The 71,693-nt window shown below is 38.8% G+C and overlaps 3 protein-coding genes across 7 annotated transcripts; 2 read left to right on the forward strand and 1 right to left on the reverse strand.

Moving 5' to 3' along the window:
* The first annotated feature begins 3,108 nt into the window (after positions 1–3,108).
* On the forward strand, positions 3,109–25,675 carry LOC103928968. Its single transcript, XM_048581912.1, has 24 exons — positions 3,109–3,248; positions 4,357–4,519; positions 5,465–5,587; positions 5,955–6,201; positions 7,630–8,106; positions 8,182–8,367; positions 8,502–8,798; positions 9,158–9,802; positions 13,100–13,499; positions 13,608–13,726; positions 13,949–14,119; positions 14,795–14,983; positions 15,186–15,746; positions 15,855–15,914; positions 16,013–16,341; positions 16,537–16,969; positions 17,847–18,314; positions 19,794–19,910; positions 20,007–20,128; positions 20,210–20,942; positions 21,875–22,129; positions 23,632–23,814; positions 24,190–24,531; positions 24,774–25,675. Exons 2-24 carry the CDS (start codon positions 4,437–4,439, stop codon positions 25,521–25,523), a joined length of 7,290 nt encoding a protein of 2,429 aa, XP_048437869.1. The 5' UTR covers positions 3,109–3,248; positions 4,357–4,436; the 3' UTR covers positions 25,524–25,675.
* An 8,302-nt stretch (positions 25,676–33,977) lies between these two features.
* Positions 33,978–39,657, forward strand: LOC103928969 (alanine--glyoxylate aminotransferase 2 homolog 1, mitochondrial). Of its 2 annotated transcripts, XM_009338101.3 has the most exons (9): positions 33,980–34,433; positions 34,565–34,795; positions 34,995–35,165; positions 35,848–35,991; positions 36,100–36,279; positions 36,471–36,696; positions 38,124–38,237; positions 38,381–38,467; positions 39,303–39,657. In XM_009338101.3, exons 1-9 carry the CDS (start codon positions 34,164–34,166, stop codon positions 39,344–39,346), a joined length of 1,467 nt encoding a protein of 488 aa, XP_009336376.1. In that variant the 5' UTR covers positions 33,980–34,163; the 3' UTR covers positions 39,347–39,657. The 2 variants fall into 2 exon arrangements, with proteins under 2 accessions (XP_048437870.1, XP_009336376.1); XM_048581913.1 differs by lacking the exons at positions 38,381–38,467; positions 39,303–39,657 and having other exon boundaries at positions 33,978–34,433; positions 36,822–38,185.
* Positions 39,658–40,090: 433 nt separating this feature from the next.
* LOC103928970 (transcription factor TGA4) lies at positions 40,091–44,321 on the reverse strand. 4 transcript variants are annotated; one of them, XM_048581915.1, is made up of 9 exons: positions 44,199–44,321; positions 42,818–42,986; positions 42,645–42,719; positions 42,196–42,255; positions 42,033–42,110; positions 41,870–41,936; positions 41,453–41,724; positions 40,751–40,978; positions 40,091–40,665 (listed from the first exon to the last, which is right to left on the reverse strand). In XM_048581915.1, the coding sequence occupies exons 2-9, from the start codon at positions 42,974–42,976 to the stop codon at positions 40,513–40,515; spliced, it is 1,092 nt and encodes a 363-aa protein (XP_048437872.1). In that variant the 5' UTR covers positions 42,977–42,986; positions 44,199–44,321; the 3' UTR covers positions 40,091–40,512. The 4 variants fall into 4 exon arrangements, with proteins under 4 accessions (XP_048437872.1, XP_009336381.1, XP_009336382.1 ...); XM_009338106.3 differs by lacking the exon at positions 44,199–44,321 and adding an exon at positions 43,787–44,174; XM_009338107.3 differs by lacking the exon at positions 44,199–44,321 and adding an exon at positions 43,787–44,173 and having other exon boundaries at positions 41,870–41,933.
* Between the last annotated feature and the right edge of the window lie 27,372 nt (positions 44,322–71,693).

A 71,693-nucleotide genomic window follows, 5' to 3' on the forward strand; every position in this document is an offset into this window, starting at 1 on the left:
AGTAAAATAGGTGTGTGAATAGAACTATCCTTTAACCACAGCCAATGGCCTTGTGGTAGAGATGCGAACTACATCTCCCAATAAACAAAAAAAATATGGGAGGTCCTAGTTTCGAAGCTCCGAATTAGTGAGTTTGCTTGACTCTTGCCATAGGCATGATGAAATTCTCCATAACCTCTTCGGACAAAAAAAAGTGGATAACCGTGACTTATCATCACTAGTTGTCCCCTTTTCAAATAAAAAAAAAAAAAAAAAAAACTATCCTTTTTATAACGGCGGTTGAGCACAGGAGTAGTGTTTCGATCATAGCCTATGAATTGACAATTATGCCCAGGCTAGCCTGTACTTCTTCGGTTTCTGGGTTGGCTACTCGCCGAAAGCTCCAAAAACCAGAAACTGTCCTCCTCGGTCGGGACTCGGGAATTGAAGATCTCAGCTCTTGGAGAATATTTTCCGGCGTCCTTCCGAAACGATGCCGGCCGGCGATTGAGAAAACCGCTACGCTCCGTTCTGTACAAGTTAGTTTTTCTTTCCTTTTGGTCATCAATACATACATGTTCGATTGAAAATTGATGATCCTGTTCCTGTACCTGTTGCTGCATGCACCAAAACCTAAAAAGGAGAGGAATTTGATGCATACAGGAGTGTGATTTTCTTGTGCTCTGTGTGTGTATGTGTTATACCAAAACATAAACATAAAATTGAACTTCCGATTCTGATTTTGATTTGTCGACTTGAAGGAAGGATCGCAATGGATTTGTCATTGGTTGATAAGGGACCTGCAGCGGCTGCTGTTCTGCAGCTACAGAGATGGGGCCCTTCTCTCGCCCACCTAAACCTTTCCGAATTTCGCCAAGCTTTTATTTCTCCAACGAGACAGCTATTGTTGCTGCTTTCTTACCACTCCGAAGCCTTGTTTATTCCTCTACTTAGCGGTGATTCCTTTTACCTTTACTGTGTTGCTGGTTCCCAGTTCTGTTACCGGGTTTAATTTCTCTTATTGTAATTTACTGCAGGGGACTCTACAACTGGTAGTAGTAATCTGGAGACTGGCTCTGGTTTCTGCTCACAACCATTGACACCCCCTGGCAAGTCAGATTCAATAGGGGATGATTCTGTTCTAGATTTTGATAATGATTTCACTTTTGATAGGGAAATTGCAAGATCCGAAAACTACCCTTTTGTTGGTGATGTTAACTCTTTGGCTTGGGGTATCTGTGAGGATAGTTATGATCAGAACAAGGATGCTTTGTTTAGTGAAATTTTGTTTGTATCTGGCAAGCAAGGTCTGGTGGTACATGCTTTTGTTGAATCCACCCGAAACACTGATGTTGACAGGAATGCACTGCATGGTGAGTATGTCCAGGGGAGGTGGGTGGAATGGGGGCCTTCTGCCTCCTTAGTTGAAAATACGGTGGTGGAGGAAGCTACCAGCTTGAGTGTTAATGCCACTGGAAATATTGATTTAAACAGAGCCAATGGAGACAGTGAAAGTCCCCATAACAAATGTAATGTGCCTGGGAACGATGAGTTGCCAAAAGGCGTTGCTTCTAAGAAATGGTTGCAATCTTTTCTGACAAAAGTTGAAACTGTTGAATACAATGGTAACATATTGACCAAGTTCCCAGAAAAGTCATTGTTTCCTTGCTCTGCGAAAGTCGTTTCATTTGGTTTGTTTAATAGTAATTTACCATTTCTGGACTTCCTTTCTAACAGTGATTCAGTGTCAAATGAGTGCACCCAGGAAACAATTCATAAGTCAGAGAGTGATAACTCTATAAATACACATTTGACTTCATCTGGTCCGCATTTCAAATCTGAAATTTTGTCTAATATTTTTGGTTTTGGAATGAACTGTTTATACAAGTGCTCCAGAGTGTTTTCAAGCAATTCACATTGCTTTATTGGATTTGTTTTCACACAGGTTGATCCTGTAACTTTGAATACTAGTGATGAAAGTGAAATTACTAAGAAAAATAATGTACTTCTGGTTGCTAGATTAGATAGGCGGGGAATTGAGTGTGTTTCCTCAGTGAAGCTTGACGAGTGTCCAATTATTGGCTCAGTGGTACAATGGACAGACTTCCAGTTTTCTGATAGCCTTCTTATTTGTCTAAATGCATCTGGCTTAGTTGTTTTCTATGGAGTAATGTCCGGTGAGTATGTTGCACATTTAGGTATTTCACAGACTTTAGGACTCAACCCTCAGTTGGATTTTCATAAGCAAGGAGCATTGTCTCTAGGTTCTGAGAAGCACAGTACTGAATTTGATGGAGTTGATGACAAAAGAGTTTTGCAACATGGTGATTATTCTGATAGGAGAATGTTTAAAAGGTTGATTGCTGCTTCACATACCTCCCTAATAGCTGTTGTTGATGATTATGGTGTAATATATGTGATTTCAGCTGGTGACTATATACCGGGCATGTATTATGAAGATGAGAAATTACTTCCACATATTCAGCAGCAAAGGCTAGGCATGTTGGGTGGTTGGGAGGTTGGTGGTTGTGATATAGGTCACCAAAGGGTATATTCTAACATATCTGGTTCACAGAATTCTATTGTTCAATCCATGACAAATGACAGATCTTCTTTCCCGGATGATTGTGGAAGTAATGTGCTTAGAAACCAAGAGTTGGACCGTAAGCAAGAAGGGAAGGGATCCAGTTCATTTCTGGGTAGATTTTCTGCTTCAAAATTAACAGATCATAAGCCTTGCTACTCTGAAAATAAGCCACACTTGATGCGCAAGATCTTTCTTCCCCCACATAAGTTTAGGGAATATGATCCTATCTGTTTCTCTCCATTAGGAATTACTCGGCTTGTTAAGAACCGGAATATGATGAACCCGAAGGGTTCTCACATTGTTCATCTCAATCTGCACGCTGAGTTCGTAGTTAGTGATGACAACTTTTTGAATACACGGTGTGAAATGTTTTATCTCCAAGGGAGGGAAGAAGCCTTTATTGGAGAGGCAGTGGGCTGCACTTTCCAGGGATGTTTTTATTTGGTAACAGAAAGTGGTCTTTCAGTAGTGCTTCCTTCTATATCAGTCTCATCAAATTTTCTTCCTCTTGAAGTTATTGGGTGTGGGCAGTTGACCAATTCGGGCACCGGAGATAAAGTTAAAAGCACAAGGGAAATGAAAGAATCTCAACAGCCTTGGTCACCCTGGAATGTTGAAATTTTGGACAGAGTCCATTTGTATGAAAGTGCTGAAGAGGCAGATCGCTTGTGTTTGGAAAACGGTGAGGATTTAGTTCTCTGCATAACTTTTTAGCTTTTCCTTATATAGCATATACCACATATGAATATTTGTAGGAGAAAACCTATCTTTTAACCTCATATCCTTTATGATTTGGTGTCCATACTACTGTGCCGGATTTGCATTCATGTTATACTTATAATTGTTTCATGGTCTGCCGACAAATGGTTAATTGACCACTAATGCATTATATTTTAAATTACCATGCTTCTTCTCTCTATCAAGGTCGAACTTTTCACATATGTAGAGAACGTACTCTCAGTGGTTTGATAACTAAGCACAGAGGGAATAAAGAATTTATCATTTTTTTGGAGGTTAATAAATCAAACAAACAATAATGAACCACAACTCTAGCTTGCTATAACAAGGCTAAGGAAACGAATTAGGACCTGCCTCTTGTTTTTTTCTAGATTAATAATTAAAAATGTAAATTAATTGCTGCATATTAGAAAATAAAAATGTCTCATATTGTGAGGACATTTCTGTATACATGCTACATGTGTGTGACATACATGTATACTAGATGTTAATTCTCCATGGTATGAAAAAAAATTCTCTTTAACCATTTTTTATCATCCTTCTGATATTCCTTCCCTAAAAATAGGTTCGTCTTGAAACTTTCCAATCTTTTGCCTTCCTAGGCCATCTACCAACCTCACACCGCAAGACCATGTATAAATCCTCCACTTTTCCTTTTGTATTATCCCCTCATTTGACCTTTTACATTTATTTATCATCACCGACACAGTACTTAAATCTTCTAGCATTAACAACTAAATCGATCCCTCCTAGAAAGGAAAAGGAGTTGTGCCACAAACTGCAAACGTGAGATATCCACTTCTTCCCTTCCAACTACCAAACCCCATATCAAAATTCAACTCCTTGACCAACCTACTTAATGGAGTGTTTCATGGTGTTAACTTCTTATGTCTTTAATTAGCAGTACATTAGCAGCTATTATAGATGCATTTTAATATGGCGTTGCAAAACCAAGTTGTAACTTGTAAATTTGTAATTATAGAAAGACCAAAATACAAGTAAGGTCACATGACCAACTTTTTTTCTTTTGGTTTCTTATTTGTTTCTTATAGAAATATATCGGATATGGGAAATTTCATAAGAGTTTCTGCATCTCAAGGCATGTTGAAATAAATTCTGAGCAATCAATGCCATGTCAGGATGGAACCTGAAAGTATCTCGGATGCATCGACTTCAGTTGGCATTGGACTACTTGAAATTTGATGAGATAGAACGGTGTGATTCTCTACTTTTAGATTCTGCATTGTTGTTGCTTCCTATGGAAAATGATCTTCTGCATTGGGATTCTTGCTTGTGTATTTTGGATCATGCTATTTGAATATGTTTTTCTGTACATTTCTGCATTACATATGCTGAAGGTAGGGCATTAGAAGGTTCTGAAACAGATAGGTCTTGTAGGATAATATGTAAGAACTTGTTTTCTATTATCACAACTTAGGTAGCCACATGATTTATAAACTGGCAAAACTGCATTCTTTTCAAGGTCATTTATACTTTGTACCCTTGTAGTGTGAGTGAAATTTCACTCTGGTGCCTGATAATTCAATTTGGTATATTTATACCAAGGGATTGCACAATGTAGCAATGTTGATTTCTTAATTTCTACCTCAAGTCAAACAAATTGGTTATAACATGACAACCATTTGAACCAATATATGGTGTAATCAAAGGACTCAAAATTATGTTCTTTGTACAATTTAATACGCAGCAACTTCACAGCTGGTAACAACAAAGGGGATACCAAAAGGGTGGGCAATATCCCCTCTCATGTGTGATTGTGGAGGTGTTGCAGCTGCTGTGTTTGGTGAAACATATTTTTATTCCTTTTTTCACCTTTTAATTGTTTGATGTGGGTGACTTGCCTTTACTAATCTGTTTGACAGAACGTACAAATTAATAGGAGGATTAACATTACTAGGATGTGTAAACTAAGACCCTTTAGAGGGGAAACAGTAAGATTACGCCCCTTTTCACTTGACTTAGCAAAGAAAATTGCATTAACAAGTTCTGGTAATCTCGTAGCTGCCAACTGAACTGATAACCAATCTGCTTCAACAACTCTTTCTCACCATCTGCTTGTTTTTGTGACAAAAATCAAAATGAATGCTTCTCTCATTCCTTTATCATGAATATTTAATCTTTCATTTTGGTGTTGGACAGATCATTAGAAATGCTTGTTGGTGTCAATTTGGCAGAAGAAGGAGTATTAAGGTTAATCTTTGCTGCTGTGTATCTGATGCTTCATAAAGTTGGCAATGATAATGAGGTTTCTGCTGCATCAAGGTAGGTTCAGTTACCATTTTGCATTGGTGGATGTTCTGAGTGATGTTTGTTCCGTTTCTTACTCAAGTAACTAAATGACACATTAGCTGTTCAAATAGACCTTAAGGGTAATGTTTTTGGTAGCGACTAATCTGATTTCCATGTATTTTTTCAATACTGCTAATCAAATTGAAGTGTTATGGACACATGATGTTTTATATCCAAGAATTGTTCATGGTTTTGATTCTTTGTGCACCTTTTGCCTGGCTTGCCTTTTCTTTTTGGTATATGCTATGATTGGAATGACCATACACGTCTCATATATATTTTTACAATGGTCTTTATACTTAAGCTTGTGGAGCTTATTTTGTTCATTCTTGTATTTCAGGCTTCTTGCGTTAGCAACTTGCTTTGCAACCAAAATGATTCGTAAGTATTGGTTGGTTGAACATAAGAAAGATGCATATGAATATGATAGGACCCAGATGCTTTCACTTCTGCCAGTTTTACCAGAAAAGGTACAAGATGAAGTGGAAAATTCAAGAAGACTTCGTGAAATGGCTCAATTTTTGGAGATAATACGAAACCTGCAATCTCGACTTGGTTCAAAATATAAGAGACCGGGCAGAGAATTGGTAAGTCATCTCTTTCCTCTCCAGATTTTTAGTTGGAACCACATTTGTTTTTCAATATATGTAGGCTAATGTTCTTTCCAAATGTTCAGCATGTTATGTTGCCAGTGAGTTCAGGCCAATTTGACCAAATAATAAAAGAAGAAAACTCTAAATTCTGAAGCTACTGATGCCTACAAAGAAGCCCCAAAAATGCACCTTTCCCATAAGCACTACCCTCCTTTTCTTTCCACCAAAAAACTTAACCTTCCCAGGGAGATGGGTATCGCTTGGGTATCCCGAAGAATTGTTAACTTCTTTTCAGTGAGTCCCATTCTCCGTCATGGATGGGGAGGAAAACCCAGGGTTTTGTTCGGCTGTATATTTCGCAGTGTGTTGGGTTTTTTGGATGGAGGGAAATCAAAGGATCTTTGAGGATTATGGTGTAGCATGCGGAGATATGGGATAAAGTTCAGTTTCTATCAGCCCTATGGACCACAGTTTCTAATGAGTTCTCTGGAATATTGCTTTCCTTGGTTTGCTTAGATTGGAAGGCGGCTTGTCGCTACTCTGACTCTGTTTTTGTTTTAGGCTGCTTGTTTTTTCTTCGTTGTTTTTTTTGTTGCTTGTTGTGGTTGCGGTGTTTGGGCTGGTCTGCTGGACCACCCTTTTTGTTTGCCTTTTCTGTCCTTATTAAATTGTCTCTTTATAAAAAATGAATGGACCAATATAACCCTCCTCCAAATGAATGGACCAATATAACCCTCCTAAATTAACTGATCCCACAAGAAAAGCCACCGGACAATGCAACAACAAATAATCCAAGCTTTCTACAGCCTTTCTACACTTAATACGCCTATGGGGAGAAAGAGAAACAAAGGGTTGCCTAAATTGCAACAAAGCACAGGTATTTAACTATCCATGAGACATTATCCAACACACATACCTTTAAAGGAACTTTAACTTTTCAAGTCACAATGAGGGAGCAAAGAGAGAGGCAGGTAATCCATCAGGTGTTTTGATAGAGACTTACATGAAAAAGAAGAGGGGCATAGATCTGGGAGGTCGATATCAGATCTTTTGGTTATCATGGAAAGAGTGGGATAAGAGAGTTTTCATTTTGTGGTGCGGAGCTGGATCGTTTATGAGCTGGGTCCCTTTTGGGCTTCGCTGTGGTCATCTACTGCATCGTAGTTGTGGGAGTTGTCTTTTTTCCTGTTATTCCTTTCAGATTGGAGTGCAGCTGTTCTGTAATTTGTAGGCTTCTCTATGTTCATGTTGTTTTTCATTAGTTTAGGCTGGTACTTGTAGCTGATATTAACTTTGCATTCGAGGTCCACTTTGTTTTACCTTTCTTACGCATAAATGTTTTTTTATCCTTAACCTATTAGGGAAAAAAAAAAAAATCATATTTTCCTTACTGCAATTAATGTAAGTAATATATTATTACAGGTGGACAGTGGGGAAACATCGGCACTACTAGGCAATGGTTTATCACAGGATGAATCTCAGTTGATAGTTGTTTCTGTAGACCCCGTATCTTTGGAGACATCAGAACAACAAGACTTTCCTGTATCTACATCTGCCTTTAACTATTCTGAGAATCTTGCATTGACACCTGTGGATCCTGCAGTGCATTTGGACCCGGAGGATTTGAGTGAAGTATCTCTTGTGCCACGAGGGGGGTTCTTAGAGAAGAAAATTCTTCCCTTGGAAAATCCCAAAGAGATGATAGCACGCTGGAAAATAGATAATTTAGACCTCAAGGCGGTAGTCAATGATGCTTTACTCACTGGTCGTCTCCCCTTAGCAGTTCTTCAACTCCATCTTCATCGTTCAAGAGATTCAGTTCCTGGAAAAGAGCCTCATGATACTTTCACTGAAGTCCGTGATATTGGGAGAGCTATTGCTTATGACCTATTTTTGAAGGTAGCTTATTGATGCTTAGCTATATGAAGATATTGTCTTTTATGTTTCAGCAATAATATACTTGACGACCTGCAGGGTGAATCTGGACTTGCTGTGGCCACATTGCAAAGGCTTGGAGAGGATGTAGAAGCTAGCCTCAAGCAGTTATTATTTGGTACAGTAAGAAGATATTTACGAGTGCAAATCACTGAAGAGATGAATAGATATGGCTACCTGGGCCCATACGAGTGGAAGATATTGGATAGGATATCCCTCATTGAGGTACGTAGACTTGTACTAAATGTCTTTCTTACCTTACGAACATATCTGGTATGATTTCAAGTACCAACCAGATGATTCCCTTTGCAGTTTATAAACTTACCTTATCATTGTTTATTTAAACTTTTGTGGTGTAGAGACTTTACCCTAGCAGTAGTTTCTGGAAAACACTTCACGGACGGCAGAAAGAATTCATTAGAATTCCAGCCTGTTCAAGTTTGCCTAAGAGATATTATTTGCGCCTGTTGCATTCACATGCATTCAACAATTCTACCATTGAGTGCGATGACATTGATGGAGTTGTTTTTGGTTCATGGGCAAATGTCAATGAAAATCCTTCTGTTCGTATGGTTGATGAAGATAGTGCTTGTGCTGGATACTGGGCTTGTGCTGCTGTATGGTTTAGTTTCTATGACCAAAGAACCATTGAACGGGTAAGCCACTCTTCCTATTTCTGTGTCCATATACATATAGTCAGATGTAGGTACTTCAAATTGGTCTTTGTAAAGGTTCTACACGTGCTGAAACTCAAGTGCAATATCCTATCCATCGAATTTGTGGTTGGAATTTAAGCTTCTTAGGAACTTGATGGTTGAAAAAGTTTCCAAATAAGCTTAACTAAATATTACATATGATTTATATAGAATATTAACTATGTCCACTTTAGAAATCCCTGAATCTTTAAGGTCTTTTCTTGCTTTCCTGTGTTTTTCTTGACAATTCTTCTATTTTCCATGATTGGAAAACCCTGATTGATTAAACTTCATAAGCTTATAAATTTATTTTAATACAGATAGTCTTGGATCAGCCATCTTTTATGGGTGTGCATGTATTGTGGGAATCACAGCTTGAGTACCATGTATGCCACAGCGACTGGGAGCAAGTCTCTAGACTCCTGGACCTTATTCCACCACAATTTTTAGCAGTTGGAAGCCTCCAAGTCAGCTTGGATGGGTTACAGCCTGTTTCAAATGTTGGATGCAGTAGGGGATCTGATTATGGTGCTTACCTGTGCTCTATTGAAGAATTGGATGCTGTCTGCATGGATGTTCCAGAAATCAAAGTTTTCAGGTTTTCATGTAATAATATGTCCTCCATATGGTTAAGGATGCTGATGCAAGAGAAACTTGCGAGAAGCTTTATTTTCTTAAAGGAATATTGGGAAGGCACCGCTGATATATTACTTCTGCTTGCCCGTTCTGGCTTCATTACTAGCAAGTATGAAGTGCCTTCCAAGGATGATAAGATTGAGAGTTTATCAGTCCCTCAATTTCCAGATGAACGTGGAAAATTTCATGTCGGGACCTTGCAAGCCTTGCATAAGCTACTCATACATCATTGTGCGCAGTATAACTTGCCATACCTTCTGGACCTTTACCTGGACCAGCATGAATTGTTACAAGATAATAATTCATATGCATCATTACAGGAAGCTGCGGTAAGTTTAAAGATATGCAGTGAGCTTCTCAAAGCTGGTCTACTCTAACTGAATTTCCTTTTATCTACTCTATTGGCTGTTATTTTGTTTATGCTATTACATTGGTTATGTCTACCTCTTACTGCACTTTGTATCACTTTAGGCTATATTTGGGAGAGGGATTTCCAAATCACTAGGGATTGAAGCCAAGTTAGTAAGGAATGGACCACAATATGTTAGATAGAGGAGATTAGAAATGAACTTCATGAGCATTATAAAGACATGTATGAGAGATTATAAATGACTCCTTCCAAGTGGTTATTTGCAAAACCCTCTCACATGCCCTTATAATTTTCTATTGCAGTCTTACATTTTGTTGCCCACGCCTTACTAATTTGGCTTCAATCCCTTGGGACTTTGGAGGTCCCCCACCCCATAGATAACTTAGTGATAAAATGCAATTTGTTTCTTTTTAAAGTACAAATTCGGTCCCTAACATTTACAGTTAGATGCTTAGTGATAAAATGCAATTAACTTTTTTCTATTTATAAATAGAAGGAGTTGTAACCCCATGGTCCCCATTAGAGGAGTAATATGGAGCATCTTAAGAGTTTACTACTATATGATGTGTCTCTAGTATTGTTGACAAGACCTATTCATCAATAAAGCGTAGATTTTAGAAATTATTGCCCCATTATAGCATTAAATACGTAACTAGATGCATTTGCAGCAGTTTGGTTAACGTCTGTATGGAAGCCCAGGACTAAGCTTGCTGGCTGAAGTCCAACAGTGAGGCTTTTTTGGTGGAAAGAGGAATGCCATTGTAAAATGTCAAAAAGTCAATCCAAGAGTATATGTCAAGAGTTATTAGTAGTCAATGTATTTGGTCTAATGAAAACTCAATCTCATTGAAGTTTTCTAAGAGTTTACTACTATAGGATGTGTCTCTAGTATTTTTTGTATTATAAACGAGTCTTTTACCTACTCCTAGGAGTCTTAAGCAGTTCCATTTAAAACCTATGAAGAAAGTAAAATCTGGATTAATGAAACCAACTGTTAACCTATGAAGAAAGTAAATTCTGGATTAATGAAACCAAGTATTTCTGTAAAGGCGTGTGCCCTGATATCTCACTTACTTTAGCGTCTCTTATATTATTCTCTATTGAGCTAATTGCTTTGAAAAAGGAGAGATCTTGCATCAGTTGTCCTACTTTCTTTTCTCTTGTTGTATATGTCAACTGGAAAGTAGCCTTGGGACATTCTAGATGCTTCTGTATCAATTGTCCTACATAACCACCAAACTTTTATAAAAGAGGACATTATTTTCAGATGAGCCGATAACACTAGACATGATTACCCCATTCAATATAGTTCCTTGATACCTTTATTAGTTTTCATAGTCAACCATTAATTGTTTACACAGAGCTAAGTACTTGCACATTACTCCGTATTTAAAGAATTCATTCAGCTCAAGTCATTGAATACATGTGACTTCTAGTTATTTAATGCCTGTAGCTCTTCCTTAGACCATAATAAATCAGCAAATAAAACTAAATAGGCAGTTTTCAAATTCAGTCACCCCTTTATTTTAAAAAAATTTAATTTCTCCAATTTCTAAAGCACAAGGTCCTTAACATCTTTGTGTGTACATTTTAATATGTTGGTACTGATGACTGCATTGCAAATTTCAGTTCAGCAAAGTCAAACAGCCTCACCTCTGTATTAATTGCAATAATTGGTGTAGAAGCTTTCACAACATCCCTTGCTTCAGATCTTTTTTTTGGTAACATATTTTTTATGGGGTAAAGGCCTTGCTTCAGATCTTTAATTACCTTACCTCATGAAATTTTTGACAAGATGTCCTCTGGCCTGTAAGATCTGAATTGCAATGTCTAAAGCTTCTTTGAAGGAAAAAAAACAGCCACTAAAAAACTTCGTCTAAATATAAGACAGCAAGAACAAGACTCTAAGACACTGTGTTCCAATCAGACAGGTAACAGGAAAAGAGTAGCCCTCTAAGACACTGTTTTCCAATCAGACAGGTAACAGGAAAAGAGTAGCCCCACTGAAATACTGAAGCTCACAAGGATTCTCAAATCGGACTCTCCCAAATATTTTACACCTACTCCCCCCTCTCATAACAATTTTTTTTTTTTTTTTTGGTGGGGGGAGGTGGGGTGGGTGAGGGTGCCACATTACAGTTTTGCAAATACTTATTTCTTTAGACTCTTCTGAAGTTCCTCAGGTTCTCTTAGTTCATTCATCCATGATCCACAACAAACAACAAATCTATGCCACTGACACTGGTAAGTAAGATGTGGTGTCAGGTTCCAAACCCTTAAAGCACCTATCTAGAAATCGCTAATGTTTCTTGCCCCCACACTTTATAGGGTTTGGCTGTGAGCCCCAGTTTAATAGATGTGTCAGAAAGCTGACAAGTGAAGTCCTGGGTTATTCAAAAAACTAAAAACATTTTCTGACGTAGGGTGTGGGGGAGCTAATTTATGTTTTACTTTTATAAGGAACAAGGCATTCATTATAAAGTGAAAGAAAGTACGGCAAAGGGAACAGAACAAGGTGTACTGCATATAATCTCAAAATCAAGATTTCTCCTTAAATCTAGATTGTACGGCAAAGGGAACAGAACAAGGTTTACTGCATATACTCTCAAAATCAAGATTTCTCCTTAAATCTAGATTCTCAAGGAGAAACTTAGGAAATTTAAATTATTGGAAAACACCACTAATGTTGATAAAATATGATATCCATTTTTTGATAATCTGCTGACTAATTTTCTCTCTATTCATAAGTAGTTTACTGAAACCCCTCTTAATTCCTCCACAGCATTTGGTTGTTCCAACAAAGCTAATTTGTGGATTCTATAATTTTTATTTTTTAAGGAGTCATATTTGACTGACATCACTTTACAGCTGTGACCACGATTGTTTTATGTCTATTAAACTATTTGGGGTAGTTGTTAAGTACTTCGTAGTTTGGATGAGAAAACGACCCTATTTTCCAATTCATTATGATTTTGGTACACTATTGTGTAATTTTGGAATAAATGTTGCAAAACTTGATATTTTCTATTTTTAAACTCTGCCAATTTTCTTGTTTCATCCATCATTGGGGAGACAGCAGTGTTAGAAGTCACCTAGGCTAATGGAGAGTTGTTTTCCTGCCACTCTTCTAAATTGCTTCATGAGCTCTATTCGATAATATATCATATATGCGGTCCTCTGACTTCCCCCTTACCTTCTTATTATTGTCAAAAACACCATGCATGTCTCATATGTTTTCTGCAATGCATTCATACAGGGAGATTGTGAATGGGCAAGATGGTTGCTCCTCTCTAGGGTAAAGGGGTGTGAGTATGAAGCATCATTTTCTAATGCTCGCGCGATCATGTCACGCAATCTAGTTCCTGGAAGTAACCTAAGCGTTCCAGAGATGGATGAAATAATTCGTACCGTTGATGACATTTCTGAAGGAGGGGCAGAATTGGCAGCTGTGGCAACCTTAATGTATGCTTCTGTCCCAATTCAAAGTTGTCTGAGTAGTGGTAGTGTAACGAGGCATAGCAGTACATCAGCCCAGTGCACACTAGAGAATCTTAGGCCTACTCTTCAGCGTTTCCCTACATTGTGGCAATCATTTGTATCAGCATGTTTTGGGCATGATCCCATTTCCAGTTTTTGGGGGCCTAAGGCAAATAATGGTAAGCTTTAGCTACCCTGTTTTGCAGCAGTAAAGCACTTTTAGTTCTTTGATAATTCGTTTCATTGTTATTTACTATTGACAATTTTGCCCATTCAACTCTTTTCAGATTATATAAATTGGCGCTGCAAAATATTTTTCTCTTCTGGATGTGATACATCACTTCGACAAATGCTGCCATGCTGGTATCCTAAGCCTCTACGGAGACTGATTCAGCTTTATGTGCAGGTCTCTTATTGTTGTTTTTCATGTATCAATGTATTCCTTTCATTATTTATGGGCACGTTTGTGCGCACACACAAATTTCTCTTTACTCTTGATTACTGGTCAACTGTGACTTGAAATGGCATGTTATTTGCTCCATACAGATTCTCCTGTGCTCGTCACTTGTTAGTGGTGTATACTTATTTGGATTTGGTTGTTGTATCATATACTTGCATGATATTGCAGGGTCCTCTTGGATGGCAAACAGTGTCAGGTCTGCCAATAGGAGAGGGTTTGTTACACAGAGATGCAGAGTTTTTCATAAACGCTGATGAGGATACTGAGTTCAGCGCAATCTCCTTGGAAGCTGCCATCCAAAAACACATTCAGGAGGAACTCTATAATTCTGCTCTTGAGGTATCTGTATGCTTTTCTCGTGTTAACAATGATTAATATTACCCATATCAGACTAATTTTAGCTTCCATCATCGAATATTAGCCGTTAAAGATAGTTTTGTTTGACCATGTATTTGCCACAGTGGCTTTGTTGTTGTTGTGATTTGAACTGCAACTTATCTGTCTTCTAGTTACTAATTAGACTTTCTTGCTTGCATATCGTCGTATTTAATCTAGTGAAGTTGGGGGAAATTGGTTTGTTGACTCATTTTTTTTTCCTCAATTTGAATGGTAGATGTATATTTTACTGAGTGGTACTACAAAATATATTTCTTAAAATGGAAGAGCAAAGGGCTGTGATTAATCGTCTTTTTTTATTTTTTATTTTTTTTATGTTCTTTTAGTTTTGCTGAGGAATCGGTTATTCATTCTATTGCTTCGTTTATTCATGTTTGTTTTGGTGGGTATATCTTTTTAAAATAATTTCTTAACTGAATTGTTGCATTACTGTTCTTTCCGAGTTAACACAATTTGTAGGATTTCATTTTGATGATGTTGGTACCATTGTACAACTGCTCAAATATATATTTGTTGAAACGTTAAAAGAAAAAAGAAAAGAAGAAAAACCCTATTTATTGCTTCTCTAGTGCTGTTACAATGTTCTCCCTCTCATCTTAGTAGTTTTATTGACGCCAGGAAAACTCACTTGGCTTGGAGCACCATTTACATCGTGGACGTGCACTAGCAGCTTTTAATCATTTACTTACTGCGAGAATTCAAAAACTAAAGTCAGAAAGGCAAGCGCATGGACAGACAAATGTTCAAGCAGATGTTCAAACACTTCTTGGACCTATAAAAGAAAGTGAAAAGTCTCTTCTTGCATCTGTAAGTTTTAGTTTCTTCTATTCCAGTGTTATACTTTTGGTGAATGATAATTACTGGTATAGAAATATTTAACTTTGTATTATGGATGATTTTCTTCTTGTCTAAATTTATTTATTGCTGAGCCCTCGCTTTCATAAAAAGATTAAAGTCAAACGCTTACTTCGGATCATGCTTTGAAGTTTGTTATTCTGCTCTATTGTAGGTCATGCCATTTGCAATTATGCATTTTGAGGATTCTGTGTTGGTGGCATCATGTGCTCTCCTCCTGGAGCTTTGTGGCTTTTCTGCCAGCATGCTCCGCATAGACATTGCAGCCTTGAGACGGATATCTTCTTTCTACAAATCGAATGAAAATATTGAGAGCTTAAGGCAACTTCCAACCAAGAGTTCTGAATTTCATGCAGTTAGCCATGAAAGTGATATAACAGTATCTATCGCTCGAGCTCTAGCAGATGAATATCTGCACCAGGATATTTCAAGAAATGGTAAGCAAAAGGGTACTCCAAATTTAGCTGCTGGTAAACAATCTTCACGAGCTCTCATGCTTGTTTTACATCACTTGGAAAAAGCTAGCCTTCCTCAAACGGTGGATGTAAAGACATGTGGTTCTTGGCTTTTGAGTGGCAATGGTGATGGAATGGAGTTAAGATCTAAGCAGAAAGCTGCAAGCCATCACTGGAATTTAGTTACAGTTTTTTGTCAGATGCATCACCTTCCCTTGAGTACAAAATACCTTTCTGTATTGGCAAGAGACAACGATTGGGTTTGTACATATTATCATATCATAATTGTCATTAATTACAAAATGAATCTGATTTGTGAATACAAATTTTTTTAAACTTGGATCCCTTCCTCTTTTTGTCTCTTTAAGGTCGGATTTTTGTCGGAAGCTCAGATTGGAGGATATCCTTTTGATACGGTGGTCCAAATGGTATATATTGCTGCTAATTTAAAACGTATTATACAATCTTGATATGAACCAGACATATTTAATGATATTGCACCATTTCTCATTATGTCATTTTTCAGGCATCAAAGGAGTTTAGTGATCCACGTCTCAAAATTCATATTTCAACAGTTTTGAAAGGCATGCAGTTAAGAAGAAAAGCTAGCTCCTCCTCATATTTAGATACTACAGAAAAGAATAGCGAAGTGTCCTTTCCAGAAGAAAACATTTGTGTCCCAGTCGAACTCTTTAGAATATTAGCAGAATGTGAAAGGCAGAAATTTCCTGGAGAGGCCATTTTGTTGAAAGCGAAGGAGTTGTCCTGGTCAATTTTGGCAATGATTGCCTCTTGCTTTTCAGATGTGTCTCCGATATCTTGCCTAACAGTATGGCTGGAAATTACTGCTGCAAGGTTAGTGCTGATATTCATTTACAATTGATGATGCTTCCTGGATTGTGTATTCATTTAAAACTATATCTATATGAATATTTTTATGTTGTGACTCACTGACTCCGCACTTGGTTTAGATATGTTTGTGATATGAATTTCTCAGGTGTCATTACTGATGCATTATTTTGCTTCTGACTGCAACTTTATGCTCCACAGGGAAACTTCTTCTATTAAGGTGAATGATATTGCTTCCAGAATTGCAAGAAATGTTGGAGCAGCCGTAGAAGCTACTAATTCCCTTCCAGCAGGAAGTAAAGGCATGTGTTTTCATTACAATAGGAAAAATTCAAAACGAAGGCGGCTTTTGGAGCCCATCTCAAGAGATCCCTCAGATGCTTCAATTTCTAATATTTCAAATTCTCTTCCGTGTGCAAATATATTTGATTCCCCGGGCCTTATTTCTAAAGGAGAAAGAAAGATAGAACTTGGGGAAAGTATGAATGTTTCCAGTGATTCTGAGGAAGGGCCTGCTTTGCTGTCCAAGATGGTTGCAGTGCTTTGTGAGCAACACTTGTTCCTGCCTTTGTTAAGGGCATTTGAAATGTTCCTTCCGTCATGTTCTCTCTTACCTTTCATACGTGCTCTCCAGGTTTGTAAATAAAATAAAAATCAATAATCCCTTCCATCTGTGATTCTTCATTCGAAGAGGGTTCCTCCTTTCAATAGGCTATTTCAGAGGGATTTTTTTTTCCTGTCCTTTGCTTTAAGGCTATGTTTGAGTGAGGGATTTCCATTTCCCAAGGGATTGAGGTCAATTTAGTGGGAAATTGATTAGAAAATGTTTGTTAGGAGGGATTAGAAATGCCTGATATGAGCATGCGTTTGTATTGCCTGGTTTGCAAATCCCTACTTGGGAGGAGTCATTTACAAATATCTCTCACATGCCCTTGCAATGCTCATGGAGGGCATCTCTAATCCCTCATTATTTTGCTGTCCATTTCTTAATAACTTAGACCTCAATCCCTCTGGATCTGGAAATCCCTCTCCCAAACATAGCCTTAAGGATGTATAGTTGCTGGTACTTGAGACTTTATGTTGTCAGATGCAACGTGCTGCTCCTAGAGCTGCTAGTATGTGTGGACAGTTCATATCTGTCTCCGATGATCAGCAATTGGCATATGATTTGCATTGTTTTTGTTAGAATTTCTTGGTTTATCCCTGGTGAAGTTCGAGCTGTTAAGCTGTGCGCTGACATTGTCATGCTTTACTACTCTTTCTCAGCATGATAGAAATCATGAATGCATACTTGTTCATAGATTAAATAACCATGTGCTATTATCAATATTGAAGGATTTTTATTGTCTTTCTTACTGTCTTTTAGATGGAAGGGACTCGTTCAATATTGTTGAAAGGTCTTCGTTGATTTATAAAGATTTTGACATTGTTCAATTGATATCCTGTTGCTTCTGGAACTGAATAGATGGGTATGACAATGTATAAATTTTTTCTTTTTTCTCCCACCTCAGGCATTTTCACAAATGCGCCTATCTGAAGCCTCAGCACACTTGGGTTCATTTTCTGCCCGAATTAAAGAAGAATCAACACGCCTGCCAGTAAATGTTGGACGAGAAGCACAGATTGGTACATCATGGATCAGCTTCACCTCCATTAAAGCTGCAGATTCAATGCTTTTGACATGTCCATCTCCTTACGAGAAAAGATGTTTACTGCAACTGCTTGCTTCAACTGATTTTGGTGATGGAGGGTCCGCAGCAATATACTACCGACGTCTTTATTGGAAAATTAATTTAGCAGAGCCATTATTACGCAAGGATGACACTTTACATCTTGGGAGCGAGACTTTAGATGATGTTTCCCTTGCAACGGGACTGGAGAATAACAGGCACTGGGAGCAGGCACGGAACTGGGCCAGACAGTTGGAGGCCAGTGGTGCACCTTGGAAATCTGCTGTTCATCGTGTAACTGAAAATCAGGTATTCTTTGAATTTAATTACTAATGACTTTGTGCAATTAGGCACTGCTGTAGAATTTGCAACAACTGTTTTGGACTTTGAGCTGCAGCTAGGCTAGTTGGTTGGTGGCTGGTAAAACTATATTAATTGAGTTGATTTCTGCATTCTTTGATACTTTAAATCAGCCCGGGTAAGGGCCTTTTGTTTTGAAGCATGACAGTTTTGGGTAGAGGCCGGCACAAATCCTGATTGGCCAGTTCTATTTCATAACTTAGACATCAACTACATGGTATTGCAATTGGTGGTGGCAATCTAGTGACATGGCAGAGTAAGCAGCAGTCATTTGTGGCCAGATCTAGTGTGGAAGTAGAATTTAGGGCCTTACAGTGTGTGGACTACTGTGGTTGAAGATCTCGATAAGAAATTTGAAGATTGCTCATAGGGACCCGATCAAGCTATGTTATGACAATTAGGCAGTTATCAGTATTGCTCATAGGGATCCAATGAAGCTATGTTGCGACAATTAGGAAGCTATTGGTATTACTAAATATGTTGAGATTGATAGGCACTTTATTTAGGAGAACTTAACTGAAACTGTGATTATTCTACATTCTTGTATACAAATATCATCTCCCAAGGGTCTGAAAATTTTGAACCTATGTCTCTAGTAAGTTTCTACAGATGCCTGATTGGTGTTAGATATGGTTATATTTCCTGGATATCTGCCGTAATAAACAATTGGATAGTATGGAAATAGGAGAGGATGCACCTTCTAATCTTATTTATACCCGTTTTTAGTTTCCAAAAATTGGATAGTTCCTTGACAATATTGCACATTGCAACCCATCTACTGAGAACCATGACTATTTTTGAGAAAAATAAAAAGGTTTAAAAGAGCATATGGAGATACCTCATGTACGCATCAGAACTGTATGGGTTATGTTGAGAGTGAATCCCACACTGGGGAAAGGAGGAAGCTTTGCTTATGCTTACAAGTATTTGGGCTACTCCCCATATTGCCAATTGGTTTTGTGTTGTCCACATGCTAGGCTCGATAATGCGCCACACGTGAGGGGGCGTGTTGAGAGTGAATCCCACTTCGAAGGAATGAGGGACCTTGCATGTGCTTATAAGTAGTTGGGCTACTCCCCATATTGTCAATTGGTTTTATGGTGGAACCCCAACGTTCTTCAGGTCATCTATCCTAAGCACACTATAATTTATAGAAGGAAACTAGGAAAGGTATGGGTTAGCTATCAGTATTAATCAGTTGACAGATAATGATTGATTATCTAGTAAGGTTGGTTGCAGGTATTTTCTTTGTTTATGTTTTCTTCAAAATTTGTAATATGTATGTATGCTTTAGGTTCCCTTGGTCAAAATGTGATCCTCGGTTAAGGAATGTGAACATGGTAATATTGCATCACCTAAATCCTGAGAATATTCTGACCTCTTTCTGACCTCTTTCTCCTTTTTTTTTTCTACTGTTTACCAATTTAGGCTGAATCAATGGTAGCTGAATGGAAGGAGTTTCTTTGGGATGTTCCAGAGGAGAGAATTGCATTATGGGGCCATTGCCAAACGTTGTTCATCAGATACTCTTTCCCAGCTTCACAGGTACTTTGTCCTTGTATTTGAAACAGTTTTGAACCAAAATTCATTTACAGTGTCTTGTTTATTTTGTGAGAGTATTTGCTATGATGTGGTTTCCAGGCTGGGTTATTTTTCCTGAAACATGCAGAAGCTTTGGAAAAAGATCTTCCAGCTAGAGAGCTTCATGAGCTGTTGCTGCTTTCTCTACAATGGTTAAGCGGGATGATAACCCTATCCAGTCCGTACGTTACATACAACACATTTTATTTAGTTGTTATGTCTTTGTTTAATAACTTCACTAATTGGGGTAATCAATTTTCCAGAGCTTATCCACTTCATCTTATTCGAGAAATCGAGACTAAAGTGTGGCTCTTGGCAGTAGAATCAGAAGCACACATTAAGGATGAAGGAGACTTCAATTTAAGCAGTTCCAGCCGTGACCCAATTATGAAAAATAGCTCCAGTATTATTGACCGGACTGCATGTCTAATAACAAAAATGGACAATCATGTTGGTACATTTAAGAATAGAACGGTTGAGAAACATGATCTGAGAGAAAATAACCAGGCACATAACAAGAACTATGTATTAGATACTAGCTTTCCAATGACCACAGGGGGGAGTACAAAGACTAAGCGGAGGACAAAAGGCTACGGGCCGTTAAGACGGCCACCACTTGATGCGGTAGAGAAGCACACTGATCTTCATGATGGTTCCAACCCTCCCAGCGTTAGAAGTGATTTGCAATCTCAGGACGAAAACATAAAAATGGAAATGTCTTTTTCACGATGGGAGGAAGGGGTAGGACCAGCAGAGCCAGAAAGTGCTGTTCTTTCCTTATTGGAATTTGGACAAATAGCAGCTGCAAAGCAACTCCAGCATAAGCTATCTCCAGATAAAATCCCATATGAATTTGTAGTTGTGGATGCTGCATTGAAACTTGCAGGAATGTCTTCAAGTAAGAAAGTATCCTTATCAATGCTAGATGAGGAGGTGCGTTCTGTTATGCAATCGTACAACATACTGAATGAACAGCATCAAGTTGACCCAGTGCAGGTTATTTTGCAAATCTGCCCTTCTCTCATCTCTCTCTCCTTCTCGTGCACGCTATGTTTATTCTTTTTTTTTCTTTTTTTTCTTTTTTTTTTTATTTTTTTTATTTTTTGGTTTTGTTCATGTTCTCTTCACATGTATAAAGTGTAAATTCCGTGCTAGCAACATATGCTGGCACAGGCTCTAAATCAGGCAAAAGCTTTTAGTTAAGCCACTTCTGCAACTTTTACATTGCTTTTGTTCCTTGTTTCAGAGACTGATTTTTCTAAATAATGACAGAGCTGCCACTGATTTTCTTTTCAACCCTCAGTTCTTCAAACATCACAGCGTGGAATTTCCCATCAAACTTTTCATCCTGAATTGCAACTTCTTGCGTCTAATATAGTCGGTTAATTCATTATCTGGGATTATGGGTATCTAAAGTTTTCTTTATTGGAAGCTCTATTTGGTAGTGGTCAACTTGTCTATATTTCTTTTTTATTTCCAGCAAGATGTTTGTGCTTTTTACTTCATTAGAGCATATTTTCTGATTCTTACTGTGCTGCAAGTTTCAGCTTTTGGGGACCCTATTCCATCATATGATTTGAGGAAGATGGAATAAAATAAAATTTGGACTTCAGTTGCAGCTCTGTAATTAATTAGAAAAAAGTAGTTTTCAAAACAAGAAAACAAAAGCAATATCAAAAATGGGACGTGTGACTTAATCAAAAGACTTTGACTGATTGAGCACCTGAGCTAATACTCGGTTGCTAGCACGGCTCAAGTAAATACTTGGTTTTTTAATTTGAAACTTTTAGTTCAAGCTCAATAGCTTTCTTAATGGCTATTTGTGGTCTACCCCTTCTTTCTCTTCTAACAGAGACCCAATATTGTTTTGGTTACTTGGATGATGCTCTTAATGTCCTTAAATTAACGTGATATTCTGAATATCGAAGGTTTTGGAGAGTCTTGCAACCAATCTTTCTGAAGGTTGTGGGCGTGGAATTTGCAAGAAGATAATAGCAGTCGCCAAAGCTGCAACCATCTTAGGCATTTCATTTTCCGAGGCATTTGATAAGCAGCCAATTGAATTACTACAGCTACTTTCCCTTAAAGCACAGGAGTCATTTGAGGAGGCGCATCTCCTTGTAAGAACTCATTCAATGCCAGCGGCCAGTATTGCTCAAATTCTTGCAGAATCCTTTCTAAAGGTTTGTTTAAAAATATTTACCTGTTCGCTTGTTTTATGTTCAACTGGTTTTTTTTTTTTTTTTTTTTTTTTCTGTTTTTGTTGGGGGGGGGGGGGAGATGAAGTCAGCATTCGTGGTGTTAGACACATTCGTTGTCTCATTGTGAACAGAAAATTTGTGTATATCCATATACATATGCAAAATGTGTAGTATTGTTGAGATTATGAATCCCACATTATGGAATTAAGGGACCTTCCATGTGCTTGTAAGGGGTTGGGCCACTCCCCTAATTTCCAGTTGGTTTTAGGGTGGAACCTCAACTTCCTTCAAGGGTATATATAAATACATGAGAAATGGTGACTTGCCAATACAAAATACTCTGTGTGTATAAACCACCCCACCCCCCCCCCCCCCTTCCCTGGCACACATTCAGGCATGATTCGCCTAATTGTGAATCTAGAAAGTTGCTTATATAACCGGCAAATTATATTTTACCATTGTTGTTGTCACCTTTACTTGAACCACTTCCATAGTCTATATAATCGTGAGCTGAAAAAAAATGGTTCTCGTGTGCCAACAGTAATTTAATTGACAATACAATAAACAGTCTAGAAGACAACACAAGTGCTGAACCCTAATTGAACTATCTATAGTTCCCCTTCAATAAATATGTTCAACAGTTTTCATCTTTTAGATTTTTATAAGTTTCTCTTCCTAAGGTGTTTGTTTTTTCTTCTCTCTCTTACTCAATTTTGATTGGTTATTTTCTGGGTGTTATGTTATCCAGTTGTTTTGGTAATGAATTGATTTCAAAGAAAGCAAAGACAAGCCATCTATCCCTTCTCTGTCAATTACTGTATCGTATTTGTATCAAGTTTTTTACAATAACTCTTGTTGTTAGGAAATCTCCACAGCTGTAATTGATAATCAATTTGGTTCGCATACAAGATGTGTAGGCAAAAAATTGAAAATTCAAATATGAAACCACTTATTAACCATTGACAGTATAGTTTTTAATATTTTATGTGACATATTGTAACTCTTGTATAATGATGGCTGTGTTAGCAGCTGTCAAATGAATTTAGGTTTCAAGTCTTGAGGTTTTTGTAACTTGGCTCTATTTGAGAGGTCCAGTATTTTACTTGAGGCTAGATATTCAGATTGTGGATACAGTATCGACACTTCATAATTGCCTTTGGTATTAATAAAAATATTTTTCTTTTCAGGGTGAAAAAATAAAGTTGTAGCTTATTGTAGGACCCTTTAGATTTACACTTTTCTTCTTAATGCGTGATTAATTTTTCATTTTCTATGTAATTTTTTTTTATTAGTAAGAAAATAGCTTGAATTTGGCTTGTGTATTTCTTGAATCTTGACCTGTACATGAACACGTACATGATTCACTTATGGAATATAGTTTCATTTTGGATTTTGACTACGCTTTGTGCAGTATGTTCTACCTAATGGTAGTTACATTTTGGACAACAAAATGGCTTTAAAAGTATGTCAAAATTATGTTTCAGGGCTTATTGGCTGCTCATCGTGGAGGGTATATGGATTCTCAAAAGGAAGAAGGACCTGCTCCTTTATTGTGGAGATTTTCAGACTTCTTGAAGTGGGCAGAGCTTTGCTCTTCTGAGCAAGAAATTGGACATGCATTGATGCGTTTGGTTATTACCGGACAAGAAGTACCACATGCCTGTGAGGTACTGATATATCTTGATGTTATTGTTGAGTCTGAAAAGGTTACGCTGTCAAACAACGAGCCCGACAATATTAAGCTGAACATTTACAATCAAACCATCACGTATTGAATCTATTTGTTGTCTTCCTCGTCTTCTTATTCGAATCTTGGCATATGTGGATTGTAGTCGTCTAAACAAACAATTAAACCTGATAATGTCATCAAAATGCCTTAATTTGGAATGGCTCCACCCAGAGGGTCCCTTAGAGTGAGAAGGGGAAACTAAGAGAGTGGACACAGGAAGATTATTGAAAAGGATCAATTATTGATACGGTTAATTGGACCATCTTTCATGTTCAAGCGCTAATGCTTTTTTGGCTTTCAATCGTGTTTTCAGGTTGAGCTTCTAATTTTGTCCCACCACTTCTACAAATTATCATCTTGCCTTGATGGAGTTGATGTTCTTGTAGCCCTCGCAGCTACTAGGGTAGAAGCGTATGTCTCTGAGGGTGATTTTTCATGTTTGGCCCGTCTCATAACTGGAGTAGGAAACTTCCATGCCCTCAATTTCATTCTTGGAATTCTGATAGAAAATGGTCAACTGGATCTCCTTCTTCAGAAGTATTCTGCTGCAGCAGATGCAAGTTCTGGCACTGCTGAGGCTGTTAGAGGGTTTCGAATGGCTGTTCTCACATCACTCAAGCATTTCAATCCAAATGACCTTGATGCCTTTGCTATGGTTAGTATATGCAGTCTTGATTTCTTGTGACCCTTACGGCTTATATGGTACAGTAAATTTATGTGGAAAATTCTCATTAAAGAGCGTTATTAAGCCAACGTAATACTTGATCAATTATATGTTTGATATTTTAGTACTGGATTGCAGCTTAATCCAGGCTATAAAATAAATTAATAGCCTACATATGTCTCTGAAACAACTATCTAATACAAGAGCTGTTATCTTTATACCATTTTTGTCAGGTCTACAATCATTTTGACATGAAACATGAAACGGCTGCTCTCTTAGAGTTACGAGCGGAGCAGTCATCTGAGCAGTGGTATGGCCGTTATGACAAGGATCAGAATGAAGATCTTTTAGACTCTATGCGGTTTTACATTGAAGCTGCTGAAGTTCACAAATCCATCGATGCTGGCAACAAAACACGCGCTGCATGCGCTCAGGCTTCCCTTGTGTCCCTTCAAATTCGAATGCCTGACTTCCAGTGGCTGTACCGTTCAGAAACCAATGCCAGGCGGGCCCTTGTTGAACAGTCTCGTTTTCAAGAAGCCCTCATTGTTGCTGAAGCCTATGGCCTTAATCAGCCAAGTGAGTGGGCTTTGGTACTTTGGAACCAGATGCTGAAACCGGAAGTAATGGAAGAGTTTGTGGCTGAATTTGTGGCCGTTCTTCCTCTCCAGCCTTCGATGCTTGCTGATCTAGCAAGATTTTATAGGGCAGAGGTGGCAGCGAGAGGGGACCAATCCCAATTCTCGGTTTGGCTAACGGGGGGAGGGTTGCCAGCTGAATGGGCCAAGTATCTGGGGAGGTCGTTTAGATGCTTGTTGAGAAGGACGAGAGATTTGAAGCTGCGGTTACAACTGGCTACTCTGGCTACTGGCTTTGGGGATGTCATCGATGCATGCATGAACGCATTAGATAGGGTTCCGGACAATGTTGGACCACTTGTACTCAGGAAAGGTCATGGTGGCGCTTATCTCCCGCTAATGTGAGTCACTTCATTAATTCAAACCTCAGGAGGATTTTGTATATTCGGGAGAGTCTCTGTCTGTAAATTATTTAACAGGTTTGCGAGAAAATTACGCCATGTTTTGTAACCTATTAAAAACACTTGTTTGGTATGAAATTCAAAATTGCTTTTAAATCTTTAATTGTTAACAATTAAAATGACAAAAAAAAAAAAAAGTACCCAAACTCCGTTTACCCTCGACCTCCCCTTTCCCTAAACTACCTTTGTTTCTCGTCCTCCCAATCTTCATGACCAAACATTGACATGGCGTATTTTTCGATGCTGAAGAAGACGGATCATCTGGCGAGACCGATCTCGGATGCGAAGATGAGGACCAACCAGACGAAGGCGTTGGTAACCAAGGATTCAATCGGAAAAGGGGAAGAAGATATCGGTTTCGACTTAGGGCTGGCTCAAAGTCAGCATGCATGTGGTTTGTAGAGAGGACGAAGGGAAGAAGAGATCAACGGAAGGGGGCTTGTCAGCGCTTTGAATGCTGGTTGGGGTGGACCGATAGTAGACATGGTGGTTGAGGTAAGAGTGGTGTTTGTAGCAATGGTGGTTGAAATGGTAGTAAAGACAATTTTATTGCTATAAAACTTCAAATTAATTTTCTATGCCACCAAAAATCAAAAGAATATGTCAAATATGAAGTCATAGGCTTTGATACCATTCAAAGACACACTCATGATGCTACCTTGCTGAGGAAAATACATGAACTTTATGGGTCGCTTTGGCAGATCGTTTCGATCACCAAAGATACATCTTCTTGCCCTTAAAGCAAGACACAACTGGCAGTATTTACGCTATCAAGACTTTAAGTTTGTGAATGAATACAGTTCTGAAGTTTGTTTGATCCAATCACTTCTCAAGTTCTATAACGAGGACTTGATAGAGGAGGATTTCCTGGAGAAGACCTATTCAACCTTCTTTGCGATCAATATTGTCTTGTAGCAACAATATGGGGCTCAGAAGTTCACTAAGTTTTTCAGATTTGATCACTGTTTTACTTCTTATTGAAAAGCGGAAACAACTGTTGATGAAGAATCATCAAGCTCGACCTATTGGAGGGACCGCTGCGCCTGAAGAACACAATAGCGAAAATTGATGCCCGAACTGCCATTCCAAGTGTGGTAGGCACAGCCAGAAGCTAGAGCCAAGGCTCACCTAAAGGAGGAAACCAGGCCCCAGAAGTGAACCTTGCTCCTAAGGCCTCAAACTTCAAGAATAAGGGAAAAGCACCTGACATCATGGATATGGACATGTGCTACTTGTTGGGATTTACGGCTCAAAATTAGGATGATGCAGAAATTAAGTTTGTGTTACCTATTTTGTTTGGTGTCCTATTTGAGTTTGAATTTGACTTCTTGGTTGGATTCCTTGCTTGGTGGAGAGATTTTGTTAATTACCTATTTGATTAGGATTTGGATTTTACTTCCAATTAGGATTAGAATTCTCATTGTAACCTAAGTCCTATGCACTATAACCTTAGGGTTAGTTTATTTTGTGTGCCACACCATTCGTTTAGAGAGTTTTCTCTAAATTGGGTTTTGGGTGGAGGGCACCGTTTGGAGTCATGAGTGTGTGGCAAATTCATGGCTCATTCATTCGGCAATATGGTGAAAACCAACTTATAAGTTAGAGAACAATTTGGGAGAATTCTGTTTGGTTGAGTTCTCTACTTGTTTGGTTCAAGGTTTGTAATTTGTGGGATTTGGGTTGTGAGAGTTAAAACACTCTTTTGTAATCTTTGTTTGTTTAGTGAAATTCCTCGCCGTGCTTTGCCCGTGGACGTAGGCTTTACGCTAAACCACGTAAATCTTGTGTTCTTTTGAGGTAGTTTTTAGTTTTTGCATATGATGTTGATATTTGGTACTTTGTTAGCATTCGCTTCCGTTTGTGCATAAAAGTACAAGTGGTATCAGAGCTAGGTTTCGGCTTAGGCTTTGCTTGCCAATCATTATGAAGTTTTTTGTATCATTGGCGAAATTTGATATTCGAAGAATTTGATGGGAGGAATGATCTTGGGAGTTTGTATATCAAATCCTTTGTTTGTCTTTGAGGCAATGTTTGTTCACTCTGCATTTGTCATAAGGTGGAGTTTGATGTTCGAGACTTTCTTGAAGTGTTCGCACTTTTTGGTTCATTTGTTCAAAGCTTTGTATAGAACTTTTGGCTCAATTTGTTAGTTTCCGTAATGGGATTTGTTGGAGAAGGCATAGAAGGAAATTTCAAGATTTGAAGACTTTTGGATTTTTTGAGTCGTGGTGGAGATCAATTTCGAAAGAACTTGGTGATCACTTTGTGTTTGTATTTGTTATTCCATTTGAAGTTTGTATTTGATTTTGAAGTTTGCTAATTTTTCGCCGGGGTGGAGATTGATGAGATTTACGGCTCTAAATTAGGATGATGCATAAATTAGGTTTGTGTTACCTATTTTGTTTGGTGTTGTATTTGAATTTGGATTTGACTTCTTGGTTGGATTCCTTGCTTGGTGTAGATATTTTGTTAATTACCTATTTGATTAGGATTTGGATTTTACTTCCAATTAGGATTAGTATTCTCATTGTAACCTAAGTCCTATGCGCTATAAATAAGACCTTAGGGTTAGTTTATTTTGTGTGCCTTACCATTAGTTTAGCTAGTTTTCTCTAATTGGGTTTTGGGTGGAGGTCACTGGTTGGAGTCATGAGTGGCAAATTCATGGCTCATTCATTCGACAATTTGGTGAGAACCAGTTTGTAAGTCAGAGAACAATTTGGGAGAATCTTCTTTATTTGTTTGAGTTCTCTACTCATTTGGTTTAAGGTTTGTAATTTGCAAGGTTTTAAAAAACGCTAGGTGCTAGTCGGGCAGTGGGCAGAGGCCTAGCGCCTAGGCGAATTTATGTAAATTTATTGTATATTTTGTAAATAAGTGCTTATTTACACTTAAACTATATATATACACTTGTATGGATAATAAAAGAATGATAAAATGCAAAAATAGAAGTTGAAGAATACAATAAAGTACATCCATCCAACAAATTCAATATTTAAAAAACAGTAAACATATAATCATAATTAGGACTATTCTTGGATGATGGACTAAATTTTTCTTATTCATGATCCTTGCATTGAATTGGACATAGACTAAATTATATAACCTTTTTGTATCTAGTTTATTTCTTTTCTTTATATCCCTTCAAAAGTGCTCTAATTCATTTCACAATTGGATGAACTTGTAATTAGTCCATCCTTTGCAAATTAGGTACACCATTTCCACAAGTATACCACTATGAAACTAAAAAAGAAAAAAGCACACGATTAATTAAAAAATAAAAAAAATCAAACTACCTAGGACCGCCTAAGCGGCTGCCTAGCTCCAAACCGATTTTTTGAAATGATTTGCATTGAATCACGGTGGCCCTTCACCGTCTAGCACCTATGCGGTTGCATAGGCCGATTTTAAGAATACTGGTAATTTTTGAGATTTGGGTTAAAAGAGTTAAACACTCTTTTGTAATCTCTATTTGTTTAGTGAAATTCCTCACCGTGCTTCACCCGTGGACGTTGGCCTTACGCCAAATCATGTAAATATTTTGTGTTCTTTTGAGATTGTTTTTAGTTTTCACATATAATGTTGATATTTGGTACTTTGATAGAATTTGCTTATGTTTGTGCATAAAAGTACAACACTACCGTTGTGGTTCGAAGGACCATTGTCCAATGTTTGTCGAGCTCTTCCCATGGTCGTAGCTGAGTATTATTCTTGTCGTAAGAGGTTTTAATCAAACTTTGCTCAAGTAGATGAACCAAAGAACACAAAGATGGAGGTATCTGACTTTCAGGAGGATGTTGCCCCGATGGAAGATTAGATTCTTGGTCATAGGCCCACATTTGGCCAAATTTTACCCCATGAGCCGAATTCCCTATGTTGGGCGAACCCCTATGTTATTTTTTGGTTCAAGTTTTGAACAATTTCCTTTTATGTCTGGATTATTTTGTTGGTGTTTGTCTTAATTTTGGATATTAAGTTTTATGGATTATTTTCTCGAATAATGAATTGAATAAAATTTATGTTTACGAACCTTTTATGTATGTGACAATTCAATTAATTTATTTCTAGATATGACTAGTAGGGAAGTTAGTTGTCTTGCAAATAGTGCAACCACGCACACCGTTGAATGCACCTATTTCACTAACTTCGTACCTAAGAATGCACCCTCTCAGGTCCATCCAACTTGATCGAAGGATACGGACAGGCCCGTATAGTGTTGTCCAATGGCACTAAATTGACCATTAAAGAGACACTTTATGCTCCACGTTCTGTAAGAACGTAGTTGAGCTTTAAAGATACTCGAGAGAATAACTATCACGCTGAAACCTATGTAGAAAATGGAGCTGAATTTTTGTGCATCACTTCCTCTGAATATGGCTAGAAACGTATTCTAGAGAAGATGGAGCGTATCCCGAGTGAATTGTATACTACAACCATATGCCCATTGAATGCCACTATGTGGCTGGCCCTACCTTAAGGATTGCATACAAAATTTTGCTTTAGTGTGGCCGTTTAGGACATCCTAGACGAGTTGTGATGCGTGATCCTCAAATCTTCACACGGGGATCCCCTAACGCGAAGCTTAGGCACGATCCAAAAGGATATAGCATGCCAAACCTGCTTTATGAGAAAGCTCATCCTTCAACTTTCCTATGATAAGATTCATTCTTATCCTCCTACTTTTCTACAAAGAATTTAGGAGGATATTGGCGGACTAATTCAACCACCTTGCGAACCATTTAGATACTTTATGGTATTGGTTGACGCTTCCACACGTTGGCCGCACATGTGCTTATTGTCTACAAAAAACGTTGTATTCTTCAAATTGTTGGCTCAGGTTATCAAGTTCAGGGCTCACCACCCTGATTATCTAATCAAATTTATTCGATTGGATAATGTTGGAGAACTCACATTGAAAACTGTCCTCTAGCAATATTCAATCGAATAGATTTGATCGGATAATCAGGGTTGTGCGCCCTGAACTTGAACATCCAGCATGTCGGTTGGGATTGAAGTTGAACATCTAGTACCTTATGTTCATACTCAAAACCACCTGACAGAAGCTTTCATTAAGCGCTTTCAAATGATTGCTCAATCATTGGTCATACATACCAAGCTCCTGATCGCTGCTTTGGGTTATGCAATATTGCACGCGGCTATGTTGGTTCATTTGAGGCTTGTCGCGACCCAACCATATAATGCCCTTCAGTTGGTTACCAGATACAAACCCGACATGCGATAAACGTTTTTGGTTGTGTGATTTTTGTGCCGATTGCACCGCCCTTACATACTAAAATAAGTTATCAGAGAAGGATGAGAATCTATGTCGATTATGATTCTCCTTTTATCATTCATTACTTAGAACCTTTGACATGCAATCTCTTTACCACTCGTTTCGTAGATTGTCACTTCTATGAGATAGTTTTCTAGTCGTTAGGGGGAGATAAAAATGTCAACAGTCCTGAATAATGATGTGAATTATCATGGACGACTCATACTTTATCTCATTTAGATATCTACACCACCTAGTTTGAGACTGAAGTGCGATGCATCCTAGATAGAGCGAAGCTCAAAGTATGCCATATGCTTTCATTGATCTAACGAGAGTAAAGAGATCACATATACCAGCTACAAACGTGCCTACAAAGATGGATGTACCAAATGTACGACAAACTTCCTTCTTGGAAGGACGAGACACCCCCGTGGCGGACCTCTATACTTTGGTGGCTAACCAAACCTTTGCTCCTACCTAGAAGCTTGGCAAACCCTTTGGTTTAAATGATTCACAACCTCAGAAGGGGAAACCCACAACACAAGCTGTTAATCGTACCATGAATTTGACCATTGCTTACTTATTCTATCAAACACATGAAGATATTATAGATTATAAAAGGGCCTTGGAATAGACAAATCCATCTCTCGAGAATCGAGAGATTTCGGTCCACTATACTAGCTTGGATAATGTTTGGTGTAGAAATGAGATGATAATCGGCGATGCATTAGCATAGGCAGCAGTTACTGAGATTATGCTAAGCAATGACATTAAACCTTGTTCCATTGAAGAATGTCACTGTAGAACTGATTGGTCAAACTGGAACCAAGCAATCTAAGTCGAACTCGATTCTCTTGCGAAACGCCTCGTAACTCCTACACCACATGTTAAGCCCGTTGGCTACAAGTGGGTTTTTGTAAGGAAGTGTAATAAGAGGAATGAAATAGTGCGATACAAAGCACATCTTGTGGTGCAAGGCTTCTCTCAATGCCCTGTGATTAATTATGATGAAAATTGAAACGTATTCGCTCATAGTGGATGTGATTACTTTCCGCTATCTTATCAGTTTGCTAGTTTCCAAAAAACTGGATATGCAGCTTATGGACATGGTAATAGTGCATCTTTATGGGGATCTTGATACGGAAATCTATATGAAAGTTTCCGAAAGACTTATATTGACTAGATCAAATAATTCTAAACCATGAAACACCCTTTCTATTCGGCTGAGGCGTTCACTCTATAGATTGAAGCAATCCGTTTGGATGTGTTATAATCGTCAGAGTGAGTATTTGATAAGTCAGGGATATGTGAACAACAAACTATGCCCTTGCGTGTTCATTAAGAAGTCACATTCAGGATTTGCGATCATTGTAGTTTATGTAGATGAGATGAATCTGAGATGAATCTCATCGGGACTTTTGAAAAACTTGAGAAAATTGTCGCACACCTGAAGTCAGAATTTGAGATGAAAGATTTTCAGAAAACTTAATATGGTTTCGGCCTGGAGATCGAGCATTGTTCGAATGGAATCCTAGTACATTAGTCGAACTACACCCAGAAGGTGTTGCGTTATTTTAATGAGAATAAAGCGAAGCCTTTGAGTACTCCTATGGTCATTCAATCGCTAGATGCCAAACGAGATTCCTTCCATCCAAAGAAAGATGAAAAAGAGAATTTGGAACTTGAAGTTCCATGTCTAAGTGTGATAGGCACTTTATTGTACTTAGCTAAGTGCACTAGACCCTGACATCTCCTTCATTGTCAATTTTTTGGCAAGATACAGCAATGCGCCCACATGCAAACATTGGACAAGTGTTAAAAACATCTTCCATTACCTCAAAGGTATAACGGATTTGAGTTTGTTATATTTCTACGAATCCCTGAGAGGTGTTGCAGCCCCCCTCAATTCTTGAGTTGATTCATGCCTTGTTGGTTTTGCTGATGCATATTACTTATCCGACCCACACAAGGTGCGCTTTTAAACGTGTTACGTCTTTACTGTTTGAGGCACTACAATATCTTGGAGGTCAACCAAACATACCTCAGTTGCCACTTCTTTGAACCATGCTAAGATACTCACCTTACATGAAACTACTCAGGAATGCTTTTGACTGAGAGTAGTTATGGACTTATTTGAAGTACTTGCGATCCTTCTTTCGTCGTTGAAGTCCCTACAACAATCTATGAAGATAAAGCAACATATATTGAAACGCTTAAGAATGGATACATCAAAGGAGACAACACCAAGCACATTTCACCTAAGTTCTTTTTCTCACATCAGTAACAAGAGCATCAGAAGATTGAAATCAAGCAAATCCGCTCCCAGGACAACCTGGCTGACCTTTTGCACCAAATCTTTGCCAAAGATGACGTTCTAGAAGCTTGTTCAAGGAATTGTTATGAATAAACTTTATGAGTTGTAACATTGTTAGCTGGGAAGTATCCTGAAGTATACTCGTTTGATCTTAATGTACTCTTTTTTCCTACAATTAGGAGCATTTTTCCGTTTGGGTTTTTACTACCTAAAGACGATTTGACAAGGCACCCATCTTGAGTTGGTCATATCCCTGATGTATGTCTTGTAGACGTTTAATTTGACTTTGCACTTTGTCACCCACTTTTCCTTATGGAGGACAAGTATTCTTCTCCTCTTTACTATTATAAATAAAGGCATTGTGTAAGGAGAATAACACATCTCATACATACAGAGAAATTCCTAAACTTTGTCCTCTCTTGCCGCACCCTCTCTCTCCTTTGTCAAATAAATTGGCCATAATATTGAGACTTTTATCAAAATAGGGATGAGAAAATAGAACAATAAGATGGATCATCAGCACTAAGCAATTTATTTAAGAAGAGGACATACATTTGGTTAATTTTTGTTCACTAGGCAATAATTGTCAATTGTGCAGTTATTTATTTATTTTATTTTAAACAAATGATATTATCTATATTAAAAACTCTTACTTGCAAGTAAACAGAAATATCACTATACCGTGATATCCAGTTAATTAGATTCTCACCGGGAAACGGAAGCAAGTATTATCTCACCCAATTACGTAGGTGACGTGAGTAACCGTCCTTTCTTTCTCTCTCCTCATAGACCGTTGATATACGAAGGAATCTTTCGAGTCAGACGCACTGAACTGAACATCGACGCTGCTTTTTTGTAATCTAGTTCCTTGTTCCTCCCCTCCTCCTCGGTCAATCCACTCCATTTTCTTTCCCCACTCAATATAATTCTGATTTTCTGGCCTTTTGATCTCTCACTCTCTCTCTCTCTCTCTCTCATCAAATCGAATCAAATCATCCATGGCGTTCCGGAGGCAGCTCTTGAACAAAGCTTTAGGAGGAAGGGGAGAAGCTAAGGCCAAGATTGCTGACTACCACCATTGTTATCGCAGGCCATCTCTCTCTACTACTACGGCTCCTTCTTCTTCTGCTGCTACTGGTGTTGGTAAACCGTTGCTGCCACCTTTTGATTACGAGCCTCGGCCTTACAATGGACCTCGAGCCGATCAAGTATTCCAGAAGCGAAAAAAGTTTCTGGGTCCTTCTCTTTTCCATTATTATCAGAACCCTGTATGTATTTTTGTTTGTTTGTTTGCTCTTTCTCTACGGATTCGGATTTTGGATTTTGGATTTGGGTTTTGGGTTTTTAAATTCATTGACTCAGGAATTGAAATTAGTTCCATTTCTCATTGTTTGCACAGCTCAATATTGTTGAAGGGAAGATGCAATATTTGTTCGACGAGAATGGCAGGCGGTATCTTGACGCTTTCGCCGGGATAGTAACTGTTTCTTGTGGACATTGCCATCCAGATGTTTTGAATGCTATTATAGAACAGAGCAAGCTTCTGCAGCATGCCACAACCATTTACTTACACCACGCAATAGCTGATTTTGCTGAGGCATTAGCTTCCAAAATGCCTGGAAATTTAAAGGTCTGTTGTTCGATTACTCGCTCATCTCAAGCATCGCGAAGTTTAATAACTAACTATGGTTGTATTATAATTGGAAACATGTACTTCATTTTGGCATCTTCGTCGAACTTCTGGTAGGTGCTTTACCCTTTTTATGTGCTTCATTATCACTTTTTTCTTGTCTCCAACTACTAATTAGATATACGGTTGTAAAATGCAGGTTGTTTACTTTGTGAATTCTGGGACAGAAGCAAATGAATTAGCAATGCTGATGGCTCGTCTATACAGTGGTAGTCTCGGTATGATTTCGTTGAGAAATGCATATCATGGGGGAAGTTCTAATACAATTGGTTTGACGGCTTTGAACACATGGAAGTATCCAATTCCACAGGTTTGTATAATCACTAGTCAGCATTGCTCCAAAGTTCCATCACCAGGGATGCTCTTTTTAGAATACATCTAAACTTGATATGCCATTATTAGTTCTGTGTAGAACCTGGTGGGGGTAACTAAAGTTTTGTTCGGGGAGGTAGCCAGGTAGGGAAGGGGTTTGGTTAAGTTAACCAATTTATCAAATTTTAATTGGATGTATATCCTTAGTATTCCAACAACTGTTACCGGCGACTGGTGTGTATGCTGTTCAATTTGGTCTCTTGATGTACACCTAGAGTTATCCATGATTTTTTCTTTTTCATCTTTCTAACATGTTTTGTAGTTTTGGAGGCGCAACATTCTCAAAGTAAAATTCTACAAATGTTATTAAGACTATATCTGAATTTAATTTTTTCCCCATTCTTATTCAAATAACAGTTATACACATTCACTGTAGATGGTGTCCTATGACTGAAAAAACTTGCTAGTCAATGATTAGATTGTCTATAACTCATTCTAACATATGCTTATGCCATGTACATTCATCAGTCCATACACTTGCCAAATCTTCACCATTCGGATAACTACTACTTTTCCAGTGTTGCCCAATTTAAAACTACATAATCCGTCATACACGAACGCTTGGTGAGAGATGCCAATTTCTTTGCATTATCTACTTGATTGTTGATTTCTCATTGCAGGGTGAAATTCATCACGTTGTAAATCCAGATCCTTACCATGGGATCTTTGGATCTGATGCCAAAGGTTATGCTAAAGATGTACAAGATCACATTGACTATGGAACTTCAGGAAAAGTTGCTGGGTTTATATCTGAAACAATACAGGTCAGTACTTACTATTGTTTTTAATGTGGCCAAAAATTGATACATAGAACACTCTGTGATGAGAATGCCGATAGTTAATGAAGTAATTTTTGCTTTATCTAACTTTAGGGAGTTGGAGGAGCAGTTGAACTGGCCCCTGGATATTTAAAACTGGTTTATGACATTGTTCGCAAGGCTGGTGGTGTCTGCATTGCTGATGAAGTACAAACTGGATTTGGCCGCACAGGAAGCCATTATTGGGGCTTTGAAACACAGGATGTCATTCCTGATATAGTTACCATGGCAAAGGTCTTTATATTTCAATTGAGATTTTGTCTTTCACTATTGAAAGGATTGGATTATGTTTTTTGGTGTATGTCAGTACTATGTGGTTGTGATGTATATTCTCATTTCCAGCCTTTTCTATAGATGATGACTTTGGCTGTTGTGAAAAGAAATAACTTACAAATTTACAAAATTTATTCCTAATTTACTTCTAGGGAATTGGAAACGGATTGCCATTGGGAGCAGTGGTGACAACACCAGAAATAGCAAGTGTACTAGCGCAAAAGATTCAATTCAACACCTTTGGTGGAAACCCTGTGTGCTCTGCTGGAGGGCTTGCAGTGCTAAGAGTTATTGATAAGGAGAAGCGTCAAGTTCATTGCGCTGATGTTGGCTCTCACTTACTTGGGCGTTTGAGAGACCTTCAGGAAAGATATGAAAGTAAATACCCTCGAACTCAGTGCTTTCTCTTTAATTTAAATACGAATTTTCCAGCACTTATATATCCCATGGCCCTTTATTGATTGAGAAGTTCACTGAGCCAGTTTAATACTTTTATATTTAAGCAAAGATTAAATATCGAGGAGTGCAGAGCTATCCTATGCTCCTTGTGGTATTCCACCAACATTATTCCAAAATGATGGAATATACTGTTGGTGGCTGGGTGGAGGCAAAGGTTGGAAGCCACTGAAAATTTGAGTTGATTGCTCCAGTTCTCTTTGTCTCCAAATGTTTTCAGAGGACTAACGTGATCATCTCCCTCATCCGTTGATTCACATGGGCTGAGACTCTGCCACCGTGGGATGAGTCCACTTTGAGAGAAACCATTCCGTACTAAGTCTTTAAGGGCCATAAATTTGATGGTTTTAATTACTAGGGTGATTTTTGTTTCTTTTTTTTTTTTTTTTTTTGATTTGATATCTGCATAAAGAATGGAAATGAGGTTTTTTTTGTTGCAAGTCAGGGTTCATATGTTTGTGGCATGGTGGAGGTTTTGTAGGTGGCGCTTCTTGTTGTCTTGGTTTCTTGGTACTTTAATCGGTTGTTGGTATTTTGGTCTACTACCATGCTATTGCCTATTCATTGTGACAGCAGTGTAGGGTTAATGCTTTCTCCACCAGCTACATTTTTGTGTTTTTGGTCCGTGTTTTATGCTTGTTTTCTTTGTGTTTCTAAGGGGATTTTGTTGGTGTCATTTTGGGTCTGCCTGCTCAGTGCTTGTGGTCTAGCTGTTTTGTGGCTTTGTCTATTTGCGCTTTTGGTGTTGGCTTCACATGGTGGGGTTTGCTACTTGGGGTGATTTCCTTCTATCTATTCGTCTCCTTCCTCTTCTCTTTCATTTTTATTTAAATAAACAAAATACTTAACGGATCTAAGGGACCATACTACAAGGGCAATGACCGTTATGAAATAAACCTTATAATAGTTGGTATAGGTAATGAATAAATCGCCCCTTGCTTTTTTTTCCATAAAAAGTTGTACATATTTATGAACGCTGCTCATAATGCCCAATCATTGTTACAAACAAATAGATTTTCAAGAACAAATTGGTTCAACGAACCTTTTACAATATTTTGGTCACGGAAGGGAACTGTGAGAAGGATGTTTCAGGAGAATGGTTGAGCGCCTAATCATTACATGCACGACTGGTTTTAAATATCTCTTTTTTTGCTTTCTTTTTAGTTATAGAACAGTTTCTCTGTATCATTTAAATAACCCTGTTAGTGTTTTAAATGTCCCAACTTGAATTTGCCCGCTTACTACACTAAGCCTAGTAGAATCAGTTGAGTCGCAACTGATTGAGTTAAAAAACTGGCACTTCCCTTCCTGGTGTGGTGCCATACTTTGACCTCTAAATGCTGTTTCAGTCATTGGAGATGTCAGAGGCCGAGGCTTAATGGTGGGGATAGAACTTGTTACTGACAGGAAAGAGAAGACACCTGCAAAGGCAGAAACCGCCATTTTGTTTGAGAAACTCAGAGGTATCAAGACACCCTCCCTGCTCATACTGTTAGTTCTATTTTTCAAAGCTCAAAATTTAAGTTACATTTATCTCCCTCTGCTTACATTTGCCTCCATGGAATTCCTTTTTACATGCTAATCATAGTTTGGTTATTGATTGAAGAGCTCGGAGTTCTAGTTGGGAAAGGAGGACTACATGGAAATGTTTTTAGGATAAAGCCACCAATGTGTTTTACCAAACAAGATGCAGGTACTTGTCATCTCTTACCATTGGTATAAATTAGTGGTAACTGAAAAACATTCTATGAGCTGAGAAAGAACAGCCTAATCAACCTAGGACACACACATGGTGTATATTACATGCATGCATACAATTATTCTTTGGCAAGTCCTTAAATGATTGACATGTGATGGAGGAGCCAAGTCAAAAGTTCAACAAATGAGAGTCTTTCTGCTTAAGTAACAAATGCAGTTTACGCATGTAGTCTGCAAATTCATCGTCTTTGAGTCTCTCGATTGAGGAATTGTATGGCACAGGTACACCGCCATGGTGGCATCCTGTGCCAATGAAAGAAAGAAATGTGTAAATTTTTGTCCACATGTCCTTGTTTCATTAGCACATGACATCATGTGGTGGTGTAACTATGCCATGTGAGTTGTTATCTCTATTTACATTATTAACGTGGATCTTTCCAAATTCAAGTACCAATTAGCCTATAAAAATGGCTACTGCATAAGCTTTTAAAATACGTGTTAGTGAAAGGAAATTCTGGATTTCCTGCTTGTGTGCAAGGCACAGAAACCTTGGAGTGATTCCAAGGCACCTTTGGTGTGATGCTGGAGTTTTTCTAAATTCTCTATTAAACTGATTCCATGATGCCAAACGCGGGAGTCCGGATATCTTCGATGTTCCGATCTTTTCCTACCGTCCTACATAATGTTTTCAACTGTTAAATTTTGTATGAATGGTTGACGTCCATGCTTAACTGTGAGTGTGTGGCTGTGTATAAATGATGAAATTATTGTGCTCGGGTTACATTATTATGGTTGGAATACATACTTAGATTGTAATTGTATGCCTGCAGATTTCCTTGTCGATGCTTTGGACTACTCTATGTCAAAGTTGTGAGGGCTAATCAACGAAGAGCCAACCTGATAATGTGCTTTGTAAAAAACTTTGAATAATGTGAAGTTCAATCCCAAGCTTTCGTGCTCACATAGCACGAGAAGGAGCAGCTTGATCTTCTTGTCGAAGGTGTCTAGAAGTCGTTGGATGGAACGAATCCATGTATGAGGAGCGAAGACACAAATTTGTGCACCAAAATGGATTCCTTTAGTTCATTGCTAGAGGCCATTACAAGAGTGAAACAGGCCGTGCATGTTTGTTCCTTGTTAAGGATGAAAGTTTAATATTTACCAAGCCGGAAGTGCTTTTCAACACCCTCCACTGTTGCTTTTTATTTTAATTTTATTTTTTCAGTGTCATGAAGCACAAAATTGGATGAGGATCCGCTCCGGATCCTCTTTGTGAGGGTTCTAGGGATCCTATCCATTCATGGTACATCGTGTGATTGGAAATTACTAGGTACTGTTTGTATTTAATTTTAAATAAAAAAATCCAGATCCCACAAAAGAGAGAAAGGATCACAAGTTTGAAATCTCCAGCCACCTTTGCCAGACACCACAAATTTGTTTTCAGTAGCTCGCTGACAGCTCTGATTGCTCACACTAGTTGCAAGTAGAAAACTTCTTTTCCGATGCCCGCACTAGTCTGAAAATTTCGACAACATTCCTGAAAACGAGCATCCCATCCCCACTGAAAACAAATGTCCATCATCAGGTGAATGGCTTCTATACATACCAATCAAGTACGTACTATCAAGACCTATTTTAACAAACCTTTCCAGAACAATACCGTTCATGTTCAAGGCACAACGATAACCTCGCTAACGGTCATGTACACATCAAAGAAGAACGATAACCTCGTTACATGATCCAGTTCCGTCGATAAGACTCAAATCCTAACTTCTATAAATCTCGTTTTCTAACATACAAAGACATCGAAAATAAACTTATTTACATCGAAGCTTCCTGCAGATAAAATGACTTTCCATGTTTACAGCTTCTGAAAATATGGGATGCTGCTTGAAAATTTTCAGCAGCTTGGATTATGTTATGTCTACATATGTATGGATATGGACAACATTACCCAAAGCACCTCTGGTTTCTTTTCTGGTAGTAATTATCCTGTTGATATATTGAGCCTCGACACTTTGAATGCTCTTGATGCTAAAGTTAGGCAGGCTCACGCGGACGATTAGCCCAGAGTGAGCTCAAAGCCCGAAGGCGATGGAAGTACTCTCCCAAGGCAGCAAGGCCTCGAGCAGCCTGGCGGGTTGTGAGGATGCGTGACATCTGCTGTAAGGTCTCCCGCCGAAGATGATCAGCCTGTTTGGGTAAAAAGATCATTTAGTCAGAAAACATGGAATAATAAAACTCCAACAGGAAACAGGCGGATGGAATATAACATTACCTGGGTCACAAAGCTCACGAGAGCTTCCAATCTCTCCATTGCATTAGCCATCTGCGGGACATAACTGCCTTCGTCCAGTTGACAAGCTGCCACAGTCTCGGCCAGAGTGTGCTGGAGTTTATCCATACCTTGAGAAAGAGCATCTTCTGCTTGTTGACATGATTGTCTAAGGTTGTGAACATCCAAAAGTTGTTGGTCTGTCAACGGGTCAAGGTGAGGCTGAAGAACCTGTAATATATGTACTCAGTGCTGGAACTTAGTGTTGAAAAAATATGCCAAACGAATAATAAGGCCACGTTTTGGCGAGGGATTTCCAAATCGCAAGAGATTGAGGCCAAGTTAGTAACGAATGAACCACAAAATTTTAGTTAGCAGAGACTAGTCATGAGCCTTGCAAAGACATGTACGAATGATTTGTAAATGAATCATTCCAAGTATTGATTTGCAAATCCCTCTAAAATGCTCATGATGTGCATTTCTAATTCCCTCTAACATTTTGAGGTCTGAAATCCCGAAGATGAAGTTAACATACAATCATCCTACAGGGCAAACACTGGATCCACTGACATCCTATAATTGCTGATTCTTTTTGGTTTTAATGAATAACTCTAATATTATGAGTTCTACTGCAACCCGAGAAGTCCAGAGAACAAAAATGCATATATTATCTTCACTTTTGAATCCTGTCAAACCATAAATTACCTTAAGAAGCTCTGAAGGGCGAAACCCTCCAATCCACGAGAAAAACCGTTCAGCTGATGTTTTCCACATCCCAGACATCACATAGAAAACGTCAGCTTTTGCAGCAGTTGATTTCATGCTGAAAAGTTCAAAATAGTGACTCATGCCGTTATCCACAAGGAACCGAAGCTCTACATCACTTATACAAGCCTTCAAAGCATTTCTCAGTTCACAACTTTGCCTATTTTGTTCTTCCACCCAGTGTCCATACTCCATCTCAAATGTTGTTATGCCTGCAGAACTTGGAGTTTCGAATTTTAGAATACAAGGACTTGAAAATCAAAGGTGAAGGGGCAAAAAAAATTGTTTTCAAACACGTAATAAAGGTAATGACACAACACAATGAAGATATGGCAAAATGCAGACAAACAAATAAACCTGAGTTTATGGTGCCAGAAAATCCAAGAGGATTAGTATCCAATCCACCGCCGATATACACGCCCTGCTATAATTTACAAGTAAAGAAGTTATATCAATTGTTATTCTTTGGAATCAATCAATAAATTGTAATCACATAAAAGCAAAGTAAGCTTCTCCTGACCTGTTGTCTCACCCGGTCAAGTTCTTGCTCTAATTGAATAAGCTTCAGACGACTTGTTTCTAACTGCTGAACATAGGCCTGTATTGGAAAACTCATCAACTTAGTCCATTACATCACTGGTTGCATGTATCATATCCTTTCAAATACATAGCACACTTCCTACCTTCTTTCTCATCCGGCTTTTACGAGCAGCCTCCCGATTTTGTGCAAGACGTCTTTGCACCTAAATATTCAACACAGAACTAATGTATAAGCTGCTGGTGTGAAAGCATTAACTACCAAGATGAATTACTAGAACAAGGAAAATGACAGTTACTTCAGCTAATACTTCATTAGTCTCAATCTCCATTCATGAGTCATGACTAATCGCCGAAATCGTGAACATTAACAAAGCAAGCATGACAGTAAAAGAGGAATTGCAGGTACATGTGTATTTCGTGACAACGCACAAAAGAGAAGTGGGCGTATATCGAAAAGAAATATCTATGTATCATAAAGAAGAATCATCAACAGAGAGTCAGAAGCGATGTGGGCAGTACAGTTACCTGCATGCTTTGTTAAAGAAAGAAAAGAGATCACCGTGAGTGTGAAGCAGAATTCTGGAATTCTTACCTTGTCCGTAGGTTTAGTTGCTTCTTGATCATACTTGCTAGAAGGTCCCAGAATTCCATGAGAAGCATCCTCTGACTAGCGAAATCCAATGATAACACAACAGCTGAGAAAACGGACTAATGTGGGCGGGCGCAAGGAAACAAGAACAAAAGGCATAAATTTCAAAAGTTCACCTGGTTATCTAGTTTTGTGTCTTCATCCAGTATCATGGATGCTGAGGCATTAAAATTACCGCTACTCCTAAAGCTTTCGTCCCACATGCTTATTTGGTGGATAGGCTCAAACACTCCCATCCTTCTTGAGGTGACAAACTGGGTGGATGGAGAATTCATGCTTCTTCAACTGGCAATGGAAGAAACCCAATGAATATTTTTACATATATAAAAGCATGTTGATCGTAAAACCTCCAAAATTTTTCAGCAAGAGGGAAGTTGGAAAACCAGATATCTATAATCTCTATCGATATGCCAAAACCGATATCCATCTAAGGTCTATTTGTACATGAATTCCAACGTAACTAATAATATACTGCAATTAGTTAACAATAAAACAAGAAACAACTGCATTAAGAATTGATAAAAATTAGAGAGAAACACGTATATATCCCTACACTCGGAAGGGACGGAAGCTCAGACAAGTACCCCTAGCTTCTGAAGAAATTATCAGAAGTGTGGAGTTGCCAAGGTAACAAGGGTTTCCCATGCTTTTAAGGACAGAAACAAAACGAAAGGTTGTCGAAAAATATACCATACAAAATGTATTAGGCGTTGAAACTGCACAAGGTTTCTCCTGAAGTGGACAGGTTCCATTTCCATATATGGTTACGACTTATGCAATATGATTAACAACAAAAGTTATAAACGTTGATCATATGAACACACAGAGAGAAAAAAGAGATGGAAGAAGCAGGCAGAGGAGGAAGGACGGCATATATTTTGAGACACGATACCAAGTCAACCAAACATCTTTTTTTTTTTATCTTCTTGCATGAGCATCAACAACTAAAAACAAACTAGTTGCTTTACTTTTCTTCTTCTTCTACTTTTTCTCGGAAACCAATCATCTCTTCCCAGTTCCCCCTCGTCCTTCCCACAAAAACACAAAAACATAAACAAAAGAAAAAAAAAAGATCAGAAACTCACTGAATATCTGAATTGATATGGATTTGGAATCGAAAACCCTAGCTCTAGCTGCTGATGCTGCTCTCGGTCGACAGTCTCAGCTCTGCAAGTCCCATCATCGACTTAGCGAGAGAGAGAGAGAGAGAGAGAGAACACGACGACAGCTTATAAAACACACAACTTTCAAACTTTCTAATCCCATCTAATCTAATCTTTCTTTAACATACTCATTAATAAATAAATAAATATATCCCAATGACTTAATTATCATTCACCCTTGCAACTCGTCGGTTGAAATCTTACTCATCGACTCACTGCTTCCCCAATTCAAACATTTTCTCCATCGTGCTTAATGTAAATTGATGTAATAATTACTTCCATTCAATATAATTATTGATCATTGCAAGTAGTGCATTGATTTAGTGGTTAGAACCTTTTTCGAGAATCTAGTACTCCGTCTAAATTTCAAACCCTCTTTCTTTTCAATCAAACTAGCATAAGCTCACACAACTTGTGTAGGTGGATAATTTTTTATTTTTGTTTTTAAAATGAGAAGGAGAGAGGGGGAGAGAGAGAGAGAGAGAGAGACAGATAACATGGAACAGGGATGAGTTTTTGTTTTTGTTTTTATTTTCTAAATTAAAGATTTGTTAGGATCACATGTAACTATACTTTTAAAAAAAAAATCTGTAAATTTAGTTTGTGCAAAATTTCATTATTGTTCATAATTTTATTTTGTAATAGAAGACAAAATGTCTTTTTTTTTCTCTTTTAGTTGACAAAGAGAATTTCATTGATATGTAGTTTAAATTAACCTAGAAATATCGATTGTATTCAAAATCATTATAGACTTACGATCTAGTGGTATTCCTCTTCACTTGTCAATGTGAAGTCTTAGGTTCGAATATAAACCACATTATTGCTAGTAATTATAAGGCTAAGTCATTCCTCCTTAATGAAGATAATCGTCAATTAAAAAAAAATATATATTATAAACCCTTAATTAAAAAAAAATCTCTTTTTCCTTTTTGTATTTTTAAATATATAATAAATATGCCCATGTATACAATATTTTAAACAACATTATATTTGTATTTTTGATCCTCTGTGCCTGAAAGCTGACGTGGGTATTAGTGTTAGACACAGAGGGAGAGAGTATGTGCGTGTCAAAGATTAACAAGCTGAAGGGAGCGTCGTAATCCTCATGCTCCCACTATAATATCCCACCTACCGCTAATGTGCGCACCAGGTGGATGGCTCTCCTGCGCTTCTCCTAACCTACGCACTCCCCGCGAGTGTTCCGCTCGCGTCGTATTCCCGGTTTGTTATTTGCCCAGGTTTCGGGAATGCCCAGGTATTTGAGCAGAGTTTTGGGTTCCGGAAGGCGTTTGATCTGAACGCGCGATGTAGGTGCGTGAACAAGTGCGTAGAGAAAGTGGGGGAGTTGATAATTTCGCGGGAATGGACGGAGTGGCAGTTTTCGGAGGTGGGGTCGGCTTCGCGTGTTATTGTCTAATTTGCCTCTAATTAGGGTTTTGACTTTGTTGTTGGGGTTCGAACCTTTTTGCGAGTGGGAACAGCAGCGGCTACGAATGCTCTTTCTCTGTAAATTGTAACTATTTCATTTTACAATGGATTTTTTTTTTCGTGTTTCTTGTGATAGGATTTCTTAGACATTTTAATCGTTAAATCTTCTAATAAAATTATAAAATTTAAATCTAATAGTTATAAAGTTTGAATTATTGTATACTACATAACACCATAAATTTTTGTTCTCTGCAATGGTTAAAATCACAAAATGGAATTTTATTGAAGCAAAATCACAAAGGAAAATGACTTGTCCCATGAAATGAAAGGAACGTGTCACTATTGCCACTAGAAATTAGTATTTCATATACAGTCGAGTAGCAAATTATTTCAATTTTTCAATATCATGTAATGCATTGGGGCAAATTGTCACACCATCGTATCACTATCTATTGACAATGTAATGTGTTAATGCTCAAATATGGTAAGGTCAAGCATACTCAACCCTGTGCTGTGGGAGTAAAAACGACAAGATTTAAGTGATTCATTCCAAAGAAATGGGCTACGTCAACTGAGAATGTATGCTATATATTTGTCAGGCTCACAAAGTCTCTCAATACAAATGCTATATATTGGGGCCTTAATTCCGGGGGTTGGCTTTAACTGACAAGTGGCCTACATGCAATATTGGAGATCAACACATGCAAGAGAGTTAAAGTTTGAGAAGGTCTACACTTTGGGAGTAACGCATCCGAAAGTTGTCAGACCCACCACTTGGCTCAAGCAATCGGAAAGTAGTCAGACAGAGAGCTCTCCTGAGTTGCTCCTTGGGACTCACCGTAGATTATTTTCCCTGTTGATGATCGATATGTAGTATGGAGTTGACATTTGACAATATCTGTCTCTTGAAACTTTGTGTCGAAAATTGTCTGGTCCATTACTCGGTTTAAAGTGTTCAAGTGGATCTTTCTGGTTATAAGACATTCAGTCAGTTGAGCAAAATGAGATACCGCACATCGAGTAAGATATCCAACATGTTAATACTAAGGGATATCGCTCACTTGGCTAGATATCGACTTTGTTGAGTAGAATGAGGTATCGCACATCGGGCATTATATCTAACAACTTTAAAAGTATATCGGTCACAGAAAAAGATGTCCCATTTCCTCATAAGCGATTTCATACTCAAGGAAAAAGACCCAAGACAATTATTTATAGTAGATATTCAGGGCAATATATCTAATGGCTAAGGCCTTTGATAGTCGAGGAAAATATGAGTTTTATGAGAGAGATTCTTTTTGTTTTTTTTTTCAAAGTTTAATTGAACTTGTGAGTTAATAGAAATGACAAGAGAAATAACCAATCATAAAATGCAAAAGAAAGAGAGTAGATGGGTCTTACTTTTAATATATAAAACACACTTCTATCAAACTCAGTGCTGCAATAGTATGATACGAATCAAATTTATGGTGTTTGATTTTTATACATAAACATCACAATGACCTAAACCACTTTTGAAGTCCTAAGGCCTTGGATAGTGGGCCGAAAATTGAGTATGATGTCATTAATATAGCAATATCTTCTAGAGTGGGCTAAAAAATACGAGTACAATGAGAGTAATTCTTTTTTTTAGTACAATACATTGAAGTATGAGTGTCTTTCTAAACAATATATTGAACTCATGAGTGTGTGTCTATAAAATATATTCGTATTACACTACTCACCTTTATCAAACTCGCACTATAAGCGTGTGTCTATACGTAACGAAAGTCCAACTCAGACTATCTAAGAATCAAATTCACCTAAACCACTCTAAAATGCCTAAAACCAAATGTGCATACCGATTATAAATTTTTGATTACTACTTAAATTTCCATGTATTTTGAATCAAGTTTGGAAGGAAAGATTTTAGGTTAGGATTCCAGCAACCAAAAGTTCCATGCTCTGTATCTAACAACAAAGAAGCCATTAATAACTTATAGGCTCTAACCCTTGTACAAATTATGAAAAACTAATGTCCTCATAAGGGCCAATTAGTATTACGGATTAATGGTATTCTTCTTTACTTGTAAGTGAGAGATCTTAGGTTCGATTCTAGTCAAAGGTGAATTTGAACCACATTATTGTTAGTCCATTGTGAGGCTTAGCTGTGACGACCCATCCGTACTTTTCACTGTGATTTCTTTTCTGTTGGGTTGAGAGGTTTATGTAATGTGTTGCAAATTATACTTATTTTAAAATATCTCTATTTCAAGTCAAGCATGTTGGATTTGTGGAAATGCTTTCGGAATTATTAATATAGTGATATGTGGATATTTAGAATTGTTCATGGAGCATGAGAACTTTAGTGTTGCATTAATTTGAGGAATAAATGTAGACTGTACGTAGGGACATTAGGTCAGAATGGCTAATAGGAGTCACGTGGTGAGTTACTATTTATGAAGGATATAATGAACATGTAAAGGGATGATGTGATATGGCACTATGTGCATAATGATTTGATATTATTATTGTATTTTCTATAGTGACTAAAATGATAGAATGATACGTATGCCGAGGACGTATGGGGTCAAGCAAGGCTCAGAGGCTTCGTTTCGACTGCATATTTGTGAGTGGGCAGTTTGTTTTTATACCTATACGTAGTTATAGTTTCCATAAATGTGTATTTACTCCATTTTTATGCTTATATTGCCAAGTATCGTTATTGTGACATTAAAAGTGATAAATGCTGCTATATGGTTGGTTAGTGATAGGAGCATATTTATGCGACTTAATTGGCTTGTTCTCGAGCATTTACGTTGTGTTTCTTTAGTTATTTTAGTCCTTTATGCCATTTTCGTGTGTTTCTAGGTTCATATGGCTAAGGAAGCAAAAAGGTGCATTTTGGAGCATTTTGGAGCAAAATTGGGCTTGGAATGGATAGCTTACGTTTGGAGCAAAAGGAATGGACGAAATTGAAGAGGATTCCTAATCAAATGAGGAATCTTAGTCAAAGAAGGTTCCTACCTATTCTAGGTCACAAAACTTGCAACCTTAAGCCATGTCGTGTATCCCCTTGGTGTTTCCCTTCCTTGCCGTGCAAGGGAGGGCCTTCTTTCCTATTCTAAAGCATTAAAACACATTCCCTTTTCATGTCAAACTCAGCCACAACTTACATACCTTTTCTATTCCAAAATCTTTGCCTAATTTCAGAAATAAAGCACATTCCCTTTCTTGCACTCCTTTGCCGCAAGTTACATGTTTTTCCCTTTAATTTCAGACTTTGTGTTTCCTTTGCCTTAGGGATTTGGAGTTACATTCTTTCCTAAACTAAGTAATAAAGCCTTAGGATATTTTCTGCCCAAAATTCCCACCATAGCCGCACCCACATGCTCTCCCATCATCATTCCACACCTCCATTGCAGCCACCAACCAACCTAGCTGTCACCCACATGCTCTCCCATCATCATTCCTTCTTTAACCCATTCAGCCACATGCTTTCCCATGTGATTATTCAGCCACATCCATGCACTCTTCATGATGGCAGCCACATTCTCTCCCTAGCTGTCATATTCCCTCTTTAATCATTCATCCACCTATAAATAAACCTCCATTGCAGCCACAAAGGGACCATTATTCATACACACTTCACACAATCTGCCCAAGGGCCGTGCAATTCCCCCTACCATCTCCCAATCTGCCCAAAAGCCGTGCACTTCCTCCTTCCATTCCCAACACTCCCCATCCCTCTAAAACACTACCCTATCATCACACATCCATTCCAGCCATCAAACCCGTGCATTCATACACATTCCAGCCATCAAACCCGTGCTTAGACCTTGTACCGCAACGAAGAGGAGGAGAAGAGTGCTTAAACGTTCATACAATTCAAGTTTGAGTTGTTGGAATTTTTAGGTGCTTTCCTCTCCTTGATTTCAATGGTTAAAATTACTTATCTTTGTCTTGTACGTATGAGGAACTAAACCCCCCTTGGCTAGGGGGGGATTCGAAATACATGTTTATGTTTGCAATATGATTTGATTACTTCCAATTGCGTTTCATAAGTTGTGAATTCAATTTACTTATCTATGTGAGTTACATTGATTTATGTGTGTTGGTTGAGAGTGCACGCTTAATTATCATGCATAAATTGGATGCTAGGATATAAGGAAGTTTCACCTAATCGTTACAAACTTATATTCACAAGTAGTAAAGGTTGATGATCTCAATCGCGTTAAGTAAATTCTTGGCATAAGTTTCATGCAATCATAGTAACAAGTGCTTCGTCAATGCTTATGGTTTTCATAGAACTTAATGATTCTTGCTTGTATCTCTATTATGCAATCATGTAGGGGACTTGTGGGGAATGTTTTGGGTTGTTGTATGCAATCATCCAATTCAATAACGTTAGGAAAATCTGAGGGTTAATTAGTGCAATTCACGGTTAATCTGGGGCGTTGAGAATTCATGGTTTATTGAAAAGCAATTAGAAATCGTTTTGTGTGCAAGTATAACATGTGTGGAGATGAACCCCTTAGCTAGCTTCCCATCCATTCAATTCCATCAAATTCGTTTTTACAATCTGTTCTAATTCAAAAAGTTTGTTTTGTTTTTAAATTCGTCCAAAACCAATCCCCCTTTACTTTGTTGAGTCATAATAGTTAGAAATCACTTTAGTTGTGTTTTTAAGTGTCTTAGGTCAAGTTAAAACCAATTTTCGTCCAAAGTTGTGTCTAGTGTTCAAAACTGCCCAGATTGTGTTTTTAAGGCAGTTTTGAGTCTTTTGGTTTGTTTTGGTGTTTTAAAGTTTAGTTTTGCATTCTTTGAGTCCAGTATAGTGTTTTATATTGTGTTTTTACGTTTTTGAGTCAAATCCAAGTGATTAACAATCCCTCCTAATCCCCGGTCCAAAACGATCCCTACTTACATTCTTCACTACAATTGATAAAAAGAGGGTTTAATTTGTGTGCGTATAATTCTCACATCAGTTAGGATATTACTGTCATGACATTCATACATATTTGTACATGCTCATCTTGCTGCACCTCGGTGTTAGTACTCCGCCTAGGGCCAGAGCTAGTCCTTCACGTCCGCACCATTCGCTTGCCTTGGATCCAAGTTAGGTGCCAGTCCTGTCGTACAGATTGCATTAGGCAATTCTGACTCGTATGTGACCGCGCCTCAATGCCAGTCTTCACGTGATCGTAGTACTAGAGCGTATTGATTACACCCAGTCCTATTATACAGGTTGCATTAAGCAACTCCGACTCATGTGCTAGCATAGATGGATGAGCGATTGTTAATACTTGATTATCACATGTTATATTACTGTGGCATTTGATGTATCATGACTTGGCATATTTTTGGTCATATTGCTGTTGTACTTCTATTACATACTTATATAGTATGTTTTACGAAAACTATACTTGTTTTACAGCGAGTGGTTACTATGTTCGAAAATAAAGGTTTTCTTACAAACGTTGTTTTGCTAACCCACTCAACTTGTTTTCCCCCCTCTGGGTTTAGGAGCTATGCTTACGTGTAGACGAGGATTCTGGCAAATCTCAGGAGATGGTTATCTTCAGTGGTATAACCCTTGTCCTATTTACCATATTGTCTTATGCTCTGATATCACGTGTGAAAGGGGTTCAATCCCACTCACCGCACACTCTTTTGACTAGGCACTTTTAGGTTTAAATTTATTCACATCCTTCTTCCACTACACTACACTTTATGGTTTCGTCACCCCCCAGGTGTCGGCCAACACAACTCGATTTGGAGTCTACGTGGACATTCCGGATCGGGATGTGTCATTAGCCCATTCCCCCACCCATATTGTTTGTTAAAAAAAAAAAAATCCTTATAAGTTAGTTGATAAAAAAAATTCCTTATAAGTTGGGCACTCTTTAAATTGTGATTACATCATATGCTAATGTCATAATAGTTTAGGCATTAAGTTAAAATGTAAGTAACCGTAACACGGACAGTTAGGTACCTAATGTCATACGCAACAATGCTCCTTCAAATTTATTTGGAAGGGCAACTAAGCAATGTCTTTAGGTCTCCTCTATCCAATGTCATGGTTCTCGGGGTGAAAATAGTTTTTTATAGTAAAAATAACATCTCCTTTTTTTAGTACATCGATATTTTTATACTAGGGGAAGGGGAAGTTCGGCTAAGCCACACAATAATCAGCCTAATTTGGTATCGAATTCGTCATTCGTGAGATTCGAACCTAAGATCTCTCACTTCTAAGTGAAGAGGAATACACCAGACTGTAGTAGCATCTCTTGAAAAAAATAAAAATAATACAGGGCTAGTCCAAGAATAAGAAGGAATTGCTCCTCAAAACGCTTCGTGGCTAATTCACAGAATTTTGTGTTTACGATCGACCCGTTTATTTTATAGATGATTTTGTAAAGATCAATTATGCAAGATCACAATAAAATATGAGGTCATTTAGTCATCAAACTGTGGAAAACATATATCATAATTGATATAAGTATGAAGAATTGTCTATCTATTTTCTATAGGTAATTGACCAAATGATCTTTGTTTTCATTGACTTTTTGAAGAGATGATATTTGTCGACTGATTTATGATAGTAATGATTTTAATCACAAACATCAAATTTTGTGAATTGGTCAAAGAAAGAATGATTTTAATCACAAACACCAAATTTTGTGAATTGGTAAAATAAAGAAGGAAAAACAGATACAAAGCTGCACTTGTGTAGCACTTTTTTTTTTTTTTTTTTGGTAAACTGGGAAATCTATTCCAGGGAAAAGATGCCAAAACGTACAAAGAAAGTCTACAACGAGGCAAGCACAGGTCTAGACAAGCAAAAGAACTGAGCAATACAGGAGGGTACAACAGAGAAGACGTCGCAGTAATGCTACAACGTCGCCTCCTACACTGCTGAAACAAAAAAACTTATTGAGGATAGGGTAAACCATCATTGTTCAAAACATGCATCAACGAAGATGGGGGTCGGTCGACCGATATAACATCTCACATCTCCGGATTACTAGCCGACACTAGAGAATCCGTCGCTATATTGGCTGATCTTGGAATCCAAGACCAGAGACAATCTTGAAATGACTCCCCCAAATCTTTAACTTTCGCCAAGATAAACAAGAAATGGAAGGGAATCAGATTCAAAGATTATCGACCTGTGACCCAAGGAGGCACCCATCTCACACCCACGAAGCAACACCAAAGCTTCAGCCGTCGCGACGCCGTGATTGAATACCGAGCCGCTGCCACACACCCCCCCCCCCCCCCCCCCCCCCCCGGCTGCTCGCATCACCACTCCAGCAAAACCGGATTTTGGAATAAACCTACTTCTTTTACTTTGGAATAGAAATCTCACAGTGTTCTCACTTTTGATTAGATCCATCATTTCCACATTTGTGAGGACCAAACAGAATTTGTGGGCCCGTATTCTTTATGCAATATGCAACACATGCTCGCCGCAATATTTTATTTTCTCTTATTTTCATAAAGCTTCCCACAATATTAAGTTTGGGTAAATAAGAAATATTATCTTAAAACTTCCTATATATACAGTATTTTTAATTTCTTATATAGTCCTCTTAAATTTTGGTAGTCAAAGATTATATATTATGTATTATTTCATATATTTATTTATTATAAACGGTTTGATTCAGTTAACTCCCGACTTTTAAAAATCAAAACCGCATGGTAAACAGATTCCTTTAATTTGATTTGGTTTTATAAACCAAATGGACAAAAAAACACAAAGAGCATTCTCTATTTATTAGGATGGTATTATTTTCCATTGAAGTTATTTAGTTTAATCCATAGGAGAGGGGAGTGTGAAATCTTTTTTAACAATGAGAAAAGAAATACTGCAAGAGTAAAGAGAAAATAAATCAGAGATCATTTATGGATTCAAGTATATGGAATTAGATGACGGTATAAGTAACAAGTAACATATTTATAATGACCATTCATTTATTTGATACATTTGAATCATATTTTTTTAATAGAAACTAAGTTTTCATTTCTGTAAAAATAACAGAGTACAGGAAGATTGGGGGAGCAAGGGAAGCCTCATTAAAAACCTCCAATGTAAAGGGGAAAAAAAAGTACTTCACCAAGTTGCTTCCCACTTACGTTCAATTATCATTCTCCAAATCTACTTAAAAGGAATGAGCCAAAGTGGCTTGACACACCCCAACCCAGAAAGTCCACTTGGACTCTGAATCAAGCTATGCTAGCCGACACCAAGAGAGTGATGAAGCCAAAAGTGTAGTGGTGTGGAAAAAGTGAGTAAATTTAATCCTAAAAGTGCCTAATTACAAGAGTGCGCATGTGGGCGGGCATGAATTCATTTCACACGTGATGCCAGAACATAAGTAAAGTACAGTAAAGGTTAAGTGGGCCTAAAAATAAAATTTTGTAAAATCCTTTTGAAAATATAATAACCCCTCGTAAAACAAGTATAGTTTCCAAAATAGCATACTACAGATAGTAAGAAAATACTTTCCGTAAATTACAATATCTAGAGCATGCAATATTTGACAATATCTCATACGTAAGCACATAACATTCAATAATCGCAACATCTCAAGTATGCAAATATATCATATCGAGTGCTCATCGACATGTGCTAACACACAAGTTCATGCAAAGATATTCTAACATGAACAGGACTGGGTGTAACACTGATTTATGCTCTAGTACTACAATCAAGTGAAGACTGGCGCTTTAGACGTCACATACGAGTCCTAATTGCCTATAGCAATCTAGGGCAAAACTGACACCTACAATGGATCCAAAGTGAGCGTATGGTGCAATGTGAACATACACGTGAACCCTGGCCTTGGCCCGGGCAAGTACAAACACCAATAGCACACGATGAGCGAATAACTTAAACATGATATGCAAAGGTAAATCGATAATTCGATAATTCAATAATCCTAATCAATGAGAGAGTTTGAAAATGAGAGAGTTAGAGAATGTGAGAGAGTTCGATGGGGAAGAGAGAGATCTCGAGAGAGTGGGAAAAACAGGAGAGAGAAAGAGAGAGAGAATGAGGTATGGGCCCCATGTGGCACACAACTCCAAGCCACAAAAGGACGAAACATAAAAAATCTCTCGAGACATGAAAATTACCAAATCGCCCTTCACGTTCATAAGTCTGTAAAATCTCCATCATAGCTCCAAATTTGATTTTGTTTACGCCTACGCGTTCGTACCATCAAGTACGTCGAGAATACGGTAAAATAATAGCTCATACACGTCACGAAATGACGGTTAATGAAAGTCAACAATCTCACCTCTAGAGGTATTTTCGTCAATTCACTCTTTTAAAATTAATAAAATCTTAAAATTATGGACGGGTCGTTACATGGCTCTTCTTCTATCCATGTATGAAAACCTCCATTGTGAAGGCCAAATTTTGAAAATTCTGTGAAGGCCAAAATCGTAGTTGCCATTGGCATGAAAAATAAGAGAACCTCTTCTTCAAGATATCAATCTCCTTCAATATACTACCATCCCTAACAAAATGAACATCATTTGCAACAATTAAATCCACTATGTGATATGGTAGAAACTAACACACAAAATAAACCCTATAAATTATGCAATCGTAGTACGAGTAAGTAGGGATCGTTCTATTGATCAACACAAATTAAACTTATAAAAATGAAAACTGAGTTAAACTAACATCAAAACAATGACAGGGGATTTTGGATGAATTTAATTAAAACAAAAGTAAATGGTAGCAAGTAAATTAAGTTGTGAATGAAATATGGATGAAAGGATAGCTAAATGATTCTTCTCCACACATGAAACATATGCATACAAATCAATTTCCAAATATTCTTCCTATAAACCATAAATGACAATGCCCCAAATTAATTGTGAACATCACTAATTAACTCTCAGATTTTCCTAAGTTCATTGAATTGGACTCAGTGACGCAACCAAATTATTCTTCTCAAGTTCCCTAACTATGAAAAGCATGATAGAGATACATCTCAAAGATCATTAAGTTCTGTGAAAATCATAAGCATTGACAAAGCATTTGTAACTATGAAAAGCATGACTCTTCTGCCAAGAATTTACTTAACTCAATCATGACTAGTGACTTTTACTACCTACAAATATAAGTTCATAACGATTAGGTGAAATTCCCTTATATTCTAGCATCAAATCCCTGCATGCAAACTAAGTATGCATCCTTAATAAACATACAAGAATAAGTTCTCTATACAGCATATATGTAAATCGCATTCATGTTTTATGAAACAATAACCGGATGTAATCAATTTATATAAAGCATATGATCATGGCTTCGAATTCTCCTCTAGCTAAAAAGAAACTTAGTTACACATGTTCATCATAACTGAAAAGCAATCTAAAATAAACATTGAACTTAAAACAAAGATAGAATGAACTCTGAAAATTCCAACAACTTCAATGGATGAAAGGTGGGCATGGCACCCTAAAATGTGCAGGAATTTCATATATATAGGGAGGGAATGGCTGAATCCAAGGAGGAAAAGGTTTTGGTGTTTTGAATTATTTTAGGACTCTAAGAATTAGGTAGAAAGTGCTTGAATGGGATTAGGATTCCTCTTTGCAGCTGGAGATAAGATAAGATAGGATAAGATAAGATAAGGTTGGATAAGATAATGTAAGATAGGATAAGTTAATGTTCCTCTCCAACTAGGATTCCTCTTTCTTGTGTAATTCCTTGCCTTCCAAGCCTCAACTTTAATTTCTCCAGATTTTAGCACATGTCTAACACCATTTAAACACCAAAAACGTCCAGCCCATATGCTATCCATGCATGTTATTCAATCTAAGTCCAAAGCTGCTCCAAATTGCTCCATTTAGCTATTTATTGTCATCTTTACCAACTGGACCAACAATAATACGAAAATAACCTAAATTACCAAAATAAATGGAAATTAACTAAGTAAATGCAAAGAAATAAGATAACAAAGTCGCATAAATATGCTCCTGTCATTGTGCTTTTGGAATCTAGTTCCAATATAATGAAAGTGAATCCCGCATCGTTTGCAAACAATAAACCCTCACTTTCTACGAGCAACTTGGTCGTTAAAGCATCGAAATAACCATATCGTTATGTTGCACAACCTGCCAAGAAAGCCCCATCGTCATTTCTAGTAACAACTCCTGCACTTCTATTCAATCCCCTTAACGATATTGCTCCATTAACATTGACTTTGAATACGTCGCTGGTGGAAGTTGCCATCGCCGATCCTCTATAGCCTCATTGCCCCTCACTTGGTCAATCTTATTGGCATCTTGAAAGTTAAGAAGAAGATTGTGGAGCCTAAAATAATCCCAAAAATTCTAGAGGTGTCGCGTGGTCTTTTGACCAAGAAAGACAAGATTGCCCTCATTAAATGGGCAGGTTCCTCAGATACTTCCATGCGCAGCTCACACCCCTAATTGTCCCAGTAGCTGAATACGACTGCCCACAACTCACTTGCCATTGGCAAGGAAAAGTTAGAGCATTAAAGATAAGGAGTAATTACCCAAATCTTTCCCAATTGAAGATTGACTCCATTCAAGTAAGTAATCCCAATTTAAATTAATTAGGGATAATTACTCCATTATCTCAATATATTATTTCCTATTTAATATCTTGAGATTATTTCTCCATAAACCTTGGCCAATAGGATGCCGCCATGTGTAGGGTAAAACCCTAACACTATGGTCGGCCCTCTCCCCTTTATATACCCTATATTCTACCAAATTTTAAAGGCCTTTGCTACCTTAAAAAGCCTTAAACACTTTACTCTTTTTAGAGAAACTAACTTAGGCATCAGAGATATATTAACCTAACCCTCCACCTCATGGGGGCGTGAGGCTGAGGTCCTTGATCAAAGGTGTTGATTGTTTTGCAGGTGCATTTTCATCAAAGCTACAGATGATGGAAATTTGCATCGACAAATTGGTGTTTTCATTGAAAGCCGATTCAAATACTCGAAGAAGCATCTTGCATTTGTTTCTTGAATTTTCTGTTACGTTGAATTGTATAAATTAATTTTTCTTAGAAAAGTTTCTTGATTAATCCTTAGAGAAATGATACAATGGTAGGAAATTTGGAAATCACGATGAATGGAACCCTATATGTACAAGGATTTGGACCGGAGATTGGAGACGAGGACATAGCCCCATGATGGCGATCCTCAAGGCTCAGCACAACGGCAGGAAGAGCCTCACCGCCGCGGAGCTGCACCACCACTGTTGCTGCGACCCAGCAGCCATGGCAAGGCCACCAGGCCACGGCACAAACAACAACCCCGGTGCCTTTGTAGCAGCCTAACCTTCAAAACCCTGGGCAAGATGCCCAGGTCCATTCCGTGGCCCATGCGCAGGAAACCTAAGACCTCCAATTCGCAAGTCGAGCCTAAGAGGCCCAAGTCGCAGTAGCTCAAGCCACCAGTCAGGCAGCCTAAGTTGCAGCAGTTCGAGCCTAGCCAGCAGCCCAAGCCACCAAGGCCCAAGCTCAACACTGAGCTCCACTAGCTACAGATGCTGCCCAGGCCCGAGAAGAGCAAGCATCGGCCCAGCGCCCAGTGGGCCTAAGGTTAGCTGCCACACGTGCTGGCTCAGCGCACCCACAAGCACGACCCAACCATTTAGCCATGTTGGCCTACCCCGCGACTCGCTCTGGCGACCTGGCCAGTGGCCTAATCTAATCTGAGGCCACTTTTAGCGATCTAGATTACGACCACCAGTCCCGCGATAGACTTAGGGTTATTTTCATCCTATTTTCCTACAGGACTGCCCGCTTTGGGCTCAAGCTTTGTACCTGCAGTCTATTACATTTCCACCACACATAGAGACGCCCATTATCCAGACTCTTCTAATCCAAATGGTGAGCACAACCTACCCTAACAGGTCTCTAATTTCACAAGCGCCCTCGCGTAGCAGACCACCTTGGTGAACCAGCTCATTGAGTTCATTGAGAAGCAGCGTGCCCCCAACGAGGTGTCCCAAAACAGGACGAGGGCAGAAAAACATGACTCATTCCAACGACATCCTGGCAAAGAGCTGCTCAGCCCGCCACGAACCATGTGTTCGGGTAGATGTGCAGAGAAGCGTTCATACCTGACTCGGCTCAGACGAAGATTCCAGACGAAGCATCCACACGAGGCTAGGCCCACAAGGAGATCCTCTTGCGAGGCATCGGAGTAGGTAGCCACATGGCTGACCAAAGAGAGCACGAGAGCAGTCTAGCTTAAGTTCCACTGGCAGCCCCCGCCAAGTGCGATAGCGAGCAACGTAGAATGAACCATGTGTATCGTAATCGAGGCATAGAAGAGCAGAACATGCCGCTGCCCTACTAAGCTCAAATCCAAGAGGAAGTACAAAGGCTCGTAGCAGAGTAGCTATGAGGATTTTAGTGCATTGATACTACCGATGATGCCCTTCATAGAGTCGTGGCTAACCTGAACAGGTTATTGTTTATAGACGAGATCGAGCAAATTTAGCCATAACAAAAATTTAGCCCGCCACATTTCACTTTGTTCAAAGAAGATGAAGATCTGGACAAACACCTGATGCATTACCAAAGCGTCATGACCCTCTACGCCAATAATGACACTTTTATGTGCGAAATCTTTGCCATGACACTCCAAGGTGAGGTGCAAGACTAGTTCCACACCATGCCGCCATACTTAATCCGGAACTTCAACAAACTTTCCTTGGTTTTCACTAAGGAATATTCATCTTACCGTTCTTCAACATGAAGAAGGACTCAAAAGAATCACTCTGCACATACGTGAATAGGTTTAAGGCGAAAAAGACAAAGATCATCGGATGCGATGACAGCATTGTATGCTCAGCCTTTCGGAAGGGCTCCCAGCCGATCACCTATTTTTCGGAGAGTTGATTATGGGCGAGAACCTGACCCCAGCAGACTCTCATGGTTTGGCAGAAAAACACTCCTTCTGGCATAAGGCCAAATGCTCTCATAAGCCATTTGAGCAGCCGCGTAATAATGCAAAGCTGACTTAGAAGAAGGTGAGCGATAAACTACTCAATGATAAAAACAAGCCAGGAAGTAGATGTAGGGACCAATCCCCAACGAATGGAGGCACGACGCTCATGACATAAACAAAGTTTGGGTCCCGATCAACCAAATCCTTCATAACCGCAAGGACAAGCCATGATTCAAGACGCTGCTACCCATAAGAGGGGACACCTCTAAGATGGACTAGACGAAGTATTGCGCATTCCACAGAGGTCTCGGGCACACAACTAATGATTGCACCACATGGACGAAGTACCTTGAGAAGCTTGTGAAGGAAGGAAAGTGTGACCAGTATGTCGACAGACCAGCTGCCTAGCTAAGGAGAAAAGTAGATGCTGATGCCAAATCCCTAGCCAAGACAATCCGAATCAACGGAATTTTGCCGAGTCAGAACATCTAGGGGCCACCAACAGTTCCAAGAAAAGGAAGATCCAGCAAACAAGATCGATATTTCAGGTTCAAGCTATATATGCTGGACCTAAACCAATCGTCGGCTTTACCAAGAAGGACGCAGAGGGAGTAGACTTTCCCCATGACGACGCCTTGGTGATTTCTGTCCAACTGGCTCACACCATCGTTGACAAAATTATGGTGGACAACGACACCTCATTCAACATCCTACAATTGTCAATGATCCAGAAGACGGCCCTGGAAAGCATGATCAAACGCAAAGCAAAGACTGGATTCAATGGACTTACCTCAACCGCCATTGGCACTTTCACGCTCGACGTAACCAGCCCTCCAACTGTCTCATCATAGACCTTTATGATCGTCAGCGACCCATCTCTCTATAATGGGATATTGGGCTAACCTTGGCTAGTAAAGATTGGAGCTGTGACCTTGATCGAGTATCAGAAGATCCGATTTTGCATCTCAGGAGTTACAGTCAGAGAGATCAAATGCAACCAAGCCATGTCTTAGTGATACACTATACAAGTTCTCAAGGACACAAAGAAGAAGTCTTTCACCCTAGCAGTAGCAGCTGAAGTGCAGAAAGACGATTCTACCTCTATCAAATAGCAATTACAACAGATAGGTCAAGAAAATGGCATCAAGGTTGACAATGCCTTGATAGAGGAATCAGGATGGAAACTCGAAGAAGACACCGATAACATCATTCTTGACCCCCACTAGCCGGAGAAGATGACTAGGAATACCCATTGCATTCAGTTTTGCATAGTCTAGACACTTCTCAACAAGTGATGAAGTGGGTGTTAGAACTTGGCCAATACGATTTAGCATACCAACCTCGCACAGCAGTAAAGGCCCAGGCATTGGCGGACTTCATAGCAGAATTCACCCTAAGCCTAAAAGACGCAGCAACTTAGCCCAAAAGCACCTCAGAGGTAGCCGTGCATGCTGTAGTCGCACCAACCCTACCTGGAGGAGATTTTTGGCGTTTGTACATCGATGGATCATCCAACTACCAAAGATCGGGAGCATGTCTAGTTCTCACTACCCTGGACAGTTCAATGCTCCAGTAGGCGATCACTCTAAGTTTCAAGACGTCAAACAATGAAGAAGAGTATGAAGCCTTACTAGTAAGTCTCCGATTGGCGAAGACCTAGCGATGAGGAAGCTTGTAATCTATTTCGATTCCCAGCTGATCACCAACCAAACCTTAGGGGAGTATATAGTAAAATATCCAAGGATGGCCCGATACCTCAAGAAGGTACGAGAATAGCTAGCGACATTTTAGACGTACACGCTCACTCAGGTTCCACGAGAAAAAAATGCCCACGCAGACGCACTAGTAGCCCTAGGCTCTGCCTTAGACCATCAACTCAAGCGCTCCATCCCAGTCGAGCACTTGGAGAAGCCGAGCATAGATGAGGAACCAGCAGTTAAGGTGGCACAGATCGACATAACCCCGAGTTAGCAAGATATCATCATCGACTACATAGTTAATGGAACGCTCCTCGCTGTAATACCCTGTATTTTCAAAAAATGATGATTATATATGTGTGTTTGCATGAGCAAAGTTATTTTTATGTAATAATTTTATTGGGTTCTTTTTATACGCTATGTGTACAAGAACTTATACTTTTGATATGTATACTAGTGTCAATGTAAGTTCATTTTGCTACAAGATTATTTCAAAAACTAACTAGTATAGTTCATGTTCAAATGTAATTAGAGATATTTTTAGTTTGAATTGGAGAAGGGGATTTGGATGAGTTTGGCTTAATTTTTCTCACAAAGACTAAGTGGCGTTTCGGCAACCATTAGAGAATAAAAAGGAGGGGTTAGTCACTACTCTAGATAGGTTGGGGTGGAAAGTTTGTAATCATTAGGAGTTAATGATTGGTGATTATTCACCATACCAAAATGTGGAGGTGGGAAGCCTTTGGCTTATACATGTGTCTAAGTGCATGAGTTGGCAATATTTTGTGGTTGTAGAGTGTTGATTCATAATGCTAAGAGGAATCTTAATCATTTGGCTACAATATTCTTTATTCAATTTTGTTCCAAATCTTCCAATGGGGTGAGATCAGGTGGGATTCATATTCCTTAGAGTTTGGACGTGGCCTTTGATGCAAAGAACATTTTCTATGATATTCATTTGTTCATAATTGACTTGACAATTGTTGCTTTGCCACTTAAACACTTATCATTCTTAATCATTAGGACAACACTTGTTTTCTTGGTATTAGAACACATTTTATGTCTAATGATTGGCATCACACTTGGTTTCTTTCTATTGGCACACTTGGGAGATATTTTGGAGATGAAGATGTCATGAAATCTTTATAAAGGAAGGAGCAAAGAACCAACGGAGGACATGGAGAAAAAAAGAGAGAAAGAAGAAGAAAAAAAGAAGAAGAAAGAACCACTCCAAAAAGAAAGCCATTCTCCCTTTCATATTACCTCCTTATCTTTCTTTTACACGTTCTTAAGGCTTTAAGACATCTTTCATTGGATTTGTAAGTCCCTCATATATATAGTGAAATACAATGAAAGCAAACCCTAGTGGATGTAGTCAATTTGGCGAACCACTTCAATCTTGTGTTGTTTATGCATTTACATTTGTAGATCATTGCCATGAGAAGCACTTCCACCAAACTATCGAAAATCTCTATTTATTTCTCTTGAGACTTGAGAATGATGTACAAAAAGTGTGAGACAAATCCCAGAAAAATACATGAGACCTTACTCAAAAAACCTCCACCAAACTCACCGTTATTTTCATCTATCAAAAGAAAGATATCCAAAAACTAGAAATTCATCTAGCCTATTTAACAGACCAAAACACCGTCATCTAGATTATATCGTAGTACTTTCTTCATGGGAGTTGTTTGTCTATCTCTCTACCATGATATATCCAAATTTCACGAAAATCCAACGGTGCGATCATCCAATATGTTTAAAATACCAACGCAGTCTCTAATCCCGCAGAAAACTGGACAGCCATGTTATGAGCACCAAAACCCCATTTGTTTAGAGCTCCGATCAAAACACTTCCTTCACAAAAGTTGTTCCTTATCATCTCATCTATAACATATCTAAAATTCATGACAATCAAATCTATGTGTTGACTTCTACCCCAGTTCGAAGAGCTGATGTTCGGTTGAGCTAGCCTTCTCTGCCAACCTCTTTGCATGGCCAACATCTCTTGTTTCTTTCTCTCCCTTTCATGGAAGTTTTTTAGAAATCTGACTCCTATTACATATGTAGAATTTCAGCTATATTAAAGAAGAGGAAGGGGTAGTGGTGAAGGAAGAAAGAGAACAAGAGGGAGGAAATGAAATTGAAACAATAAAAAAAATGAGCAAATGGTAACATATTGCTTATCATTTACATTAAAGATTATTAGTTTGTTAATATTATGATTATATTACTCTTACTAATCAATTTGATTTATGTTGAAGCTTTCTGGTTTGTCAAACAATATGTGAGTATTGATATCTATATGAACATGACATATACATAAACATTGATGCAGAAGAAAAAAGAAAAATAGTTGTGTTGTGTCAAGCGCTCGCTTGTGTGAAGTGTTTAAGTTGTGAGGATATTCAAGGGTTGAAGTTTTCCTTGAATATAAAATAATGAACCTTGTATATGTCAGGTGTAAAGTGCAAGGCTTGAGTATACAAATTGTTTGATTATAAAAATAATGGAATCTTGTATAGGTCAAGCGTTGGGGGAAGGGCTTGAATATACAATTGGGCGTCAGGGGAAAATCCTTAATAATAAAGTGGAAACTGAGGGTTTAATTACAAAAATTGGGGTTAAGGGATGAACGGGAATTAACTCATATTCTAATGTATTTGGAGCCAAGTGGTATAAGCATGGTATGGGACATGCAGGCTTGGGTCTAAGCATAGTATGAGTCCATTCATGCATCTCACTTGCATATATTTCATGCATTCGAAAGAATTGTTACAATTTAATTATTGTAGTTTTTGTTGTAAATTAATTTGTGCACTATGGTTATTCCACAGCATATTCAACTTTTATCATGTAAGATTTTGTGATGTCATGTGTTGTGCTTCAGTTATTATCAATTTTATTTCAATTTTTCCACCATATCTTGGTTGTAGAATTTATTTCTATAAGCTAAGATATGGCTCACACCCTAGCTCGTGAATAGTCTTTATTCGCGGGTCAGGGCGTGACAAAATGGTAGTTATTAATCAATTTTATTTCAAACTTCCCACCATATCTTGGTTGTAGAATTTATTTCTATAGCTTATATATAGCTCACACCCTAACTCGTGAATAGTCTTTATTCATGGGTCGGGGTGTGACACCCGTGGACAAACTAGAGTTTAGGAAGCTCTAGATGAAGGCAACACGCTACTACATGTGGAACGGCATGCTCAATCGAAGATCTTATTGAGGACCACATCTCTGCTACTTATCACCTCCCAATGACCTAAAGATTTTTAGCTCAATCCACAAAAGCGTATATGGAAACCACTCTGAAGGTTGTTTCTTGGCGCAAAAAGCTCTTAACGCTAGCTACTGTGGCTAACCATGCATCAAGATGCCAAGGAATATGTACAAAGGTGTGACAATTGCAGCACTTTAAGCCCGTGTCTGCATTACCTACCAGTGAATGCCACCTCAGACGAGCCTTTGGCATTTATGCAATAGGTTATTAACTTGGTAAGACCAATGTCGCCTTCCACTGGGGGTGGAGGCATAATGATCATAACAACTGACTACTTCAAAAAATGGGTCGAGGTTGAACCCATGACAACAATTACCCAGACGGACATAGAACGCTTCATATGGAAGAACATCATCCTCCACTTCGGCATCCCTTATTCCATCGTCACAGACAATGTTCCACAATTCATAGGCAAAGACCTGGTGAAGTTCTTCAAAGAATACGGCATCAAGAAGCACATGTCCACGCCTCGGTATCCGCCTCAAAAAGTCCCTATCAGACAAGAAAGGCAAATGGCCAAACGAGCTCCCAGGTGTTATGTGGGCTTATCACACCACCAATAGATGAGCAACTGGTGAAACTCCATTCTCCCTGGCATATGGCTCTGAGGCGATCATTCTTTCCAATGTCGTGGTGCCAAGCATTAGCACTGTACTGCCGAGATTCGAGCAGAACAAGAAGGAGATGGCCACAAACTTAAACTTGGCAGAGGAAAAACGCGAGAAGGTTATCACCTGCATTGCGACCTATTAGCAGTAGCTTTTCTCCAACTATAACAAGAGGGCGAAGATCTGGCAATTCTACGTAGGAGACTTAGTTCTCAGAAAAGTCTTCATCACCGTTCGGGAAAGCTCCAAAAAGATGGCTCCCATCTAGGAAAGTCTATACAAAATCAGCTGAGTAAGCAGTAAGGGCAGCTACTCCCTTACTACTATGAGCGACAAAGAGATCGAAAAGTAGTGGAATGCCTACAACCTGAGAAAGTACTACGTGTGGCCTCCCACCATTCCTTTGACTCTGTTCAAGACAAATAAAGTTCGAGGACTCAAGCAGCTCAATGAACAAAACCTCGCATGCTGAGGATTATTAGTTGTTGTGCTATTACTGCCTACAAGAAAAGTTAATACATTTCTCTATTTTAAATGAAGATTGAAGGAATTATTCACAAGTTTGGCCCGAATGCATAAACAAACTGACCACCCTTGTGACAACAGAAGACGCCCCTACTCTTGCAGACATGGTGTATGCTCTCCCATTAGGAGAAGGTAAACTAATCCGAAATATCCAGATGAGGGTGGGTTGTACGACTACTTAATTTCCCTTGAATGCATCGACTACTTGAGCTGGACGACTCCTAGAATTGGCCATAATAGTCATTAGACTTAGCCGACTGAATGATTCAATTCTTCGGGAGCCCGGGTCTCTAACCGGAATAGACGTTAAGTGCAGGATTCCTATCCATGAAATTCGCATGACTAGATAGTTCGTCCTCGATGAACAATTCTTCATAAACGTAGCTTGGCTTTAAAGTGTTGCAATATTAGTTAAGCGACTTGTGGAGTCAAGTTACAACTCATAAGGATATGGCTTCTCAGGCGTGATTTTGCCTACACCTTAAGCCTAAAACGCCTCTAAGAGCCAAGGACGACGCCTAAAATGGTCACGTGGGTCGTCTGCTTTTGTAAGTAAGACGCCCGGCTGACGACCCAATGGCTGGCAGCCTAAGGTAATCTGTAAGCCGAGACTTTCACATGCTATGACTATGCGAACCTGTCTACTTATTTAAAGAGCAGCGCTTCCTGCTGACGGTCTACAATTTAAGTTTTGTAGGAGCTAAAGCTGAAGTACGATTATAACAGCTACATATATTTCCTCTACTTTCGACAAGAAGCAAATGTCTGGTTGCCGGCTTTGTAGGTTAAAACTTCGCAACATGCCCTAAGAGGGCCAAGGCTCGTGCAACCGCTAAAGCTCAAATGTATGACTATAGCAGCTATGCGGATTTCCTCTGCTTTCTACGAGAAGTATGTGTCCGGCCACCAGCTCTATAAGTTAAAATTTTCGCAACATGCCCCGTGAGGGCCAAGCTTCGTATAGCCACTAAAGCTGAAATGTACAACTATAGTAGCCATGCAAATTGCCTCTGCTTTCTACGAGAAGTACTTATTCGCCCATTGGCTCTATAAATTAAAAATTTTCCAATTTATGCCTCGGGAGGGCTAAGGCTAGTGAAGCGTTTAAAGCTGAGATTCGCAACTATAGAAACTACGCGAACTTGCTTGCCTCCTTTGAAGACTACGAGTTTGGCCGCCGGCTTTATAGGTTAGAAATCTTGCTTTTTTTTTTCCTCTTGTAGGTAAAGCTCCTTAAGCATCAAAGCCAAGACTAAAACCTAAGTGACGATGTGGGATCGACTGCTTCATTCAAGCAACTCACCCAGCCGTCAGTCCTACTGTAAAGTTTTGCAAAAAGACATGGCGAAATAGAAGGATGACGCGAAGCAAAAGCTGTTTATTAAATTTCTAGCAAATTGATAAACTGGCTTGAATGCCAACAAAGTTCAAATAAAGTAGAAGAAAAAGGAAAAGAAGAAAATTCCTAAGTTTAAGCAAAAAGATTACTCGTTGGCAACTTGTGCAACCACTGGTCATTCGACTACCACGCCTTCAACAGCCACATCGCTCTTAGCAGTTATAGCTTCCATCAGCTCATCCTCAAATGCCCTTGCCTGGACTACCTGACCCTCAGCTACTCCACCAAGGGCAATCTCAAACAAGAAATTGAGCAGATCAACTAGATAAATAGAGAAAGTCTCGAAGTACTTCTCCAAAAACTCGTAATTCGACGGCCTACCGTGAAGATGGTCTACATAGCCAAACTTGTAAAAATCAGCCTAACAAGAAGCAAGCGCCACTTCATGACCGACTTTCTCATTCTTCAACTGCACATTCTTCTCAACAAACCCAGTGTGAGCACTCTGCAGCTGAGTAGAGAGCGCACCTTGCAGATCCACTTCCTAGAACTTAAGCTTACTGGCAACATCCTTGAGATGAGACATTTTAGCACACATGGAGACAAGCTTCTTGTCCTTGGCAAAACAAGCAAATCGTAACTCCGAAATGACACACACAAGGTCCTTGACCACCAGAGAAACACAACTAACTTCTTTCCATGCAGCTTCCAACATCGCCTGAGTTGTACTAAGCTTAGCCTTCAAATGGGCGACCTCCTAATGAGCGGTCTTAAGTTGTATAGATATTGGGGGTAGAGACATCAGACCCCTTCAAAACGGTGAGTTCAGATTTAAGCTTTTTGATCTTTTCAGCAGCCAATCGAAGTTGAGTCGTCAACGCCACCTCGGTTTCCTTAGCACACTTGATAGCATCTTGATCAATGCATATAGACTTAGCTGCCAAGATCAAAGCCTTATGCATTGTAGCAATCAAGGAGAATCTCCTTGAGTAGGTAGGGCACTTCAGAAAAGAGTCTGAGCGGACGACAACTTTCTTAACACTGTCTACAAACTTGGCACATGCATCAATGTCCTCAAACAAGTTAGTCTTTAACATCACATAAACTTCAAGAAACTCCCCAGCCTCAGACTCGGTAAATCTCTCACAACTGCCCCTGCGAGTAGACTTCCCTTTCTTAGCAGATGAATCAGTCGCGACAGGATGAGGGACAAGCCCAGCCGCCACCTTAGCAGTAGAATCCACCTTCCCGCTTTTCATAGCAGTGGGCCAATCAGAAGCTGAACTGGATTTAGCTCTTGATGCGCACTTCGACACAAACACAAACACTGAAGGCACCACCAAACCTTTCCATTGGGTAATCTTCTTAGACTCGATGGCTACATTTGAAGTGGCAGGTTTAATAAGCTCAGACTCGATGGACTTTTTCGTCCCCTTTGGAAGAGTCAAGTCGATGATAAGCTTCTCAGTAACTGACGAGCCTTCACGAGCAGCAGAAGAATTCCTTGGCTTCTTCTCGGCCAAAGGCTCATAAGTAGGTGAGGAAGATTTCTTTTTTCCACCTTCATTGGCAGCAGGTTCTACAATAGCGATCGGACGAGCGAGCACCTCATTCTTTATCCGCTTTATCTTTTCATTCGAAGGCAGTTGGCCTTTTTCCAGACGAAGAGAACTGAGCAGCCAGGGCCACTCACGGTACTCAGCAGGAATGCTTAAGGCGATGTGCACTTTCTTCATATCCACTGAAATTTGAATTTACACATAGTGAGAATAACAATTAGTAAACCGAAGTCATGGAGCAGCTCAACAAAAATTCAAGCAGGCCAAGAATGAAGCAGTTCACTTGCCGCTGATAAAGACATTCGGGACACGTAACTTAAGAAAAGAGTCAGACTCTCACTCTCTACTAACCTTTAAAGTGTCTCTCGCCCACTCATGATCACTATTACATGAAGCATCAACCAATTTATGGCGAGACCTTAGCTACCCTATGCCTTCTTTGTGGCCAATTTTGAAGAAGTACCATAACTCATTTATGGTTAAGCCAAGATCAAAGAACCTGCTTAAGTTCGAGAACCCCACCATCGCATGAACTGCATTCGGGGAGCATTGAGCAGGTGCACATTTCATGGAGCAGATTAGCTTCTGGAAAAGGCGCAACATAGGAAAAGTAAATTCCAACATGAAGTAATACAGATGGAATTTGATAGCCTTCTTCCTAGCAGTGGCACCATCGCCGCACGGTTCATGATAGCTATCATTCTTCACCCGCTTGACGCGAACCCCTGATGGAATCTTATGCTTGTATGTCTTAAGAAAATCCCAAAACAACTCGTCAAAATTGATCTTGACATGTGCAGTCTTGAAGTAGCCCACCTTACTGGAAGAACCACTTTAACGGTACCAAGGTGGAGGATATTCGTCATTTTTGTGATCGGAGGAAGACATCTCAAAATCTCTGCAAAAAGTATGAAGAAAAAATATTTAAAAGGTAGCTCGTAAGGAGAAAAAAAGAATAATATGTAAAAAAAGGATTGCAGAAGCTAGCGCCCAACGCTAAGCCCCACGACCCAGACTCGGCTCTCATTTTCTCGCGCAACACGACCTAAAAAGCCCTTGATCCCTCATGCATATGGCCCAAGCCGCTCCAGCCCAGCACATAAGAAGGCCCGCGCCTTTCTTCTCCTTTTCTTTCTTGCATGCAAGCCTAACAAGGCCCAAGCCACCAGGACTAGAGAGCCGACCCACGCTGGTCTTTCCCACTCTCTCACTTCCCGTCTACATGGGCCTATGCTCAGCAAGCTTGAAGGCCAGGCCCAAGTCGGCTTCCCCGTGCCCCAACGTGCTTATCCCCTCGGCCCGAGGCGAGTCGAGCTCCTAGCATGCACCAGTCGTTCCCCGGATTGCACCACCACCAGCCCACACTACCTACCATGCACAGCAACCCCGTGGCATCCTTGCCACGTCAGTCTTGCCTCCTCGGCCCTCGCCGAGCCAATTTTTCAAGTCCCACGACTCCTAAAAAATCAAGAAGAAGAAAATTCAAATTTTCCTTACCTTGGTATGGCACGGAGAAGAAGAACAACGATGAGAGATGACTCTTTGCAAAGGCAAGAGAGGAAAAACACTAGGGGAGGGGGAAAATTTTCCTCTGGCTTTTTCTTCCTTGTTGGAATGATGATTGTTCTCCAAATTTATTTAAACCCCTACTTAAGGAATAATTAAATAGGTATTGAGGGCAATTGGTTTCCTTTTCCTAGAAGAAGTGTATCTCCAAATCAAGAAAGGAGATCAAGTTTAAATTGGGAAACAACTCTACAAACCCATGCAGCTTGGGATTTCTACACCTACTGCCATTTTCCTACGTGCAGCTCAATAGGTGTGAAGGCATTTGTGGAGCTTAAAATAATCCCAAAAATTCTAGAGGCGACACGTGGCCTTTTGCCCAAGAAAAACAAGATTGCCCTCATTAAATGGGCAGGCTTCTCAAATACTTTCACGCACAGCTCACACCCCTGAAGGTCCCAGCAACTGAATATGACTGCCCATAGCTCACTTGCCTTTGGCAAGGAAAAGTTCAAGCATTAATGATAAGGATTAATTATCCAAATCCTATCTTTTATACATTCCCAATTTAAATCAATTAGGGATAATTACTCCATTATCTCAAGATATTATTTCCTATTTAATATCTTGAGATTATTTCTCCATAAACCTTGGCCAATAGGATGCTGCCATGTGTAGCGTAAAACCCTAACATTATGGCCGGCCCTCTCCACTATATATACCCCATATTCTACCAAATTTCAGAGGCTTTTGCTACCCTAAGAAGCCTAAACACTTTACTCTTGTCAGAGAAACTAACTTAGGCATTGGAGATCCATTGGCCTAACCCCCCCCCCCCACCTCATGGGCGCGTGAAGCTTAGGTCCTTGATCAAAGGTGTTGATTGTTATGCAGGTGCATTTTCATCAAAGCTAGAGATGACGGAAATTTGCATAGACAAAGATTTCTAGCTCGATTCCGAATTACATGACTACTCTACTTCTTCCCATCAAAAAGCTCATCACATCTCGTTGTCCAAATACTCCACACCAACATAGCAAAGAAGTTATGATCCTCTCTATTACCTGTTACTTGATACATTTGAATTATTAAACGATATTCGATTCAAAAGATTTTTGTATGAACGATGAATATTAAGAAATTGAACGGTTTCTATACAAAAATTATACTATGAAAATACATTATTTGTAATGGTGGAATATGTTCAAGAGAGAAAAAATATTTTGACAATTCATATTATAATGAGAGACGGTTGTACTTCTGCTATATGATCTTGTCGTTTTGATGTATTATTTTAATGAGAAGTGTATTGGCATCACTAATCATTTGAGTAAACATTACCTAAAAATTAATTAGTTTGAATTATTCAAGAGAAGAGTTGATTAAAATAATTTGGAGAAAACAAAATAGGATAAGCTTAATAAATAAATAAATACAATAACTATAATTAAATTAGGACTTGGTGACAATGATGTGTATAAAGTTTTGGAATAATGGTGGTGACTGGTCATGGTTGGCCCATTCCTTAGTGATTTTCCATTTCATATTCTCTGTCTCTTTCTCTCTCTGTGTATATGGTTGAATAAACAAAAAGATACGTTACCTAAACGAATGCTTTTTCGTATTTGTGATCTTATTCTTGAGTGCAATCTAAAGCGGCAGCCACTAACAATGGCTAAGTCTTGGCGTCACCAATTTTAGATTCAATATATGAGTTAGGATCTGGAGATATTACGTTTTTTCAGACAAATTTTGACACATGTATTGCCTGACAATTCAAGTTTTCGTATTGCAATTTCTGCTCTTTTGTCTTCGAAGATGTATGTATTTAGTGATGAGCACGAGCCGGTTTACTCTCTAAATTGTGAACCGAATCGCATAAACTAAAAGTTAATCAACAAAACTAAACTAAATCAGACCGACTTGATTGCGGTTCATTTTTTG

This window comes from the organism of the source record quoted next, unplaced genomic scaffold (genome assembly GCF_019419815.1).
Source record: "Pyrus x bretschneideri cultivar Hongxiangsu unplaced genomic scaffold, Pyrus_bretschneideri_v1 Contig18, whole genome shotgun sequence".
Classification (NCBI taxonomy): domain Eukaryota; kingdom Viridiplantae; phylum Streptophyta; class Magnoliopsida; order Rosales; family Rosaceae; genus Pyrus; species Pyrus x bretschneideri.

Excerpts from the sequence above, each read along its gene's own strand:
- LOC103928968 (XM_048581912.1), top strand. The coding sequence starts at position 4,437 with ATGTCAGGATGGAACCTGAAAGTATCTCGGATGCATCGACTTCAGTTG. Across the intron at positions 14,984-15,185 it reads AAAAGTCTCTTCTTGCATCT|GTCATGCCATTTGCAATTAT; the intron begins GTAAGTTTTAGT and ends GCTCTATTGTAG. Across the intron at positions 23,815-24,189 it reads AAGTACCACATGCCTGTGAG|GTTGAGCTTCTAATTTTGTC; the intron begins GTACTGATATAT and ends TCGTGTTTTCAG.
- LOC103928969 (XM_009338101.3), top strand. The coding sequence starts at position 34,164 with ATGGCGTTCCGGAGGCAGCTCTTGAACAAAGCTTTAGGAGGAAGGGGA. Across the intron at positions 36,697-38,123 it reads CCTTCAGGAAAGATATGAAA|TCATTGGAGATGTCAGAGGC; the intron begins GTAAATACCCTC and ends ATGCTGTTTCAG. Across the intron at positions 38,238-38,380 it reads TTTGTTTGAGAAACTCAGAG|AGCTCGGAGTTCTAGTTGGG; the intron begins GTATCAAGACAC and ends TATTGATTGAAG.
- LOC103928970 (XM_048581915.1), bottom strand. The coding sequence starts at position 42,976 with ATGAATTCTCCATCCACCCAGTTTGTCACCTCAAGAAGGATGGGAGTG. Across the intron at positions 40,979-41,452 it reads GCCCTTCAGAGCTTCTTAAG|GTTCTTCAGCCTCACCTTGA; the intron begins GTAATTTATGGT and ends CATATATTACAG. Across the intron at positions 40,666-40,750 it reads TCGTGAGCTTTGTGACCCAG|GCTGATCATCTTCGGCGGGA; the intron begins GTAATGTTATAT and ends TTACCCAAACAG.